Here is a 72,089-nt window from a genome sequence, read left to right on the forward strand (position 1 = left end):
TGGACAGGTTCAATAGAACCGCTCGGCAAGTATGGGGGGTAGGAAAGAAGTTTACCATTAGTACTCTGGCTACCGCGCTGAGGCCTTCCCCATTTGTCGACAACTTGTTCGTAGAGCCCCCATTAACCCTGGACGAGTTGCAAGAGAGGGCCGCTCGGTTCATTAGAATAGAAGAAATGAGGGCGGTCCAGAGATGACAACAAGAGCAAGGCACAAGTTCGGGGCAGGAGAAAAAAGAAGACAAGAAACCGTTCGTTCCAGGTGAACGGCCGAAGGGCCAGAAGTTTAGAGATGGTCCGAAGGGGATTAGGTACGAACGGTACACCCCGTTGAATATGCCAAGGGCAAGGGTGCTGGAGGAAGCCCTGAATGCAGATTTGATAAAGGTAAGACCTTCCCGGTCATCACCTAAAGCAGATGGAACTAAACATTGCACGTATCACCTAAACATAGGGCATAACACCGAGGATTGCACGGTGTTGAAGGATAAGGTGGAAGAATTGATCCGAGCAGGTCATCTGAGGAGGTTTGTCAAGGAGGAACGAAAGACGAGAAGTCCACCCAGAAGGACTAGGGTGTAGAGAAGTGACAGAAGAGAGGACAGGCGTCCCGACCGCAGGCGGAGTAGAAGTCGCAGCCATGACCGATCGCTGCGCGGAACGATAAACACCATCTCGGGTGGATTTGCGGGAGGGTTGTCGGCATCCGCGAGGAAGAGAAACCTGAGGGACCTTAAAAGCGTCCACAGGGTAGATGTGAGAAAGCGCTCTATGCCGCCAATCACGTTTACGGATGAGGATTTCCACGCTCCCGATCCAGATGAGGATGACCCGATGGTGATAACAGCAGTTATTGCCCGATATAGCGTGGGAAAAGTGTTGGTGGACCAGGGCAGCTCTGTTAACATTCTGTACTGGAAAACATTCCAACAGATGGACATATCCGAAGATCTGATCGCTCCTTACAATGAGCAGATAGTAGGATTTTCAGGGGAGAGAGTAGATACCAGAGGATATGTGGATCTCAAAACGTGCCTGGGAACCGAACGGAGCAAGGAGGTGAAAACTAGGTTCTTGCTGGTGGATGCGAACACTTCTTATAATGTGTTGTTAGGACGACCATGTCTGAACGCATTTGGGGCAATTGTTTCCACACCCCATCTTACGCTTAAGTTTCCGTTGGATAATGGAAGTATTTGTACCGTTCGGTCCGATCAGAGGATCGCGCAAGAATGTTATATGGCGGGGTTGAAGGTTCAGCCATCGTCATCAGATCCACCCAGCCGGCAGAGGAGAAGACGATCGGAGGTAGCCATGGCAGACTTAGATCCAAGGGCTAATACTGATGATCGGATAGAACCGATCGGAGAGACAAAGCCCTTCGGCCTCGGGCATAAGGAAGAGCAAGTTACGACCATCGGGAGTGAGTTGGAGGAGGATCAGGCCAAATTAATTGGCACTTTGTTGAAGAAAAACCAAGACTTGTTTGCTTGGACTGCAGTTGATATGCCAGGAATCCACCTAAAAGTTATGTCGCACAAGCTGGCATTGTTAGAAGAGGCCCGACCGGTAGCGCCAAAGAAGAGAAGAATGGGGGAAGAAAAGCGGTCGGCAGTGGTAGTCGAAGTAAAGAAGTTGTTGGAAGCAGATTTCATCCGTGAAATCAAGTACACAACTTGGCTGGCGAACGTTGTGATGGTAAAGAAGATGAACGGGCAGTGGAGAATGTGTACGGACTTTACAGACCTTAATAAAGCCTGCCCTAAAGATTCTTACCCACTACCAAGTATTGACGCGTTAGTGGACGGAGCTTCAGGTTTCCATGTGCTAAGTTTCCTGGATGCATATTCAGGATATAATCAGATTCCTATGTTTCCCCCGGATAGCGACAAGACAACATTCATCACCGAGCGGGCTAACTACTGTTATGATGTTATGCCGTTCGGGCTGAAGAATGCGGGGGCTACTTACCAACGGCTGATGGATAGAGTTTTTGCTGACCAGATTGGCAGGTGCATGGAGGTCTATGTGGATGATATGGTCGTGAGGAGCCGCTCGGTAGAAGACCATGTGAGAGATCTTGGGGAAGTCTTCCACCAGGTTCGCAAATACAACATGCGCCTCAATCCAGCTAAGTGTACGTTCGGGGTATCGGCGGGAAAATTTTTGGGATTCCTCCTAACAACTAGAGGCATCAAGGTGAACCCCGATAAGTGCCGAACGGTACTGGAAATGAGGAGTCTGCAGAAGCTGAAGGAGGTGCAGAGGCTGGTGGGAAGACTTACTTCATTATCCCGCTTTATTCCAAAGTTAGCTAAGCGGATAACAACAATAGTGAGAATCATGAAGAAGAGTACGGGAACGGATTGGGACGACTAGTGTGAGCAAGCCTTTAATGAAGTTAAACGAATACTGGTCAGCCCACCGGTCATGGGACGACCTGATGCAGGGCATGCGTTGCAACTATTCCTGGCGGTCTCGGAGGACATGGTCAGCTCGGCGTTGGTACAGGAGCAACCCGAATTCAAACTCGTGTACTTCGTCAGCCGAACGTTGCAACCGGCGGAAACCAGATACAAGCGAGTCGAGAAGATCGCTTTGGTACTAGTAATGGCAGCGCGGCGCTTAAGGCCATACTTCCAGAGTCATCAGGTGATAGTTCGAATCACCCGATTGCAAAAATCCTGCGCAAACCAGATTTAGCCGGGAGAATCGTGGGATGGTTCGTAGAGTTGTCTGAATTTGGACTCCAGTTTGAACCAAGAGGGTCGATCCGAGGGCAACATTTGGCTGACTTTGCAGTCGAGTTACCCTGGGAAGAAGAAGGTCACCAAGAGTGGATCCTCTATGTGGATGGCTCCTCGGAGAAGTCTGGTGGTGGAGCAGGAATTGTGTTGGAAGGACCGGACGACTTTGTTGTGGAGCAGGCAATTGTCTTTCGGTTCAAGATAAGTAATAACCAGGCCGAGTACGAAGCAGTGCTGGCTGGGCTTGAGCTGGCTAAGGACTTGGGGGCAGTCTCGGTCAAATGCCGAACGGATTCTCAATTGGTGGTAGGTGATAACAGTTGAAAAACTGTTATTTTCATGCTTAAAATTGACATAAAAAGCAACCTTTACACTTAGAAACTAGCTTGAAATCATGCTTTTCTTCATATTTTCATAAATAAGAGAGCTAGACAGGTTTATGCTTGATTTCAGTGTTTTTGTGCAGGTTTTAAGGTGAATTTGGTGAAAGAAGTGAAGAAGGAGAGAGATGGAATTAGAAAAGACATCAAAAAGTGCAAAAGGAGAAGCCGAAGTCACCGCTCAGCGGCAGTTTACCGCTGAGCGGCAATCAGGAGCTTACGGGAGGTCCGCTGAGGGGCAAAATGGCCGCTGAGGGGAAGAAACGACTCACGCACTTACCGCTGAGCGGTACTTTACCCCTGAGCGGCACTTTTATGGGCTTGGACCTAATTTTCTGTAATTTACGAATAATATATAAGCTTTAGGGTTTCCTAGGGTTAGGTATCTTTGGCTGGAACGAAGCAAACACTCTCTTTTCCACCCCTTTGAAGGAGGATCTTGGATTCTCAGGCTTCCTCTTCACCTTTTTAGGGTTTTATCTTTCATTCTTTCATTGTTATTCATCTAGGTTCACCATGAATATGGTGAACTAAACTCTGTATGTTTGTTGGGGAATCAATGTAATCTTTTGAAGCTCTCATATATGGAATTTGTTTTTACATCTTTTATTTAAGACCTATGCTTTCTTTCATTATTAGTTAGGGTTTTTCCTCTTTGCTTAATGCTTGCGTTGTTTAACTCATTCGATGCATGATTATTGGTTTTGGCGATACGGGCACGTACGGGGAAGTCTAGATCCGGGGAATTTCTCCCAATATTATATTGGTTGTCGTTAAGCTCCTGCACTTATGAACTAATTATTAGGAATGCTAGGAATTGTATGAACTCGTAATTAGGGAGAAGCCTTCTTGAAAGGTACTTTAGAGAGTGGCATTAGCAATGATGATTTGAATGTTGAATTCCTAAAATATATGAGAGTGGATAAGAGGAAATTGACCCCCAACAACATATTCATACATATATTTCATTGAAAGTGTTTATCTTTTGCTTTTGCCATTGATCAAAACTTCATGCATACATATTTAATTTTCGTCTTTTGCATATAAAAATCCAAATATTTCGTCTTTAAGTCTTAGCTAATCAATAAACCACACAACTAAACTAGGTCGTGAGTCCTTCGGGAAGAACGATACTTGGTCTTACCAAGTTTATTACTTGAACGATTCGGTCATACTTGCCGATTGAAAAACAAGTTTGTGACATCATATTTTGGTGTTCATAAATTTGTCCATCAAGTTTTTGGCGCCGCTGCCGGGGACTCGTGGTTTAACTGGTTAATTTGTGTGATTATTGATTATCTTTGACTTTAATTTTGAATTTCTATTTTTATTTTCTGTTTTTATTTTTTCGGTTTTTATTTTATTTTTCTGTTTTCTGTTTTTATCTTCTCCTATATCTTTTTGTGCTAACCAAATATTCTAGGGTTTTGTGTTCTTGTGTATGCAGGAGGCAAATCGAACTAGGAGCAAGAAAACAACAGAACCTCTGCTTGAAGGTTTAGACGAGAGTAGACGGAGGAGAAGAATCCGAACATCTAGAGAACTTTTCCCTCCTCCGGAAACTCTGTTACAACCATCACCACAAGGTTCTATTCATAGCACAGAAAATATGGAGAACAATAATATCAGAAGAACTCTTGCTGACTACACCAATATAGCTGGACCTCAGCACTTTAACAGTATAGCTAGACCTAGAGTCAATGCAGCTAACATGGAGGTCAAACCAGCACTGATCCAACTGGTAAAAAGCAACCAATTCAATGGGTTATCTCATGAAAGCCCATATGAGCACCTCACTACCTTCAATGAGATTTGCAACACAGCCAAAATTAATGGGGTGCCAGACGAAGCTATCAAACTTAGTTTGTTTCCTTTCTCATTGGGAGGCAATGCTAAACTTTGGTTGAATTCTTTCCCAGAAGGAAGTTTCACAGATTGGGAAGCAGTGGTGACAAAGTTTTTAAACAAGTACTTTCCACAATCTAAGAGGATAAAAGGCAAGCAAGAAATTTCTTCATTTAAGCAGGGCATGGAAGAATCACTGGGGCATGCATGGGACAGATATAAAAGCCTGTTACAAAAAACGCCCATGCATGGTTTCAAAGAAGAAGAAGTAGTCCTAACTTTCCTTGGAGGTCTTGGTTCACAAACTAAGATGATGCTTCATGCCTTAACAGGAGGAAACATTAAATGGAAAACTCCAGAGGAAGCAACTGAAATTATTGAAAATATGGCTACTAGTGACAATGAATTCAACATTGAAAGAGGATATCATAGTCAGAAGGAGTTGTTACAATCAAATGATGCTTTGCTTATTCAAAATAGAATTATATCTCAACAACTTGAAGAGGTAATTATGAAGCTTTCTCAAATAACACAGGAAATACAACAGGTCTCAATGGTTCAAGTGCAACAACAAAAATGGCAAATGCAATCTACTCCAATTGAGAAAACAACAAAACTTGAAGAGACTTTCCAAAGATTCTTGAAGACAAATGCGTCTTATTGTCAGAATGTGGATGCTGCATTTAAAAATATGAGGTTTATGTTAAGAGAATAGTTGACAAGATGAAACATGATAATCTCAGAAAGGAGTGTAAAACTGTTGTGACCAGAAGTGGTAGAGTGTTAGAAGAGAGAAAACAAGAAAGAAAAGAGAAAGAAAATGAGAGTGAGAGTGAAAAAGAAACATGTGAGTGGAAAGAAAGAGTTGAGAGAGAGAAAAAGAAAAAAGAAGAAGAGAGAGAGGAGAGACAAAAAGAAAAAGAGTATGAAAAGCCACTTCCTTATCCAAAGAGTTATTCAAGGAAGGAGAAAGAAAAGTAGTTGGAAAGATTCATGGAGTTGTTTAAGAAGCTTGAGATTACCATACCATTCTCTGAAGCATTGCAACAGATGCCAGCATATGCAAAGTTTTTGAAGGAACTCCTCACAAAGAAACACAAGTATATTGAAAAGGAAACTATCAATGTACAGGGTAACTGCAGTGCAATCATACAGAAACTACCTCCTAAACTTAAAGATCCAGGAAGCTTTACTATTCCATGCACCATAGGAGATGTGAAAGTTGGAAGAGCATTGATTGATTTGGGAGCTAGCATTAATCTAATGCCGCTATCCATGTGCAGAACAATTCAGGGGTTGGAAATTAAACCAACCAGAATGGCTCTTCAATTGGCGGACAGGTCTCTTAAATATCCATCTGGAGTGGTTGAAGATGTTCTAGTAAAGGTTGATAAATTTGTATTCCCAGTGGATTTTATTGTGATGGACATGGAAGGGAATAGTGATGTTCCTCTTATTCTTGGGAAACCTTTTATGAAGACTGCTAGAGTTTTGATTGATGTAGAGAATGGTAAGCTTAAAATGAGAGTTGATGATGAAGAAGTCACTTTTGACGTATCCAAGGCCATGACATATCCAAATGATGACAAAGCATGTTTTCAATTTGATGAACTTGATGAAGTTTGTATGGTGCAAGAAAGGATGGTGCGAAATATTTCTCCATTGGAAAAAACTCTCATTAATGCATGTGAAGATTTAGATGAAGAAGAAGAGAAATTGATTGATGAATGTCTGATGGACTTGGAAACATTGAAAAAGAGTCTGGAGGAAGATCCAATATTCGAAATAATTGATAAGGAAGAAGCAGTCAAAGCACAAACACCAGAATTAAAAAGATTGCCATCACATCTGAAATATGTTTTTGTAGAGGAAGATGGAACAAAGCCAGTCATCATCAATAACTCTTTATCTCTACAAGAAGAAGAGCAGTTGATAGAAATTTTGAAAGCCAACAAAGAAGCAATTGGGTGGTCAATATCAGATCTCAAAGGTATTAGCCCAACTTATTGCATGCACAAGATTTTTATGGAAGAAGATTATAAACCAAGTGCTCAACCACAAAGAAGGTTAAATCCTATTATGAAGGAGGTGGTCAGAAAAGAAGTGTTGAAACTACTAGAAGCAGGTATCATCTATCCAATCTCTGACAGTGAATGGGTGAGTCCAGTACAGGTGGTTCCAAAGAAAGGTGGGATGACAGTAATTTATAATGATAAGAATGAACTTATTCCTACTCGGACAGTTACTGGATGGCGTATGTGCATTGATTACAGGAAGCTAAATAAAGCTACTAGGAAAGATCATTTTCCTCTTCCTTTCATGGATCAGATGTTAGAAAGGTTATCAGGGCAGGCTTTCTATTGTTTTCTAGATGGATATTCGGGATACAATCAAATTGTGGTAGATCCAAAAGACCAGGAGAAGACGACTTTTACTTGTCCTTTTGGTATCTTTGCATATAGAAAGATGCCTTTTGGATTATGTAATGCTCCACCTACGTTTCAGAGGTGTATGCAGGCAATTTTTGCAGATCTCTTAGAAAAATGCATTGAAGTATTCATGGATGATTTCTCAGTTTTTGGAAATTCTTTCCAAAGATGTTTGGCTAATTTGAACACTGTCCTCAAAAGATGTGTTCAGACAAATCTTGTTCTTAATTGGGAGAAATGTCATTTCATGGTAACTGAAGGAACTGTATTGGGGCATAAAATTTCTGCTAAAGAAATTGAGGTAGACAAAGCTAAAGTAGAAGTCATTGAGAAACTACCTCCACCAACAAATGTAAAGGGGATTAGAAGTTTTCTTGGTCATGCTGGGTTTTATAGAAGATTCATCAAAGATTTCTCAAAAATTGCTAAACCATTGAGTAATCTTTTGATGAAGGATGCGCCTTTTGTGATGAATGAAGACTGTCTGAAAGCTTTTGACACATTGAAGAAGAAGTTAGTGTCAGCTCCAGTAATTGTAGCGCCAGATTGGAATCAAAATTTTGAATTAATGTGTGATGCAAGTGATTATGCAATAGGAGTTGTCCTTGGCCAGCGGAAAGAACAAAAGTTTTCATCCAATTTATTATGCTAGCAAGGTTCTGAATGATGCTCAATTGAATTATGCTACCACAGAGAAAGAATTTTTTGCTATTGTGTATGCTCTAGAGAAATTTAGACCTTATCTTATTGGGTCCAAGGTGACTGTCTATACAGATCATGCAACTATCAAATATTTGTTGACAAAACCAAATTCTAAGCCACGTCTGATTAGATGGGTATTACTATTGCAAGAATTTGATGTAGACATCCGTGATAAGAAAGGAAGTGAGAACTTAATTGCTGATCATTTGTCACGGTTAGTCAACAATGAGGTCACTAGCAAGGAGTCTGAAATCTAGGAATCCTTTTCAGATGAATCACTCATGTATATTCAGCAGAGACCCTGGTTTACTGATATGGCTAATTTCAAAGCTGCAAGGGTCATGCCGGAAGACTTAACTTGGCAACAAAGAAAGAAATTTTTGCATGATGCCAAGCAGTTTGTTTGGGATGATCCTTATTTGTTCAAAATTGGAGTAGATAATCTTCTGAGGAGATGTGTTACAAATGAAGAAGCAGAAGGAATTCTCTGGCATTGTCATGATTCACCTTATGGAGGACATTTTAATGGAGAAAGAACAGCAGCAAAAGTCCTTCAATCAGGATTTTATTGGCCAACTTTGTTTAACGATGCCCATAATCATGCTAGAAATTGTGATAAATGTCAAAGAGCAGGGACAATCACTAAACGTCATGAGATGCCTTTACAAGGTATTTTAGAGGTTGAGGTTTTTGATTGTTGGGGTATTGATTTTGTTGGACCCTTCCCTCCATCTTTCAACAATGAATATATTTTGGTAGCAGTAGATTATGTGAGTAAATGGGTGGAAGCATTAGCTTGTCCTAAAAATGATGCTAGCACGGTAATTAAATTCTTGAAGAGGCAGATATTCTCACGTTTCGGCAATCCAAGAGTGTTGATCAGTGATGGAGGATCTCATTTTTGCAATTATCAGCTAGAGAAAGTACTCAAACACTATGGAGTAAAACATAAGGTAGCTGCACCTTATCATCCACAAACCAATGGACAAGCTGAGGTGTCTAACAGGGAGATAAAAAGGATCCTGGAAAAAACAGTGACTTCATCAAGAAAGGATTGGTCTCTCAAATTGGATGATGCTCTTTGGGCTTATAGGACAGCAATGAAGACGTCCATGGGATTATCACCATTTCAATTAGTCTATGGGAAAGCATGCCATTTGCCAGTAGAATTGGAGCATAGAGCATTATGGGCTTTGAAATTCTTGAATTTTGATCCTTATGAAACTCAATGCACACGCAGACGGCAAATTTTGGAGCTTGAAGAAATGCGATTACATGCATATGATTCATCCAAGGCTTACAAAGACAAAATTAAATTTTATCATGACAGGAAGTTGGTGAATAGAGTTTTCAATCTAGGACAACAGGTACTATTGTTCAATTCAAGATTGAAGATATTTCCTGGGAAGTTGAAGTCAAAATGGTCAGGACCATTTGTGATAAAAGAAGTGCATCCGCATGGAGCAATTGAAATATTTAATCCAGCTGCTGATGATCCATAGAGAAGTTGGGTGGTGAATGGTCAACGTCTCAAACCCTATCTAGGGGGAGAGGTGCAACAATTTTCCACAATGATGTTGTTGGTTGATCCTTGAAAGTTTGGGTCAGGCTCGTGACGTTAAACAAGCGCTTACTGGGAGGCAACCCAGTATTCTGTAAGTATTTTATGTTTTTAGATTAGAGTTTGATGTACTCTATTGAACACCTGGTTTGTTATGATGGTTTGCTATTAACTGTGATTGTGTGATAAGTAATGCTTGATGATGATTAGTGATTGATTGATGTTGAGATAGATGTGCACATTAAAATGCTTATACAGGTGATTCACAAGCTTTGTGAACAAATGCATGATATTATGATTGTGATTGTGAAATTAAGCAGGATGTGTATGTCAAATGTGAATGAGCTTATATGTGAGGTTTTGAGCTCCAGAGTTGTTATTGTTAAATGCTATTACTTTGAAAGCATGAATGACTTTGCCTAGGTTTTCTATGATTGAATCAATTGCTTGTTTTGCATCATATGATCAAGGCCGTTTGTTGGAACCCTTTTTATTGGCCAAATTCATAAAGTTAGCCCACTAAAAGAGAACACTTATTGTTCTATCCTTTGAACCCTTAGCCTTGAACATACACTGAAACCCTTGATTGAAAATCTTTACCTTGAGTTAAGTAGAAGATCTTGTGTGGTATTGTTAAATGTTCAAGTTTGGGGTTGTTGGGAAAACATAAAAAAGGAAAAGCATTGAGCTAAGAGCCAAAAAGGAAGTATAGGCAAAGAAAAAGAAAAGAAAAGAAAAAGAAGTAAAGCTCAATGCAAATGCAAAGGCAAGTTGGGAAAAATAAGAATAATTGTGTGTTATGATTCTCTTAACTCAAGGATTTTGCGATCCAGAAAAACCAATTTTCTTGTTAGCCCAACCACATTATAAGCCATTGAAAAGTCCTTGTGATGATGCATGCTTGTGAATGTTTTTTATTGTGGTAAAATGAAAGGCAAAGTTGATTCATGTGACATTGTGATAGTAGAGTGAATGAGTGATTACCTCTTATACACTTGTGTGTTGAGTGAGACACTTTACCTAGTGAGGAAATATTCCATTAGCACATGAACATCCATGCTTAATTGATTGGTCATTCATGAAAAAGAGCATTTGTTGGGTATTAACTGACTTTGTGAAACACTAAAGCATGTGCACATCTTGATTGAACTCTTGGTCATAAGTTTAATTGAAGTTTTTACTTATCTAAAAAGAGGATTTTTGAATGAGTGAACCATCATATGAATTGGTTGAAGATTGAGTTATATCTTGTTTGCTTGAGGACAAGCAAAGTTCTAAGTTTGGGGTTGTGATAACAGTTGAAAAACTGTTATTTTCATGCTTAAAATTGACATAAAAAGCAACTTTTACACTTAGAAACTAGCTTGAAATCATGCTTTTCTTCATATTTTCAGAAATAAGAGAGCTGGACAGGTTTATGCTTGATTTCAGTGTTTTTGTGCAGGTTTTAAGGTGAATTTGGTGAAAGAAGTGAAGAAGGAGAAAGATGGAATCAGAAAAGACATCAAAAAGTGCAAAAGGAGAAGCCGAAGTCACCGCTCAGCGGCAGTTTACCGCTGAGCGGCAATCAGGAGCTTACGGGAGGTCCGCTGAGGGGCAAAATGGCCGTTGAGGGGAAGAAACGATTCACGCACTTACCGTTGAGCGGTACTTTACCGCTGAGCGGTACTTTACCGCTGAGCGGCACTTTACCGCTGAGCGGCACTTTACCGCTGAGCGGCACTTTACCGCTGAGCGGCACTTTACCGCTGAGCGGCACTTTACCGCTGAGCGGCACTTTTATGGGCTTGGACCTAATTTTCTGTAATTTACGAATAATATATAAGCTTTAGGTTTTCCTAGGGTTAGGTATCTTTGGCTGGAACGAAGCAAACACTCTCTCTTCCACCCCTTTGAAGGAGGATCTTGGATTCTCAGGCTTCCTCTTCACCTTTTTAGGGTTTTATATTTCATTCTTTCATTGTTATTCATCTAGGTTCACCATGAATATGGTGAACTAAACTCTGTATGTTTGTTGGGGAATCAATGTAATCTTTTGAAGCTCTCATATATGGAATTTGTTTTTACATCTTTTATTTAAGACCTATGCTTTCTTTCATTATTAGTTAGGGTTTTTCCTCTTTGCTTAATGCTTGCGTTGTTTAACTCATTCGATGCATGATTATTGGTTTTGGCGATACGGGCACGTATGGGGAAGTCTAGATCCGGGGAATTTCTCCCAATATTATATTGGTTGTCGTTAAGCTCCTGCACTTATGAACTAATTATTAGGAATGCTAGGAATTGTATGAACTCGTAATTAGGGAGAAGCCTTCTTGAAAGGTACTTTAGAGAGTGGCATTAACAATGATGATTTGAATGTTGAATTCCTAAAATATATGAGAGTGGATAAGATGAAATTGACCCCCAACAACATATTCATACATATATTTCATTGAAAGTGTTTATCTTTTGCTTTTGCCATTGATCAAAACTTCATGCATACATATTTAATTTTCGTCTTTTGCATATAAAAATCCAAATATTTCGTCTTTAAGTCTTAGCTAATCAATAAACCGCACAACTAAACTAGGTCGTGAGTCCTTTGGGAAGAACGATACTTGGTCTTACCAAGTTTATTACTTGAACGATTCGGTCATACTTGCCGATTGAAAAACAAGTTTGTGACATCATATTTTGGTGTTCATAAATTTGTCCATCACTAGGGCAGCTGACTGGGAGCTTCCAGACCAAAGATGATCAGCTGCTTCGTTATTATCATAAGGTGAAGGAGTTGGTAAAACAATTCAGAACGGTGGAATTTGGGCATGTGCCGAGGGAATAGAAAGCGAGGACGGATATTCTATCTAAACTCCCCAACAGCAGAGGGAAGGATCACTTGTCGTCGGTCATAAGGCAGGTGATGATGAACCCTTCGGTGGAATGTCTAGCAGTCCATGAGATCTCCGGTCGAACTGATTGGAGGAAGGCCATAAGGGAAGTCATTCAAAGGCAGGAGAATGGCTTGCACGTCCGAGCGGCTGAGGCGAAGAAGGTCGCTCGGTATTTGTTGATAGGAGAAGATCTGTATAAGAGAGGTTTCTCATCACCCTTGTTGAAATGTGTATCTTCGGAGGAAGCCGAGTATGTGATGAGGGAGCTACACGAGGGGGCGTGTGGAATGCATACAGGACAGCGAGCTTTGCGTGCCAAGGTCATAAGAGCTGGCTATTTCTGGCCGACGGTGGAAAGAGACTGCAAAGAATTTGTGCAGAAATGTTTGAAGTGTCAGGAGCATGGCACGAACCTCAATCTTCCACCTGTCGAGTTGCATAGCTTGATGTCACCATGGCCGTTCGCGTAGTGGGGAGTAGATATTGTCGGACCCTTTCCCGTGGGCCGAGCGCAAAATAAATTCTTACTGGTGGCAATTGATTATTTCACTAAGTGGGTGGAGGCAGAACCGCTCGTAACGATCACGGCCGCGAGGGTTCAGAAGTTTATTTCGACGCTCATCTACAAATTTGGAATTCCTAAAGTCATAGTTACGAATAACGAGCGGCAATTCATTGATAAAGGCTTAGGGGAATTCTACAAAAATCTGGGAATTAAGCATGTCACAAGCTCGGTGGAGCATCTCCAAACGAACGGTCAAGTGGAAGCGGTCAACAAGGTAATCGTCTCGGAGTTGAAGAAAAGGCTGGGAGATGCTAAGGGAGTTTGGGTGGAGCAGCTTCAGGAAGTTCTGTGGGGATATCGCTGCACGCCGCACGGTACAACTGGAGAAACTCCGTTCAACCTAACATATGGAATGGACGCAATGTTGCCAGTCGAAGTGGGAGAACCTACCATACGAAGGGAAGTGCAAAGTTTGCAAGATAATAATGACGAGCTGCGTGTGGAGCTAGATACCCTAGACGAACGAAGGGAGGTAGCAATGATCCGAGCGGAGGCTAAGAAGATATTGCTAGCAAGGCGTTACAACACCAAGGTCAGGCCGCGACAATTCGTTGAAGGAGATCTTGTGTGGAGAAAAACGGCTGAGGCTCGACGAAACCGATTGGCGGGCAAATTAGCTGCGAATTGGGAAGGCCCCTTCAGAGTGGTGGAAAGCTTACAAAATGGGGCATACCGCCTGGAGCACCTGACGGGAAAAGTTATACCTAATACGTGGAATGCATCCCACTTAAAATTTTATTTCAGCTAAGAGCTTTGTACTTGTTATTTCATATCAATAATACATTGTTTATCACACGAAATTTTCATCATGTGTTAACAGCCGAGCGGGTGAGGCAGATTTCTTTCGTGAACTCTCACCTTGGTCTTAGGGCATGCTTCTAGAGAGCTCCTAAGACCTAAACCGAGCGGGTGAGGCAGATTACTTTCGTGAACTCTCACCTTGGTCTTAGGGCACGCTTCTAGAGAGCTCCTAAGACCCAAACCGAGCGGGTGAGGCAGATTTCTTTCGTGAACTCTCACCTTGGTCTTAGGGCACGCTTCTAGAGAGCTCCTAAGGCCTAAACCGAGCGGGTGAGGCAGATTTCTTCCGTGAACTCTCACCTTGGTCTTAGGGCACGCTTCTAGAGAGCTCCTAAGACCTAAACCGAGCGGGTGAGGTAGATTTCTTTCGTGAACTCTCACCTTGGTCTTAGGGCACGCTTCTAGAGAGCTCCTAAGACCTAAACCGAGCGGGTGAGGTAGATTTCTTTCGTGAACTCTCACCTTGGTCTTAGGGCACGCTTCTAGAGAGCTCCTAAGACCTAAACTGAGCGGGTGAGGCAGATTTCTTTCGTGAACTCTCACCTTGGTCTTAGAGCACGCTTCTAGAGAGCTCCTAAGACTTAAATCGAGCGGGTGAGGCAGATTTCTTTCGTGAACTCTTACCTTGGTCTTAGGGCACGCTTCTAGAGAGCTCCTAAGACCTAAAACGAGTGGGTGAGGCAGATTTCTTTCGTGAACTCTCACCTTGGTTTTAGGGCACGCTTCTAGAGAGCTCCTAAGACCTAAACCGAGTGGAATTCTTACGAAGAAAACAAGCATGAAACAAACAAGCTATGCGCGAAAAGACAAGTACATTAGGAAAGTACAATAGACGCAGAGAAAGCAAAAGGGCAAAAGAAACTTGAATTTTCATTAAACTTCAAAGAAGGCTACAAGATCAAGTGCAATAAAGTCCTAAGTCTAAACACTTAGGATTGGCCTTCAGCTTCGCCAGTCTCTCCAACCACTTCGACGGCAGCATCGACATTTTTGTCGACCGGAGGAGAAGATGGGGGAATGTTTATAGGAACTAGTTGGTTATCCACAACCATCATGCTTACATCAAGGCGGGGATCGTGGGTGGGAACTTGAAAGAGGATGTTGCATTGGGCGAGGGCCTTGTCAAAACCGAGCACATGCTCGTTTACCACTTCATCGCCCAACAGCTTGACTTCGGCCTCCAACTTGGTTACCCGATCAAGGAGAGAATCACGTTCGGTCGTCAAAGTCGCGTTGGAAGAAGTGGCCTTCTGGAGGTCAAGCTTTGCATCATCTAGAGACCGTTGCATACGACGCTGAGTAGTACGCGCCTCGGCCAACAGAGTGCTGGCTTTCTTCTTGTCTTCTTCTGCTATCCGCTCGGTCTCGGCCAGCCGAAGGGTAAGGTCCTGTTTGGCCTTGCAAGCGAAGTCGAACTTCGCTTGGAGCGCTTGAAGCTCGGCGGAGGCAGAAGCATTTTTCTGGGCGACATAGGTCAAACACAGGGCCGACCGCGCCGTCAACTCTAGAGCCATGTTGGTGGCTTCTTCCTCGGTCATCCCACTGACCAGGGCCTTTTCCTCAGCAAAAAGGTCAAAGTGGAGGCGCTTCGCCACCCAAGAGTTGGGACTCAACAGATCGGGGAGAGGAGGCCCATCGGGCAGATTCCTCTTGGCACGCTTGGACTCAGCAGATGCCTCCCGAGCGGCTTTTCGTTTCCCCTTCTCCTTCTTCTTGGGGTTAGATTCGATCAAGGGAGCCTGGTCAGGAACAACTTCAACTAGGGGTAGAGGAAGGGAAGCCTGTTGGGCTGGCCGAGAGGTCGTAGGTGCAACGACTGTGGAGGGGGCATGGGATGAGCTCCCGCCCGGTTTCCTTACATCGCCCCCCTCTGAGCGAACAGGCGGGCGAAGGTGCTGTTCTTGGAGGGGTCCATCTTTGATAGATAATCTGCAAGACAAAAGAAAATTCAGATAAGTTCAAATGGCTGCTCAACAGAAGGCGGTCAAAAATAGCTTACCGAACACATTAGAAGGCAGGTTCTTGTGGCCTAGGAAACTGATCAGGACACAACACGAGGATTTGGGGGGCAACTGACAAAGCTGGTTTATTAAGTCGAGGTCCTCGGGAGCCATCTGGGGCTTAGGCCAGGAAAGGACCACCTCAAGAAAAAAGTGTATTACATACAGCAAAAATCCGTATATAAGACCCAAAATCCGTATATATTCTGTGTTTATATACGGATTACATACGGACAAAAATCCGTATATAATACCATCGTAGCTAAGTTTACATACGGATTTATCCGTATATAACTTATATACGGAAATTATATACGGATTTATCCGTATATAAATTATACGGAAATATCCGTATATAACTTATATACGAAAATTATATACGGATTTATCCGTATATAAGTTCTATACGGATATTTCCGTATATAACTTATATACAGAAATTATATACGGAAATATCCATATATAACTTATATACGGATAAATCCATATATAATTTTCGTATATAAGTTATATACGGATATTTCCGTATATAACTTATATACGGATAAATCCGTATATAATTTCCGTATATAAGTTATATACGGATATTTTTGTATATAACTTATATACGGATAAATCCGTATATAATTTATATACGGAAATTATATACGGATATATCCGTATATAATGGTCTAACAAGAGCTAAATAAATTCTCTGTATATAGCAGTTCCCCATGCACAATATACAAGCAGACCTGGACATTATAATGAACATTCAGCATTGTTACAAGCAAACCTGGACATTATACATTGCACATTGACATATAAATTTAATAAGGTTTTCAGATACACTTAATCCACAAAGAAAACATTGTATATGAATACATAAATATTGTATAATGTAAATATAACTGCAACATTTAGTAAGTTCATAAACAGATTGTAGTTGTGGTTCTAAATAAGTTCAACAGTAATGGAAATAAGTTCTATAAAATGCCTAATAATGCATGTAATCATCATTTCCATCTTGTGGTTGTTCATCTGGTGGTTGCTGGTGTGGTGGTTGCTGTTCTGGAGGTTGCTGTTCTGGTTGGACTATATTGGGTACGTCATTTTGAACTTGAGGATTTTGAAGGTTTAAAAATTGTTGTGCAGCCGCGGCTGCTGAAGGCGGAAGGAATGGTAGGAGGACGCCAATAAAGCCTTCAAACTTTTGAAGCTGTTGACCATATTGTTGTAACTGCGATTTCAGGTTAAGAATTTCTTCTGAATTTTGAGGTTGAGCAGTAGAAGATGCCTGTGTCTGTTGGATGTAACTATCAACACAGTCATCTTGGGAAGTGACATTTCCAATGTCGTATACGCATCCCTTGTATTTTCCACCAGCAGCCTCTAACCAACATCGGTTTCTCAATCTTTCCTCCTCTGTAGGGTCTAGAGGAGAAGATGTTGAGACACCAACAGATGCAGTCTCAGATCTAATTTGAGAAAATTTTGCAACAAATTGTTCCTGTTAAATGAATAAATATTATCATTACACATGAGGTTTAAAAAACGAAAATTTATAATGTGATAGAGTTAGTACAAACTTACATGGGTCCGCCTAGACCTTTCATCCACAAATTCTCCTGTTCATTGACGAATATGTGTCTGCTGAAATATTTCATCAACATGGACAGACCGACCAAGCTCTTGTGACTGCAAACAAAAGGAGTTGTTAATAAATATTTGTAAAGTTTATGATTACAAATATAAGAAAAAAAATGTACAAGTTATATACCAAACGAATAGCATGCTCATGCACGCTTATAGATCCTCTAGTGTGCAAACAACCACCCTTTTCAGATGTCCGATTTTTCTTTGCCGTTTCACACTTTTGTCTATAAAGTGGCATGTTCCACTTTTCCAACAAAGCATTCCAAGTATCGTCCCCCAGCCAATCAGGTCTTTTTCCTAGAGTTCTAGCTTTTTTATACATCTCTGAGAGTCTATGAGATGCCTTGGTGTGATAATTTTTTTTGACCTTTTCCTCATCTTCAGGCTTCCATGAAACCCTTCTCTGTTATATTAGAAATAATAGGTTTGAATAAGTAAACAAGTTCAAAGTATAAATTAAATGCAGGACACCAACTATTGACTTGTAACAGGATTAGGAATGAAAAGTGTTTACCTTAAAACGTTCGAAGAAGACATCTCTGGTTGACTTAGGGATTGCACCCCATGTTAGCCATGGCTCATCAAACTGTTCCTTGATGGTGGCTGTGATTGTCTTGGATGCAGTTTTTGTAGGATAAAACCTAAAACAAAATTAAACTCAAACATTACAATAATACAACAATGAATTGTGTATATGTTAATTGAGTTATTTTTTTTCTTACCCTCCACCAACGGGTGTAATCATTGGACGACTATTGGAACATTCTTCCATGTTATTAGCGACTGAACTAGAATGTGGATCTGCATCCTCTATACCAGGTGATGGTGCAATATTTCTGGGAGTTGATGGGTTAGAACCAACATTGGGAGAAAGTGAAGCCTGAAGATAAGGAGGTACTTGGTATGGAGTGGGTATCAAGCCAGGCACTTGTATTGGAGGTGGAAGAGATGTACCAATAGAGGTAGGTGAAGATGTAGGAACTTGATGTGGAGTGGGAGTAAAGGCAAGAACAACTAATGGAGGTGGAACAGATCTACCAGTAGAGGTAGAGGTAGGTGTAGTTGGTTGACTGGTTGAACCAATTTGATTATTGAAACGTGTCATCAACTTCACTACGTAAGATTTCTTCCCCTTGCCCTTATCAGAATTTCCTGAAGGTGGAATAGGAGGGCCAGAAGGACCTGATGCCATATTCTTGAACATAATATATATTTTTATACAATAGAAGAAAAGAAAATTTAGAAATAGTACAATCAGAGATAAATGCAATAAAACTCTATTATGTAACCAACTTGTGAGATAATATAATATTGTGATTGTGATAAAGGTATTTGCCAAGAATTTTTCAGCAAGATAATATAATATTGTGATTGTGATGTGTGGAACTTGGTAGAACATATGGAATCACGTGAATAGTTTTTCACAGTAGTTTTCACAGGTAAAGTATTTGCCAAGAATTTTTCAGCAAGATTTGGAATTAGTTATGTGAGATTTATTTATGTAGGATTGAATTTTTAAAACATGGACCGTCCACCAATGTTTATGCCACATTCACATAGAAAAGAATTTTTAAAACCATCTTTGTTGGAATGCAAAAGTTCACGTGAATGCTTATCTTTCTAGGTAAGTAATATGTTAAGTGGAATAAAAAAAAACACATGGCCCCGCTAGCTTGGAAAAAAGAAGCCTTTCATTTTGGAGAAAGAAGCAACACGTAAGGAAAGCAAATTGTCATTTCTTTTTTATGAAAGCAAACGGCCAATGCACATGATGGAGGGGGCCACCACTTTGAAAGGTCACATCCAAGGAGCTCTAAAATTCTAAGCTTTTGAATGATAAAAACAACCACACAGCCCACACTTGCAGACAAATTGAAAAAGTGGAATTGGTATCTACGTGATGTGCAACTCAACTGGAAGAAGATCCCACGCAGAGACAAACACGGCTGCCACATGAAAAAGCTCACAAGTTCTACATCCAGCACTACAGCAGTTCAGCAGCCCTTACGCACATCAAACTGTGGCTGCCATGATTTTAGAAGAGGAGAAAACGGAGCAGCCACCGAGAGCTGGAACGTGAACATCCAATGGAGAGCACCGTTTTGTATTTCTTTTAAAGTCAAAGCAGAAGTTCACGGTCCAGCACGTTGAGAGATGAAGGGTTATGGTTCAGTTTTTATTATCATTTTTTATTATCATTTTTGGAGGCAGCAAGCACACTGTCACCGAGAAAACACACAACACTCAAAGCAGCAATTGATGATAATGGGACACCAAAAACATAGGGAAGCTGGCTGGAACGGATGAAGGAGAGCACCTCCAAGAATATAAGAGGAGAGGCTGGTCGTGAAGTGAGGGGTTCCAGAGAGGCAGGACGGACGGGCTGGGAGAGGTCCTCTCTTCCAGTAGCTCTTAGAGTAATCTCCATGTAGTGTAGTGTAGTTCTTCACTAAAAATGTAATGTAGTGTAGTGTAGTGTAGGAGTAGATAGTAGAGAGTTTGGAAGGAGAGCAGAACCGTGGAAGAGTGTAGAGGCTGCAAGGTACGGGACTGCAACTGGACAGGGAGCTAGACCGCGAAAGTGCTGGAACAGTAGGAGATGGACACTAGAGGAGAAAGCACGACACTGTGTGGTATGCATGTTCTAATTTGATTTTCCTATTTGCTCTACGAATTTCTTGCACAAATTTAAATGCAATTCAAAGTTGGTTTCATGTTGTTAATTCCAGAACTGTATCCTGTTTTTATTTTGTTACTGTTTTTAATTTCTGCTGCAATTTAATCTCTGTCGTTGTTTACCTGCCGTTTAATTTCTACTGTTGTTTGTACTGTGTTGTTGATTATTGCACTTTAAATCATTAGCTGTAATTTTGTTCTCTATATTTGAATGTGCAGATTAGAAATTTAAATTAAGAACAACAAGGTAGTAATGTATATGTTTGGAATTTTGGGTGTAAAAGTTTAGTAATGCCTAAATACATGATCCTAATCAAAGTCTAAAACAAAGAATATATAAAAAAAATTAATACAAAATAAAATTCTTAAGTCTTGGTAGGCTAATGTGCTTAATGAGTCAAAACATGTAAAATGCATGGAATGGGGTAATTGGGGGTTCAAACATCATTAAAGAAAGATAATAAAATGCTCAAAACAGTACTGGAATAAGAGAAACTTAAAATCAGTGGTCATATCAAATTTCAGACCAAACTAGTCAAAACTAGTGTTACCATCAAATGGGTTTTCTCCTAAGTTTAATTCTGATATATTGAAGGTTATATTTGAATGATTTTATGATTATTTAATGCTTAATATGATGCTAATTAGATGCTAAAATGCAGAATTGGATAGAATGTGTAATAAATAAGAAATGCCTAATTCTATACACGCATGTGAACAAAGAAAATAACTTCATCAGTCAAATTCTGTAAAATGACTTCAAACTGTATAAACATGATACCAACATCAATCTAACATTAAAAAAAATGTTTCAATAATAAAATCCCTAATGGAATCAACAAAACAGAAAAGTAATTGGAAAGTGGATGAACAAGTTTTAAAGTAAGAACACCAAGGTAGTTCTGCATATGTTTGCAATTAGGGTGTGAATGTTTACTAATGCCTAAATGCATCATCTTAATAGCTAACATGTTTAGTATGATCCTAATCAAACTCTAAAATAAAGAATATATCAAAAAACTAAAGCACAATAAAATTCCTAATTCTAGCTAGTCTGGGTAGCCTAAAGTGTGAGCCTAAAATGTGCCTAAAACAGAAAAAGGTTCGTTGTAATATTCAATCCATTCCGAGATTAAATTTGCATGAATTACATTTGCACACATTTCAGACATAGTCAAGGAACGCAAAGACCCACTGAATGAGACACAGAACACATCAACAGAGGAAGTTAATATAATTGAATTTTCCAGAACTTCCATTTCCAAATATTCTGGGCAACAGGAATGTTTATATGGTTGAATTCTAATACATCCAAATAAAGAACATTAAACTAAATTATCCCATTTGTTTAAATTGGGCAGAACTTTTCCCTTCCAAGCATCTCAATTTCTTATCAAAATCACAATCCATGCCATCGGTTCCAAGACAAACTTCAAATTCAAAGAGACAAATATCCAAAAACCAATAACTCTCAGGAAAAACTGCAAACAAAAGATTTCATATTGGAGAGACAGGAACTCACTTGTAACTCCACAGTGATAGCAAGGCCCTTGCTTGCCCATGTCTCAAACTTTTCCTCAAGTAAAGGGGAAAATATGTAGAAAAACTCAGAACACACAGAAAATATGTACAAAGGCAGTAGAAGCCAATACACCCAGAAGAGTTTATGTTTTACTGTCCTTAAAAAAACTCACATAAACATCACAGAACACACAGAATTACAGAAATTGATATCTGGGTGTTGTAGCTAGAAATCTGTACAAGAGAAAAAACCAGTAAAGCTATCTCAGAAATGACAGAGAAAAGAAGAAGGGAAGGTGCAATGGAGAGAGACAGAAAGAGAGAGGAAGGTCTGAGTATGTGACTTCTTGTTGTATTGTACAAGAAGTAAATGTCCAGCTTTTCCTTTATTTATTTTTTTGTAACCCACTTTCTCATCTCTCTCTATTTTCTTTTCTTTCTTTATTTTTTAATTGTCTTTTGTTGTTGTTTTATGAGAATATTTTTTGGGTTCCCTGATGTTATCTGAGATATTTCAGTTTCCATTTTGTAAACCAAAGTAACAAAAAAATCGAATTTACTGTGTAAAACAAATCGGACAGATTAATGCTGAATCACAAACGTCCCAGAATAAGAGAAAAAGAAATGAAATCATTTATTCAGTATAGTTTAGCAGAATATAAATTTCTAATTTGCTCATGTTTTAATCTGTATTTATTTTTTCTAATTATGCATATCACAGGTTTTAAAACATGTTGATTCTGAGAGAAATCGATATGGGAATATCAATATAATATTGCATATATCATGGTGAATGTAGACTTTTCTTTGCTTTGCTTTTAATTTTTCAAATCCCCATCTTCACCATTGGGAAATTGGTCTAAAACAGTTTCTACTAATGAGATAACATCGATGGCCATGGAGGGAAAAAAAATCAAGCCCGAAACTCAATAAATCTCAAAACAACAGGTGAAAGAATATGTTTGAAAATTCTGTACTTACTGTTTGTACTGTTATTATTTACTGCTGTAATTTTAATTTTTTTTTTGTTTTTACTGTTTTACTGTTTCTATCAATCACTTTCTAAATTAATAAAGTTAAATAAATAATGAGCAATACACCCTAACTCTTAAGATTGTGGACATCATTATAATAAAGCGACAAAAATAAGGAGCAATACACCTTAACTCTATTCAGTGCTAGAACTATGAAATTCATCTTCATTGTCATCTTCACCCTGTCCTTCTGCATTGTATTCTTCTGATTCCGTTGTATCTTCATCTATTTGCCCTTGAAATGATGAAATATCGTTAGGGTCAACTTCTTCAAGACCAGCTTCTACATCTTGTAATCGGACTACTTCTTCAACTTCAATGATGTCATTAACATGTGACATTTCCTCCACTTGGTATGGCACATCGGCTTCTACATCATTAGAATCAATGCGACCTCTAGGCTTCGTTTTTATCGCAACACACCAACCTCGTTTGTCCGTGCGTGATGTAGGATATGGTACATAATACACTTGTTGTACATTATGTGCAATGATAAAAGGATCAAACAACACATATCTTTTATCCATTCGAATATCCACAATGCCATACTTTGAATCCACCCTTGTACCTACTCTCGATGGATCAAACCAATCACAATAAAATAATACAATTTTCTTTTCAGTGGTTGTTGAATTGTATTCCAACTCATAGATGTGTTTAATGACACCATAAAAATCATCTTGACCTCCTTCTGTTAGCCCTTTAACATGAACCCCACTATTTATTGTCCTCTTGCCCTGACTCCATGCATGGGTATGAAATTTGTATCCATTAGCAAAGAAGGTGTGCCATTCCTTTACACACCTTAAAGGACCAAGTGATAAATCTCTAAGATGTTGGTTTCTCACACTTAAAGGATCGTTATGAACCTACAACCATTCATGATATGAAACTATTCAACAATGTAATCTTAAAAAATTAAGGAAGAAATGAATGTGTAAGATTGATAGGAAGTCGTACTTTTTGCCTGAACCACAATGGGAAATTAGCATGTACGTATGTCGAACTGTTTGACTCAGATAGTTGATAGACATGTAAGAATGAGCTGTCAACATGTACGTCCAGATTAGATCAAAGAAAATTAATTATATCAAATGAAAGAATTGGAAATATAATTTATTTTGGAGGCTTACTGAAGGTAAGGTTCAACTTCATTGCAATTGATCAATACATGAACATGAGCTGATCTCAATTCTTCATCACTTAACCAATGTGTTGATTCCCTTCCAGAATGACGGTCAGGTTGGTTAAACACTGATAATGTTGTCGTAAAGCTTTCTATTTCAATGTCTACTTCATTTCTATTACTTTGTGGTGTTAACATGAAGTTTTTGAAATAGTGGGAACAAAAATGAGTTGTTTCTCTGTGCAAGTATGATGCGCAAATAGATCCTTCAACCCTAGCCGTATTCTTTACTGAACGTTTAGCATATCCCATGAACCTACAAATTTGAAATTGATGTGTTAGGGTTTTTGAATTATGCCTGGTAAATTGAACAATAACATGTCATATGGGTACCTTTCAAATGGGTACATCCACCTATAGTGGACTGGTCCACCAAGTCGTGCCTCATATGGAAGATGGATAGGGAGATGTTCCATAGAATCAAAGAATGAGGGAGGAAATATTCTCTCCATCTTGCACAGAATGATGGGAATGTTTTCTTCCATCTTCGCCAGGTCATCCTTGTTCAATGTTGTAGAACACAAATCTCTAAAGAAATGACTTATCTCTGTAATGGGATTCAGAACATGAGCCGGTAAAGAACTAAACGCTGTAGGAAGTAAGCATTCCATAAACACATGGCAATCATGACTTTTCATCCCAATGAGCTTTCCCCTATTCACATCAACACACCTTGACAAGTTAGAAGAATATCCATCAGGCATCCTAAGACCTTTTACCCATGTTATTAGAATATACAACGGCTGGTTTGCATCCAACAAAAAATTAAAAAACCTTTGTGTTTCTTCATTCGGAGCCTCTTCAATGTTATTAGAAGTAGATGCTTGCCACGACTCATTTTGCCTAAGAGCATCATGCACCATGTCTTCCATTGTTTGAAATTGGTTAATTTGACCATCTTCCGTCTCTACAGCCATCGAACTGTCATGATTCTGTACATGATCTTCTGGCATTATTTCCCCATGATCCTCCCAAATGAAATAATTAGGCTTGAAACCGTTCTTGTAAAGGTGAACCTTCACAACTCTTTCGTGCAGAATCTTTGTACAATCGCACTTCAAACATGGACATCGAAGACCCCCATCTCTACGATAACGTTCTTGTTCACAAGCTTTAGTTATAAACTCTTCAACACCTAATACAAAAGACTCTTTCAAAGCACCTCTTCCTCTATGACACCTATCGTACATCCATGCACGATTTGGTGGAGAACGATCCATGTTCTGTACATAAATCGATTACAAAACAATTAGCCAATGCTTAATATACGTCTCTATATTATGACACGTACCCTATCAAATGGCTTCCTAAAGAATAACCTAAATGAATTTAGGTCCTCTTCTCTCTATCTTAGAATGTTTTTCAACATGTCTCTATCTTAATACTTGTTTTGTACATGTAAATCACTATGTACAATATTATTGTTTTATATTAATCACTATGTACAATATTGTTTTAAGGTTTCGATATAGAAGGATATTGGCCAACCTACATTACGTTGAGCTAAATAATTTTAATTAAAAAATCAACATTTAAAGAACTAAATAACCCTCCTAATATGTTACATACAGTTGCATAAGCATACATTTGCAATTGGACAACTATTTGAAGGTTTAGGTCTTACTACGAGCTTTGGTTGATGGTCAAAATAAGCTTGTTCTACAGTGGATTGCAGGTACCGAGTGCAACTACAAAAGAAACAACATCACATATCAATTTATAATAAGTAATAAACCTACCTAAACGCACTTGATATAATATCATTCATAAATAATAAAATATCATATAAAAACTAATTATTCACATATACTTACCACTAGCAATGAACTTGAGAACTGGATTTCTTGGCCTGTACATATGTGAAGAAGTTTTAATACACTAAAATATGAAAAATGAAAGCTCAGAATAGTATACTAAACACCAAATCAAAATTTCAATGTGCATATTAGAATTTTAGATTAAGAACACCAAGGTAGTAATGTATATGTTTGCAAATTTGGGTCTAAAAGTTTAGTAATGCCTAAATACACGAGACTAATCAAAGTTTAAAACAATCAGTATATAAAAAAAATTAATACAGAAAAAGTATTCCCGCTGAAGAAAAACTACTTTATCACTTAAAATCTGAAATCAAATTATCAGCATCTGACAATGGTGAATACATGGAAACACAAATATTGTACCAGATATTTTGCAGGAAATTTGTTTTCTTCTATCTCTACCAAATTTGATAAGTTTGATACAGTATACAAAAGAAGGAAAAAAGAAGGTAGTTAGTATAGTTGTAATTACATAACTGTAACAGACTATTATAAATAGTCTTATTAGGAGGTGAGCAGGAAGTTTTTTGGGGGCTTTTGGAGAAGGGGAACTACGACAGTTAGGGTCCTCTCAAAAGACCTTTGTTTTCTGCTATACTTTGTTGTTGTGTTCCTACTACGTTGGTAGGACCGTTCTCTTCCGAATAAAACATTCAAGAATCTGTCTTGGTATTTTCTTTCTGGGTGTTCTATCAAATGGTATTCAGAGTGAGTCAACGTGTGGGTCAAATCAGAATATGGGTACTCCTCTAAAGTCTGTTGAACAAAAATAAGACTGACAACTGAATGCTGGATCACGTGGCGCAAATTAGATATTCCTATCTTTGTGGGAGATGATGTGTTTGGCTGGACCAACCGGTTGGAAAGATACTTTCATCTCCAAGAAGTATCTGAAATGGAAAGAATGCAGACTGTGATGATAGCTTTGGAGGGGAAGGCCTTGCAATCCCACTTGGGAATCATTCAAATTGGCAGTGGTTCGTCGCATCCAGTCCAACATGTTGAAGAATCCTTTCGAGGTGGTTATTGCCTTAACTCAGACTGGTTCGGTTGAGGATTATGTTGAAAATTTTGAATAGTATGCAGGGCTGCTAAAGGGGATTGATCAAGATTATCTTATTGGGATATTCTTGAATGGATTAAGGGATGATATTAAGGCAAAAGTGATGCTGTATGATCCCTCAACTCTGGCATAATTAATGATGAAGGCTCAAATGATGGAGGAAAAAATCATCCACTACTGAATTGAATGGCACGTTATCATCCACTCAAAATTCAAAATTTCAAAGACTATTTTGATTCATCTTTGGTGGCCATGTTACACTCTAGATAATTAATTTGCCAGAATATTTCTTGTTTATGTTTTGTTTGATCATAGTGGTTTACTTGAATTTGTCAGTTTTCAAAGATTGACCACTTATTAGTGGATTCTCAAAGTGGTGCATGAAGTTCTGAAGGTTCATGCACACTCAACTTGTCAAACACTGTTTGCCTTCCAGACTGTGCTTTTTAATCTAAGAATTTCACAGAACTTTAAACATGATTAGCAGAATTTGTTTATTAATTTTTGTTTACAAATTCAAGATGTATATCTAAGATTCTACCATTATATAAGACAAAATTAGGTTTATATTTTTTATCCATAATTTATAATTCATGTATGTTTCTTTGTTCTAGTGTTTTTCTTTTATGTATCTTTCTTCATCATTGAAGAAAGTGAAATTTTGTAGATGAATTAATTAACTCATTACTTACCATATCCACGATATAAAATAATAAGGAAAAGATAGAGAGAAGGGAGGAAGGGTTCTTTTTCTATTTGTTTTTTAATAAGTCAATGGTTTATTTATATACAAGTGCTGGAGTTATGATAATAAAGATAAAAATATAAAAAATATATTTTAACTTCACAATCATGCTCACTATTTAAAATTCAGTAAATTATTGTTGAAATATTGGTAACTAATTAATATATTAATTTAAGTTTCCCAAGATATTTAGAAAAGATTCTAACTTAGAGATTATTATTGGTCAATGTATAATGAACAAGATGATCTATAGGAAAGGATGCAGGCTTCCAAGCTAACATACAACTAGAGTAAGTTAAGATAATACTTTCTTTCTTTAGTTAATTACCATGTAGAAAGACAAAACTTCAATCCTAAAAATAAAAAGAAAACATGATTCTTGATCTCAAAAATATTATTAAAATAATCTTAACAACATTGTAATATATATATATATATATATATATATATATATATATATAATATTTATAAACTAATTATTTTAAAACTTTACAATTAGAATTTATATAAAAATATTTAAATGAATTGACTTATTGCCCGTCACTATATTCAAACCTTCCTCATTATCTATAAACTCTTTATGACAGGTTAAAAAAAGTCACTCTGATTAGGATCTGTGGATTACTTACCTATATTGTTCACCAAATAAAATTTTAAATGTTAATTACTTATAATTTTATAGTTTTCTTTATTTATAATTAAGAAAGTGATATAGTGAAATGTAATTATGTTTAGTTAAAGTATGAAATGATAAGTTGATATAATATAGAAACAAGTATTAATCATCAATTAATTTTTATAGTCTATAAAGGGAAGGGACCAGTGGAGAATAAAGTTGGGTCGGGTTTCAAAATCAACTGGATAACTAGAAGTTTCTCCAATGACGTGGGAAATTCTATTGTAGCAAGTAATCATAATAGAGGGAAAGGGGGACCCAGACATAACAAGTAGCATCATTAGTCACCAGGGAGGGTAGCCAACCACATTTACCTAACCCTTGTCTCCACCACTTACCTAACTTCTCTAAAATTTTAAATATTATTGTCCAAACACAATGTAAAAGTCGAAAATATCAACAATTTCCGATACTTATTGCGAAGTAATCGGTAAGTGAAAATGCATGACGCCAACGACTATTCTTCGTTCATAGTGTGACAATTGTATCCTACTCATCAGCACCACATTACGGATTCAACAACAAAAAATCAATTAGAGTTTACTTAGTAAATAAACACACCAGTTTTGCCTTTGCTAATAGCAAAATATGAACCATGATGTTGGGCTTTTGCTGCAAAATGAGTAAGAACTTTTCTTATAAGCAAAATGAGTAAGAACTTATAAGCAAAATGAGTAAGATGATGTTTTTTCATCAAACACTTTATAACCCAAATTGAAGACTCATTCTCATTACCGCACAGAATAAGATATAACATATAATGATCACATTCAAAGACATTTTAGAGTAACACCAAAGATGACAAAAATGAATGGTTATAATTTAGACACCAATAAAGGCCATTGGGAAACGTAGGTGAGAAACTTATATTCCTTGGTTTCTAATCCCATGAAAAGAGTAGAAAGAGATCAAAACCACTAAAAGAAATAGTTACAAGAGACTCACAATAAATAATCTTCAAAACATGTTTATCGTTGCTATTAATGATAATCTGTTCCAACGTGACGTGGTTCTTTGAAAATACTAAAGACAATAACTCTGCAGTTCTTTGTCATCTAATCCAACCATAGTTGTCTCATGCATATATACGGTTTATTATTTAGATGGAAGTTTGAAGAGTTGAGATTTAAACCTACTGGTATAAAAAGGTTGTGAAAATCATTAACAAAACATAAACTACAATTGCATACAAAACTCCGGAGTTGATCACTCCGCATTTCATACTATATGTTACAATCTATAACCAACCTATACAATGAAAAAAGCCCATTCAACTTCCATCCTTTGGCAATCCAAGCTCAAGGTTGCAAGGAAACAAAAACACAACCATCATATCTCAAGGTTGCAAGGTTGCAAATATTTGGACCCTATTAAGGATGATGAGTAACAGTTGAGTGTACTGAGCTACTAGTGGTGCAGACCTTAGCATCATAGCTTAAAGTTGGGAGCAGGAGCTCTGCCTGCGGAAAAGAACTGTTAGAAGGCACATCTAACAGCAGATCCTCAGAACTCTCACCAACATAGTTAAAAGAATCCAACATGTGCAAGCCACCAACACCATGTGGCAAAGAAAAAAGGCTTTCTGGGCTGAAGCTTGAGCCTTCTTCTACAACTTCTTTGCCTTCACATACAGGATTTATAATCACCCTTATGGGGCTCCTCATTGTTGTCTTCAATTCTGAAATTTGTACAATAACTTACTTAGTTGTGCAAATCTCAAGTCCGCTTTCTATCTTGACATTGGTTTCATCGCTGTCACCACTTATATAAGCATCATGGCAGCTCATGAAGTACCTCTGAGTTCTAGTGGGGCACAACCTGTTGAAGCAGCAGCAGGGGAATCGGGTGCTGCTGGAGAAGCTTTTCTGTGGGAGCTATTCGGGACAGTCAGATATTTTTCAACCCCAGTATGGACAATACTGTCCGCTACTGCCTTAACTTGGATTGGGTGGTTTCCATTTCTCCTTTTTGATACTGATTGGATGGGCCGAGAGATTTATGGTGGTGAACCAAATGAAGGCCCTAATTATGATACTGGAGTTAGAATGGGGGCAATAGGCTTATTGCTTAATTCAGTTGTTCTTGGAATAACGTCTGTACTCATGGAGAGGTTATGCAGGAAGCGGGGGGCTGGGTTTGTGTGGGGAATCTCAAATATCTTGATGGCTGTCTGCTTTATTGCAATACTTATATATTGTAACCTATCTGGCAAATAGAATTGGCTATATAGGCAAAGAACTACCACCAACTGGCATTGTGATTGCTGCATTGACAATCTTTACCGTTCTTGGGTTTCCACTTGCAGTAAGTTGCTCTATTTCCTGCTAAAAGCATTTTGTTTGTTCTTTTTCTGCCAATATTGAAGGCACCCTTTCTGTCTCCCATGTTCCTTAAAACAAAAACTCAAATTCTGTCTTTTTGCATGGTTTCAGTGACTCATCATATAAAGTATCTTAGTTCATTTGATTTTGTCTGCATGATCTCTTTAGCTCAAACTGCCTTCTGTTCTCCTATGTATCTTAACATAAACAGTACTATTATGTCTCCTATAGTGTCTTGACTCAAGCTTGGCAGCAGTTTTTAACACAAACTGGCATTTTCTATCTCGAGAATCAAGACATGTCAAAATTTAAAATTTGGACATTACCCCATTAATTGTGCATGATTTTGCCAATATATTATTTGAGAGTTCTGTGTAAGTTTATCTGGCTTCATGGATCAATTATTTCAGATCACTTACAGCGTTCCATATGCCTTAGTTTCCACACATATTCAGTCATTGGGGCTTGGCCAAGGTGAGCAGGGTTGATAGCTTATTCTTTCTTGTTAGTATATTATTGTATTTTATGGCTACTTATATTAACTGTTAGTATTTCCAGGATTGTCAATGGGTGTCCTAAATCTTGCAATAGTGTTCCCACAAGTATTACTTTTCGAATTATCCCCTATTTCTTGTTTCTTTTAGATGGGGTGAGGTGGGAGGTTGAGATTTCTAACAAAAAAAAATCAAACCGAGACAATCAACAAAGAGAAATTAAGAAATGTGGTTGAATTTGTAAATCAGTTTACCATTATAGAGTATTATTATAAAAGTCAGTGAACCTCTGTTGCAGAACACATGGTTATAAAGACAGAGGAACACTACATTACATTACGTTATTCATTTGAACAAACTACAGCTGTCAGCTGTTTACTTCTAACTAATAACTGACAACTGTTCTATGTGTTTAGCCTTTGGATGTAAACATTACATTACGTTATTCCTTAGATAATTTTCCCGCCACCACGCGCAAACTTTATATACGGAGTTTATATACGGAAAATTCCGTATATAAATATCCGTATATAATATCCGTATATAAAGCTTTTTCTGGTATCCGTACATAAATTCCGTACATAATATCTCATTTATATACGGATATGAATCCGTATATAATTATCCGTATGTAATTTTATTATTTCTTGTAGTGGACCTTCCGGGGATCTCGGGTCCAGTAAAAAGGAAACTTGGCCTCTTGGGCCGAAGAGCAGAAGCTCTGGTATCCGGTTTCCGTTGGCACAACTTTAAAGAAGTGATTCTTAAAGTCCTTATAGGAGCTGTTGTAAAGGGTTAACAAATGTTTGTTCCCGACCGTCCGAAGGGAAACCCAAGGTTTGGATGGGTGAGGCTGTACGTGAAAGAAATAAAGGAAGGCGGCAGGAGTCGGTTTGAGAGCCAAACCGGAGCAGATGGCGGAGAACGCTTGCATGAAGGCCCAACCGTTCGGATGAAGCTGGGTGGGAGCCAAGTTAAGTGTTCTCAGTACACCCATCTGGAAATCAGAGAAGGGCAGAAGAACCTTCAAATCCTTGAACATAGTGGCATAAACGTAGAAGACGTCAGTGGGGTAGTTGCACCGACCGTGACAGACACGCTAGTTTGAAATGCCTGGCGTCGGCAGCTGACTTGACCAGACAGATGTGGTTAATTAAGTTGCGGAAAGCTTGGCGATCGTAAAAAGAAGAGGGAATTTTCCTAACTTCATGAGGCACCCAATCGTAGCCGGGAACAGGTGGCCAAGCTCGGGGCTTCCCATCCCAAGCGTCGGTTGAGTCCACATGGATGGCAACTTCCTTAGGAGCATCACTGTCAACCAGGAGATCGGAGGAATTCCCTGAAGGTGAGGCCCTAGCGCCGAGACCGGTAAATGCAGCCAGGGATGAAGATGGACTGGCGTTGTCATCGTCAGCATACCCCCTACCCTCGTTGCCGGAGAAATCAGAAGACATGGTTACCTGAGGCGTGGAGAACGAAAGGAGCAGAGGAAGATTCAGAGGAAGGAGAGGCTGGCGACGGCGAGGAGATTAAAGTAAAAAATTAGGGTAAAAGTATGGGTATTTATACTAAGATTACAACCGACTCAACTGGTATATCCGAAGCATCAAACGTCAAGAGATCTGACGGTTTGAGAGACGTGACGTTTCGGTGATAGCAAAATCTGACGGTTCAGGCGGTAAGACATTTCGTTTTTTCACATTTCCCGCCTAAAAGTTACAGTCGTGACTTTACAGTTCTCACCAGAGCAAATGTTAGTGTGTTAAAGACTTGGTTAGACAAAGAGAGAGAAAGGCCAAACGGAGGTCACTTCAAAACCCTACGCAAAAGTATTTTTGCTAGGGCTTGGGGGACTTGTGTTACTACCAAGGGCGGACAACCGACCGGGAAGGTTTGGACAAGGCCGAGCGGGTGGAAGCAAGGCTAACATGTCCGATCGGGTGTTCCAGCCTGATATGTCCGATCGGAACTCTTTTGCACAACGTGTCCGATTGGGCAGATGTATAAAACTGTGGACTGGAGACAGCCGTTGAATGCTCATGAATGTGTAGTTAATGAGGTAACGGTCATTGTCGAGTATTTAAAGTGTGCATTGAAAGCCATTAAGAGGTAAATTAATGGGTAATATTCTCTAAAATCATATAAATAGCAGTCAAAGGGGAAGGTAAACTCTATGTTCTTTGATAATTATATAGACTTGCAAAAGCCCATTCTGACTTGAGCGTCGGAGTGTTTGCTGTAGGTCAACCCATTTGTGTGACGAAGAGGTGCGAGGAGAGCGAAGGGAAAAGGACCGATCGGAGAAGGAGGAGTGTTTCCGGACGGAGGTAGCAGGAATTTTCCCCGGTCCCATTCAGCATAAACAAAACTAATTACTTATAATATATTAAGAACATGAGTGTAAATGAAAAATATGAATATAGATGAAAATAAATTATTACAAATGAAGGAGATGAGCAGAAAAATGTGAATTAAGATGAAAAAAAATATAAATGAAAGAGTTATGTGTAGATGAAAAATATGAGTATAGACAAAGAAAATGAATGAGATGAGTGTTTATGAAAAATATAAATGTGAAGAAATTTATGAATATGAATGAAAAAATTATAAATAATTTTATTTTATCTTTTTATAATTGATCTTGTATCATTTTACGTTAACATTTAGATGATGTTTTCTTTATATATATATATATATATATATATATATATATATATATATTATAGGGAATGATGGTAATTGACAGATATATTTTTAAAATGAATTGTTTTCGTGTCAAAATTGTTCTTAATAAATTATATATAGTAATTACAATATACTTTAAACTCAAATTACTAAAAGCCCCCATATGGATAGAAATGTGCTCGAAGAATAACACAAACTTATTATATTAAAATTTTATTAAAAAGTAACGTGACAGTATATTATATGAGTTTGGTTGATATCAAATCTTTGACGTGTCCGTTAAAAAGAAACCAAGGACATAGGTGCCTATAATACACGTTAGATATATTTTTTTTCTTTTTTGTTTGAATTATTTGTATTTATTTAGTGTTTTTGTTCTGTTATTGGAAGTAGATTTTCACACTCATAATCTTATAATGGTAACTGTACAACATATTCGTGTTTTTATGTTCTAAATAATAAAGAGATATAAAACATTTCAAATTTATTAATCTCCAAACTAATTCAAATTAAACTTTCATTATTTAATCATCAAAACAAAATTAATCCATAAATTGTACGAGATGAGTTGATTTTGTATGATATTGATCTTATTCTTTCCTTTTAAAAATCCAAGTTGTTATTGTTCTTTCTTCTTGTTGTTTCAGTCTTGTTCATTTTGTGTATGTTCATAGTATTCTCTTAGAAGCAAACCTTCTCACATGACTAATCCTATCGATGAAACTCTTATTCAACCACAAACTTCTTAGAGTTCTTATTAAAACCTTTTAATTAGTAAAAAATTTCTTCTTATCTTGCTCGTATCTTTTTTTGTTAATATTTTTGTGAACCTAACGTATACAATGAAAGACTTCTACTTTCTCTGATTCATATTTTAGGGAGATGATTTTATATTGAGTGTATTTATAAATTAACACCCTGCAGCAGAAAAAAAAAGCTGACTTATTAGCACTCATATTCTTTAGTGTAATCATATCGTAAAAAGTTGCTTCTATTTTCTTATTCCATCTATGAAAGATGTGTATATAGAGATAAAGCTCGATATAGATACTGCAAATCATCACAATTAAAAAAAAAACACAGTAATACAAAACTCATCTTCTATAGAGAACACATATGTTTTAATCTTGAGTGACACCCCTTATCTAATTAAAGGCAGGAGAAGCTGTGCCGCCATCATCAACTGCAAAAACAAACACATAAGTACTACGTTATCATATTCAACTTTGAATAATAAAATAATTTAGTACAAAAATTTCCTAATAATATATAGATAAACTGGCAATAATTCACGTGCTGGTTTGTTCCAAGCTTTAAGTTATATTGAATTTTTAACTAAAATAGAACATTAGTTTGATATATGACTGATTACATCATTTGAACTATAAAAATTGTTGTTTTGAAAATTGAAATCAATAGAAATCAACTCACTATGTTTACCAAAAAAGTTGGAAAATTGCTTAGATAACTGTTGGATATTGAACTACTAATGGTAACCAGTGTTTAGGAGAAAAATTACCTTCCAGATAAATGAATAGAAGGATTTAGTGGAAGCGGTACTTGTCACATCTACATATTTTGTCTGGTACCAGAGAATCGAACCAAGAGCAACATTTCCTAGACCCTAAACCATAGAACAGATTAAACTTTAAATTTTGTTCAAAATTTTAAATAACTTTTCGATAATGATATGTAAAAACCAATAACCCTATGTTTGTACTAAAATATTACTTATTTTAAAGATAATTTTTTACCCTTTATCGAGATTAAAATGTTGAAATAATCTACACAATAAAGACAACCTTTTCTAGAGTGCACCATGACAGCAACGAGTGCACCTAGTATTTATAATTTTAAATATGTATTTTAAGACATTTTAAAAAATGACATCTTAAAGAAGTGGAAATAAATTACTTCTCAAAATACATAAATAAAAAAGCTACTTTAAGAAAAATAATAGACAAATATAGAAAACATATACAAATCTGTTTAATTTATTTGAAAAAAAAAAGTTTCCTTTAAAAAAAAACAATCAAACAAAACAGCGTATTATTATAAATTATAAGACATTTGTCTATCAAAATCGAACTCCGTGTTGAGGAAAAAATAAATAAATTATGCCTGCCTAATAAAATTCCAACCTATATACATATAATAAACATGTTACCGTGACAAATTTAATCAAAAAGGGAGACGAAGATGATGCTCCAGCAAAAAAGGCAACTCCAAATGCCATTTCGAGAAGGAAAACACAAATCCAAAATACCTATCAAAGATTTAGAATCAATCAAATGTCATTCAAAGAGAAGATAACCTAAGAAAATATTGAATTCAAGAAACATACATTTTTCTGGCCTAAACGTGCTGCGAAAGAATCAACGCCATGTTTTATATCTCCCTCTACGTCTGGTATATCCTACACAAGTCCAATACAAGGTTTTACACTGTTAGACCAAAAGTTTGATGTTGGACAATTCAATACATATATCCTGAGAAAATAAAGACAGTTTACCTTGGCTAATGCTATACCAGTAGTGTAGAAAGTCAAGAACAGCAGAGAAACAATCAAAGATCTTGTAAACACAGCTGGTCTCTTGAACACAAACGTCTGAACATTTGTTACATCAATTAGCAATTTAACAAATCCATTTCTGATGGTAGATTCAAATGGTTGATTGTATATCAAATGAAACTAACCCAAAAATCTTGGGTTGAAGATTTGTTATTATTATTTAAGTTTGAACATGCTTATTCAAATCTAAGATCTATAAGAGGAACAGATTAGTGATTGGACAGAACCTGCATATGATGGAAGTATGAAATTGGAAATATAAATGTCCAACTAATAATCGTAAATAATGCTGCCAGCACCGGATATTGCTTCCATCGTAACAACGGCAGCTGCACAGTTTCAGAACACTGTTATATTAGCATCAAATATATATATATATATATATGTGTGTGTGTGTATGTATGTATGTAAGAATACGCATGACAGCAACGAGTGCACCATGGGTAACCTTTTCATACCTATGCCTTCAAACATATTGTAAGGTAAAGGAAGTTTAAATGCAAAAAGAACTCACATTGACTGAATAGCAAGTAATTAATATAAAGCACAACACAAAGTTCCAAATCAATGCAGGAGAACCTATCATCAAGTTAAGCCCTAAACCCTGTAAAACAGAATAAAACAATGACTCTCCTTTCTCTGTAATATAATCTTAAAATCTGTTATTCTGAAAAGGGATAAATATATATGGCACCAAAATTGCAGATGAGGCAACAATAAAGGCACATGTTCTGAAGGATAATTTGCCAGCAGCCAATGGAAGATATGGTTTGTTTATCTGCAATGAAACATGTAACATAGATTACTTAATAAGAAACGTTCAATAGGTAAAGGATTATGTGAAGTCACACAACTTTACTCAACTTTTAACTGATTTTTTTATATATTTTTTTGTTAAAAAATTAAAATTAAATATTCAACGTATAAAAATTAAGAAAAGTTATATGATTTTTTCTCAAAAAGAAAATTACTAAATCTGTCCTAAAAGGTTAATTTCTTTAGCAATCATCGATATATAGTAAGTGTTAAAAAGTAGATTTTAAGTCTAATTCAACCCTACAAAACCGGTTTGTAAAGTGAGGTTTGCACCCTATATATTATAAATTAGTCTTATTTTTAGTCGATGTGAGACTTCCAACACCCCTCCCTCACGCCGAGATATATATTCTTAATCATGATTAGTCTTTGGATTAGTTTTGCCTCACCGTTGTTATGGAAGCTTCTAGTGCTTCTCTGATATTTTACTTTTCTCTCTCTTCTTCTATTGTATAAATACACACGTTCCTCATTCAATAAGAATTACAGTACAGTGCAGTGCGTTGCATGCCTGCAATACGTGTCATTCTGTTATGATTTCTCTAATATTTGTCATGGTATCCAGAGCCTAACGGTCTTCTTCTCCATCACCATTCTTTGCTTCTGCTGCCATGGGTGATGCTACTGATCCCTCTTTTAACGTTCACCATTTTTTATATCTTCATCCCAATGAAAATCCTGCTATGCCCTTAGTCTCTCCTTTACTTGATTCCACCAATTACCATTCTTGGAGCAGATCTATGCTCACCGCTCTTACTGCCAAGAATAAAGTGGAGCTCATTGATGGAAGCACTCCACGGCCATTAGTTTCTGATCGTCTTTCTGGAGCTTGGAAGCGTTGCAATAACATGGTGGTCTCCTGGCTTGTCCATTTTGTTTCTTCATCTATCAGGCAAAGCATCCTTTGGATGGACTGTGTAGAGGAAATTTGGCGCGATCTCAAATCTCGGTACTCACAGGGTGATCTTCTTCGCATTTCAACTCTACAACTAGAAGCCTTTTCTCTAAAACAAGGTGATCTCAGTGTCATCGATTATTTTACTCAGCTTAGGGTTATTTGGGATGAACTAGAAAATTTTCGGCCAGATCCAGTTTGCACTTGTGGTGCACAATGTACTTGTAAATTGTCTTCAACCCTTGCTCAACGAAAATTAGAAGATCAAGCTATGCAATTTCTTCGTGGTCTAAATGATCAGTATGCTAATGTTCGTTCTCATGTTTTGTTGATGGATCCTCTACCTCCAATCAACAAAATCTTCTCGTATGTAGCCCAGCAAGAAAGACAATATTCTATTCCTGACATTTTTCATACAGAGACAAAACAAAATTCTATAAATGTTGTTAATGCTCCTACCACCACCGCTTCTGCTTGTGCATTTTGTGGACGTTATGGTCACACTGAAAGTACCTGTTACCGCAAACAAGGCTTCCCAAATCATTCTACTTGTAAGAGTGCCCCCACTCGTGGAAAAATTTGCTCATATTGTGGAAAGACCGATCACACCATTGAAGTTTGCTATAAGAAGCATGGATATCCTCCTGGTCACCGCTTCTTCAATGCCAAATTCTCTTCTGCTAACAGTGTTTCACTTACTGAAGCACCAGTTGCTGAAAAGGAACAACTTACTGTTTCAGAGAATTCAGAAATTCGGTTTACTCCTCAACAATATCAAGCTTTATTGGCCTTGATTCAGCAACCATCTCACACTGCTTCAGCATCCAGTTCTGCGCATGTTAATCACATTGGTTCAATTTCTTCTTCTACACACACATCACATCCTTCAGGTAGTATCTCATCCATAATTTGCACAACACACACACTCCACACAACTCCCTGGATCCTTGATTCAGGAGCCACAGACCATGTTTCTAATTCCTTACAATTTTTCACTTCATATCATGCCATTACTCCTATTACTATTAACCTTCCTAATAGTCATCGTGTTATAGCAACTCATGCTGGCACACAGCTCACCTCACTTCCACTTTTGCTCTTGTTGATGTTTTATATGTTCCTTCATTCACATTCAATTTGATCTCTCTGTCAAAATTGGTCTTGAATACATCTTATCAGATTCTTTTCACAGCTAACTCTTGTCTCATACAGGATACAAAAATCAAGATGAAGATTGGTTCAATTGATGTGAAGAATGGTCTATACCAGCTTGTTCCTCATACTTTTAATTTTCCCCAAATCCATTCTACTATAGTACATCCTGATTGTAATGTTTTGCCTATTGATCTTTGGCATTTTCGCCTTGGGCATTTATCAAACACTCGTTTACATACTATGCTGAAGATATATCCTTGTTTGACCATAAATGAAAATTTCATTTGCAATTCTTGTCATTATGCAAAACAAATTCAAACTTCCATTTCCAAAGAGTCGTTCACATGCTCAAAAACCTTTTTCTCTTTTGCATATGGACATATGGGGCCCTTACTCTACCCCTTCCATGCATGGTCACAAATTTTTTCTCACAATTGTGGATGATCATACACGTTTCACATGGATTTTTCTCATGAACAATAAAGCAGAGACTCGCCAACTGCTTGTTAATTTCATTACTTTTGCTGAAAAGCAATTTAATTCTCATGTTCAAATCATTCGCACAGATAATGGAGTTCTCTATGCATGAATTTTTCAAATCTAAAGGTATCATACATCAAACATCATGTGTAGAAACTCCTCAACAAATGGAATTGTCGAGCGCAAACATCAATATTTACTTATTGTTACTCGGGCTCTTCTTTTTCACTCAAATTTACCTGCATGTTTTTGGAATTATGCACTTTTGCATGCCACTTATTTGATAAATCTTATCCCAACACCGTTTCTCAATAATAACACTCCTTTTCAAAAACTTTATGGTTGTACATGTGATATTTCTAACCTGAGAGTGTTTGGATGTTTGTGTTACATTTCTACATCTACTGCCCATCGTAAGAAATTAGACCCACGAGCCCATCCTTGTATATTCCTTGGCATCCCACACTCTACAAAAGGATACCTTGCCTATAATCTTCATAATCGTAGCATTGTCATCTCACGCAATGTATAATTTTATGAAGATCGCTTTCCATTCCTTCAACCTCCATCTTCTGATTCTAAAATTCCTATTGTCTCACCAACTCCATTTCATAATACTTCTCTCTCTCCTAACTTTATTCCTTCTCCATCTACTACATCTAATCCAGCTCCTTCCCCTCTTTCTGCTGAGACAACTTCCCCAACACACCCACTAAGGTGATCTAGTCGTGCTCATCATCCTCCCTCTTATCTTTAAGATTACCATCATTCATTCACATCAACTACTACCAATCCAAGTATGTGTTATCCCATTCAAGATCATCTTTCTTATTATCACCTTTCTAACAATTTTCAATCATTTATTTCTTGCATTTCCACAATCACCGAACCATATTCCTATGCTGAAGCTGTTAAATATGATTATTGGAAAAAGGCCATGCAAGCTGAATTGGAGGCTTTAACCTTGAATAATACTTGGATTTTCATGTCTCTGCCCCCCATAAACATGTTAGTGGTTGCTGATGGATTTATAAAATCAAGTATCATGCAGATGGCAGTACTGGACGTTACAAAGCTCGTCTTGTTGCTAAGGGATACACTCAAATGGAAGGTTTGGATTATATTGCCACTTTCTCCCCTGTGGCAAAACTCACTACAGTCCGACTACTTTTGGCTTTAGCTGCAATTTTAAATTGGCACTTAAAACAGCTGGATGTAAATAATGCTTTTCTTCATGGTGAATTAGATGAAGAAGTCTACATGACTCTACCTCCGGGATGTTAGCAAAAATCAAAGATAAAGTTTTGATGATGAACAGATTTGCACAAGTAAGACAAATTGAAGATCTCTGTATTTTATAAAGCTTTTATAATAATCAAAGTTGATGTAATAGTGCTCAAATATGTATTAGGGTTGATTCTTGTAATTTATATTTGATTTATTTAGTTAATCGATTATTCCTGAGAATAATCAATTAACACTAGCCGTTGGAGGTTTCAGATTTGAAAAACTAGCCGTTGGGGGTTTCAGATTTGAAAAACTAGCCGTTATACTCATTATTAATCGATTAATATTTATGTTAATCGATTAAATGCGTTAGATGGCCCGTTTTCGAAGAATGGAAGGGTATTAGGCTGAGTCTATAAAATGGCTCACTCTTTATCTCAAAAATAACTCTTCCCTTGTGCAAAAGATCTCTGAACTCTTTGAGAACTCTGTGAGATTGTTGAAGCTAAGGAAACTCTTGTCTGCAAAGTCCTGAAGTGCTACTGCGGTGACAGAGGAATAGCTTGTTCATCCTTGGTGTGTCCGAGGGAGTGCGTGGAAGAGAATCATCCTTCGTGAAGCATTCGAAGGAGGTGGTCATCCTTTGTGAAGATTCAAAGGAAGTGTAAGTTCGTCTCTTGTGGTTTTAAGAGAGGTGGTATCATCCTTTGTGAAGATTCAAAGGAAGTGTAAGTTCATCTTTTGTGGTTTCAAGAGAGGTGGTATTTCTAAACTCTTACAAATTGTTTTTCTTTGTGACTAATATTTGTAAGTGTTTTGTGTTAGTGAAAAAGGTTTATCTTGTTTGAGATAAGCGACTGGACGTAGGAGGATCCTAGTGATCTGAACCAGGATAAAATCACCTGTGTAATTTTTCTCTTTCCCTTACTCTGTCATTTATATTTAATCATTCGCCCAGTAAGAAAAATTAAGAGAAAAATAATAAAAGACACAATAAAAGTGTATAACCAATTCACCCCCCCTCTTGGTTTGTTCCACGCTAATAATTCCGTTGCAGCGATTCTAACACGGGAATCAATCCTTCTTTCCTAAACCAAGTATGTAAACTTCAACGATCAATTTATGGATTGAAGCAAGCCAGCCGCCAGTGGTTTGCGAAACTTTCTTCTTTTCTTCTTTGGCATGGATATAAACAATCAGCTTCGGATCATTCTTTATTTTTGAAGATTTCTGAATCTTCCACTATAGCTATTCTTGTGTATGTTGATGATATCGTCCTTGCCGGCAACAATATTGCAGAGATTGAATCTGTTACAACACTCCTTGATCATGAATTTAAAATCAAAAACCTTGGCAATCTTCGTTACTTTTTGGGTCTAGAAGTTGCTCGCAACAACACTGGAATTCATCTCTCTCAACGGAAGTACACTCTCGACATTTTGACAGAGTGTGGTATGTTGGCTTCTCGTCCTGTTGCCACGCCAATGGATTACACTGCTAAACTTTCCACCTCATTTAGCACACCGCTTCCTGATTCTTCATCCTATCGTCGTCTTCTTGGGAAATTAATTTATTTAACTACCACTCGCCCTGACATCTCCTATGTTGTCCATCACCTCAGCCAATTCATGTCAGCTCCTACATCAACACATTCTCAAGCAACTTTTTGTATTTTACGATATATAAAGCAAGCCCCTGGTTTCGGTCTGTTTTTTGCAACTAAGAGTTCTCTCCAATTGAAGGCGTTTAGTGACTCTGACTGGGCAGGTTGTCTCGACACTCACCGTTCTGTTACAGGTTTTTTTGTGTATCTTGGAGATTCACTTGTTTCATGGCGTTCTAAAAAGCAACCTACAGTTTCTCGCAGCTCCTCAGAGGCTGAATATCATGCTCTTGCTGCCACCACATGTGAAATTCAATGGTTGACTTATCTGCTCACAGATTTACACATTTCTTTCAAGCAACCAACTCTTCTCTATTGTGATAATCACTCTGCCCTCCAAATTGCAGCCAATCAAGTGTCCCATGAGCGCACTAAACACATAGACATTGACTGCCACTTAGTCCGTGAAAAAGTTCAATCTGGATTGGTGAAACTACTACCTGTGTCTTCTTCTCAGCAGCTTGCAGATATCTTCACCAAGTCTTTGTCTCCTTCTCTGTTTTCCACTCTTCGTACCAAGCTGGGAATGTTCAATCTTTATTCCCAGCTTGAGGGAGGGTCTTAATCATAATTAGTCTTTGGATTAGTTTTGCCTCACCGTTGTTACGGAAGCTTCTAGTGCTTCTCTAATATTTTACTTTTCTCTCTCTTCTTCTATTGTATAAATACACACGTTCCTCATTCAATAAGAATTACAGTACAGTGCAGTGCGTTGCATGCCTGCAATACGTGTCATTCTGTTATGATTTCTCTGATATTTGTCATATATCTCGAGCATGAGACTAGACACTAATGGATGGTTCGATAGTGGTCCGATAACGGGTGGAACAATGTCCACACAAATCTTACTAGGATAGGCTCTAACTTGATATCATGTTAAGAAGTGGATAAAGTTCCTTTCTTAGAAATCTGGTTGATTTGTATAATTGCATATGTCCTCATTCCCTTACATATGGTCGCACCCTTCTTTCTATGGTGTCCCTTCATCTTTTGCTGTATCTATTAACAAGTTTGTGATAGATTTTTGTGCCTGCTTAATTTGTCCCTTCACTTTGTCCTATATCTATATTGCTAATAGTAAACACTTTTTTCACTATTTCGATAACCTATTTTCTCTCTTCCATCTCCGATACTAATTTGTCAACCACCAAATCCATGCATAGATCTTCATATCAATCATGTATAATAATTAGCCCCATATAAACTTATGTATGTATATATTCTAATCTACTACCTTGCTTAACTACTGTTATGGATTACCAATGTTTTTCACCAATATTTTAGTCACCAGGAAAAACTATGTTTGAACATTAACTCCCAACCAAATTAAACCACCATGTCACAGAGTTGAATATTTTTCCGTCAAAAAGGAACTTACAAAATTTCTCATTACAAATTCAAATTAAGCTCACTTATAGTTTAGAATTTAAATTGTTCATTTTTAATGTGGTGGTTTTGTTTTTAGTATGATTATGGCTTGGGACTGGTATTTGGTTTAAGATTTATGTTTTAACATTTTGTTCTATCTCTGCACGTGGTTTCTCCAGCATGGTTTTGTTAGAATATCTTGCCATATTTTAGAGCTCAGTGTTGGATGAGATCAGGTCGAACAATCATGAAGTTACTTTGGAAATCAGCTTAGTGGCAAACGTGGAGCTCGAGGAGCAGTAGAGAGTGGGGAAAATGGAATTGTCATTAAAAGTGATACAAGAGGCCGTAGAGAAGAAACTTAAAGAGAAATATAAGGAGATTTAGTGTCTAGCAAAGGTAATTTGGATTCTTCTAGAAAAAGTGAAAATTCTCAACGTGGAGAACCAAATATGGAAGGAGTTGGCACAGATTAGTCTGGAAGAGGAGCTTGCTCATGTTAGTAAGGTGTGTGTAGATAATCAGAATAGAAAAGAGATGAAGATGTAGAGAGAAATTTGGTTACTGAGAAGTCGGCCAAATTAAATAAGACGTTGGTGAAGATAGAGAACGACCAAAACGAAAGTAAAGAACTTAAGCAAATTCGGTCCACAATGAAAATAAATTATGAAAGGAGTAAGCTCTCGGCAAGGGATTAAGCATGAAAAAAATTTAAGTTTAGGAAAAGCTTTTGTTGGATAAACTTAAATTAAAAGGGTTTTAGTTGTAATTTCGTTTGAGTCTACATTTTTGTTATTTATGTTGTCTTTTTGATTTAGTTCTCGTGGTCTGGTACTGTTACTGTTTTTATACCTGACCAACTACTATTTAAATCGCCTACGACATTCAATTTAATGACAACAGCCAATTACAATGCAATTAACAAACAGTGTGGCGCGTTTATATTTCACATGCTCTGATACCATGTTAGAAGTGGACTTGAGGCCTAACTCATCCCCACAAAATCGGCTTCTAAGGTGAGGTTTACACCTCACTTATATATTATAAATTGGCCTTATCTCTAGTCGATGTGGGACTTCCATCATTAAATTTATATAAATTGTTCAAATTCTTGTCGTGATGTTCTTGTGTTAGTCTATGTTTCTGAATACTTTACTTCACACAAATCTTACACAAAAAAACATGTTTCATCGTATTTTTTAGGGAATACATAAAAAAGTATAAATAAAGAAATAAAGAAATAATTTAGCAATGATCCAAATCTTTTATTCGTAGTAAGTTTCATACCTTATCTATTTCAAAGTCAAACAATTGATTCACTCCATTAACGTAAAGATCCATGAACAAGTGAGGAAGCACAGCCTGAAACAACTCAAAAGAATGCATTATTGAGGTTAAAAGGGTAGTTTTGAATTGTCTATTTAAAAGAACGACATATTTGGAGGGTCACCTGTAACAAACCAATAAAAAACAATGGAGATATATCTGATAGTTTTTCTACTGCAATGAGAGATGCAGAAATTGCCGCTGATGTCTGTAAAATATAAATAAAGATAATTTAAAACAATAAATTTAAGAAGTAAATTTCAAATCTAATTCAATTTTACAAAATTAAATTATAAAATAAAGATTGCATAAATTGACTTTTTCTACTCAGTCTACTAACTCAAGTTTAGGTATATAAATCTGGAATATAGGATTAAACATTGATGGATGGACCATGATAGTATGATGACGAGTGTAACAATTTTTACAAAATTTTACTAAGACAATTTAAATCATGGTTAAGATATTATATTAAGAAATCGAGTTTAAGATTAATTCAATATGACAAAACCGACTTTTAAAATTAACTTTGCATTTATTTATATTCTAAAATATCTTATCTGTTTAGTTTTCCAACTAACAGTATTAATTATGCAAATGAGAATTTAATGAAAAGGAAAAACTTGTTATTAACCATAACTTTTGAATATTAATTACGAGAGATGGAAAGTTTGCACTTACTCGAGCATACACTGTGTAAGGGTAAATAAATTGGTATAAAACGAGCATGAAATCTTTGACAGAATTAACAATGTTTTTGGAGTTGGAAGCTTCAGATTCTGACTCAGAAGATGGTACAGTGACGGCTTTTACAACATAACTTTTGTTGCTATCTTCATGTGTTGCTCCTTTTTCAATGCTTTTGTAATAATGATTAAAAGGTGATTGTTGAGACCTCAAAGGATTATACTGTATTTGAGCTTTTATATTGTGCTTAGAAGCTTTTGATCCACCAGAACCTAATGTAACAAGTGTTAAAGTTGTAGCGTGCACAAAAGAAAGGTATATTTAAAATTAATGAAACTAAACATGGCAAGATGATAAATTGAGAGAATGATAAATTTGAAAATTGAAATAAGAAAAATCAAATAACTGTAGTTTTTTCGGAGAAAACCTTTAAAAAGAGAATTATATGACAAGATTTTGGTTTCAAAAAGAGTCAAATTCAATAGTCACTTACAAGAAAAAATGGATTATAATAATGTATAATATTTATCAAACACAACTTTAATTGATTTTCAAACTTAATATTTCTTTGACGTGGTCTTCTATATAGGTATTTTATAAGGGGATTTGATTGGCAAAATTTAATTCTAGTAAATTCTTACTTCAATTCATTTCTTTCAATCTAAAATTTTAAAGTTTTATTAGTTTTTATTCTTATAAGAAGTTAAACTATTTTATCTTTATCTAACTTAAAACTTAAACTCATAATTATATTCACAATACATACATACATATATATATATATATATACTATAATATAAATATTTAAGTTTTTTTTTCTAAACTCAAATTAGTTTATATGTAAGGTAATTTATAAACTATCTTTCATTATTTTATTTCTTTAAAACTAATTTTAATTCATATATAAATTATGCAAAAGTTATTGCACCTTTAGGTTCATTTTATTCTCCTTATAAATATTTGAAAAAATGCCTTTATCAATTTTTAAAATATTTCTTTTATATTATAAGAAAGGAAGACATTATATTCTTTTACAAAATGAATGAGTTTTTATTTTCAAAACAAAAATATAGCATCACCGGTCCCTATCACTCCTACTTATGGTTAGAAGCTGAAAAGTCAAATTGACGTAGCTTTGCAATTAATATGTTTAAATTGTTAATTTTAAATTTTGAAATAAAACATAACAAATAAATAAATTAAATGTACACTTATATATTCATAAGAATTTATTTATTAATTTGTATAAACTTTTAAGTAAAGATATTATTATTATTTATTACTCAAGTAAATACATTGCTCTCTGTCCCTATAATTTTTAAATTTTTTATTTTATTTTAAGTTATAATAATATATGTAAATTAGTTAAGTAACTTAATATTAGAAGTAGAAATTACAAATATAATAAAGAAATAAACATATAATTGTGATAACTTTATAAACAATATTTCAAACTAACAGTTATTTAAAAAATATTAATTAAAAATTATATAACAAACTGTTATAAAAATCAAGTTTCTTTGCATACATATACAGATATATACTACGAGAAAATAGGTATTTAGATTTGGTAGAAAAACTGATACAAGAAAAAATTGCTAAATAGACATTATTAGAAGAGTGTAAATGAAGAAAATAAATGTAGATAAGTATGAATGAATAAGACGATAAGCAAAATGTAGACTAAAAAGATGTGGGAAAAAATATAGATGAATGATATGTACGTAGATGAAATGGATGAATATAGATGAAGAAGATAAATGTGAACTAATAAAATAAGTGTTGATGAAAAAATGTGGGTGTGATGACATTTACGAATCAGAATGGAAAAGATGAGTCTCGTAATAATTGTATAGAAAATGAAAGAATAACACACATAAATTAATAATAAATATATTAATATTAGCTAAGTAAATACAAATTATAAAAATAAACTAAAATAAATATGAAATATAAATAAGATTAATATAATATTTATATGCTAAACTTATTTTTAAATATTTATATTTATTTAATTCAATACCACTAGATACTAACTATAAAACTATAAAAAGAAACAAAAGTAAATAAACTTAACATTTGCTAAGCTGACTCTAAAATTATTTAATTTTAATATTTATTTTATTTAGTATAGTCTATACCAACACAAAAAACTTTTAATAAAAAAATTATAAATAAATTTATGCTTTTCCATTATTTTAAAGTTAATGTTGTGTCATATTACATTAAATGCTAAATTTATGTTTTCTTATATATATATTAATTATGTAGTGAAGGGTGATAATTAAAGCTGATTCCACCACCTAATAGATGAAAAAAAAGATTTTAGTGTGAGATACTAAGAAATATAGTTTAGATGAAGGAATAGGGTATAACTGAAGAGACATACTTGCACAGGAGATGCTCTTGAAGGATGGTTTCCGGACCCAAAAATGACCTACAATTACCATGCTTTCACATATTACTCAACAAATAACTTAGTAATGAAAAATGAACAAAATTAGAAGATAGTGAATATAGGTACCATTTGTCACTGAACAGACGATAGGAGAAGATATAAGATGTGCCCTAGCCATGGAAACTCACCACACTTAGTACACTACACTCTTGTAGATACCTTTTACAAGAGAAGAGAGAAATGGGATATTTTATAGGCAAAAAGACTCCATGAAATTTTACTCTTCTTAGGGCGAGATCAAATTTCAATGGTGCGCAGAAAGTCATACACAACGCACATAGTCAATATTTTGTAGGAGAAGAATCGCAAAATAATCAAACCTAACACACATGTGTAAGAAACATTTAAAAGACTTCTACATGATTTAGTATTTTGGATTTTAATAACCAGTATAACGTAAAAGTCTAAACGGTTTGGAAAGACTTTGTCAATTACATACATTTTTATAATGTATGTTCAAAGCTAAAAAATATCCATTAATGATAGATAGGATATTATAAGGTTGGAAAAAAGAAAAAAAAAAGTTTAAACCTTCGGATGAATCTCAAGTGGGTATTCATAGTTGTAACTGTCTTAATTGGGTCATAATATTTGTAAAATTGAGCCAATTTTGCCCTATTCGTTAAGTTATCACAGACGTCGTTAGTTGGTGCTGACGTGGTGCATGGTGATGTAAAATTGTTTTATTATGTGGAAATTTTTTTAAAATTAAGAGTTTTTGATGTGGAAAAATTTATTCGAACCAAGGAATTTGTTTCCAGATCTCGTCAGACTCCCTCCACCCACCCACTCCACTCGGCTCACTCTTCCATGGACCTCGTCGCCGATCGTCGACCGCTGGTCACGGAGCTCTCATGGCCACCAATCTAGATCGTGTTGGTGCTTAGTGATGGAGATGGTGGTTCTATGATTCCCCATATTTCTCGCATGTGCAGTTGAAGTAAGTGACGAAGGCGGTGGTGGAAGAGGAGGGAGGGAAGAAGTTGAAGTGGGTTTAAGAGCTCCGTGTCTAAACTTGTGTAAAATGGTTCTTCATGTTGTCGTTGTTGACGATGTAGATATCGGAGAGGATGAGGTTGCTACAAATTCCTGTGAGGATCAATGTTGATTAATGACTATTGGAAATTAAAAAATTAAAAAATTAAAATTATATGTTATGCTATTTTTTAGGAAAATAAAAGTCATGTTGACTAGTAGAATTTATTTGCTATTTTCTAGGCACTAAGAGCACTAGTTTGTTAGTGGTTATAAAGGCCAACATTTTCGTACATTTACGTTCACTTATTTGCTTTATAAAAGCAATTGTACTCCAAAAAATAACATATTAAGTAGTTTTATATTCCTCTGTTCCATTCTCTCAGTTTTCTCTGTTCCACTCTCTCAACCTTTCCTTCAGATGTGGATGATGAACCTGTCAGAGGAACAAGATTGCTTTCTGACATCTATCAAAGGTGTAATGTTGCTGTCATGGAACCTGGTGGATATGAAAAGGCTGCAACTGACAAAAAATGGATAAATGTTATGGAAGAGGAGCTCAAAATGATTGAAAAAAATCAGACGTGGGAGTTGGTGGATAGACCTAGTCATAAGAAGGCCATTGGAGTAAAGTGGGTTTATAGAACCAAGTTCAATCCCGATGGTTCTGTGAACAAGTACAAGGCAAGACTTGTTGTCAAGGGATATGCTCAGATGTTTGGGGTGGATTTCTCTGAAACATTTGCCCCAGTTGCCAGGCTAGACACAATAAGATTGCTGCTAGCACTAGTTGCACAAAAGGGCTGGCTTATACATCAATTGGATGTAAAATCAGCATTTTTGAATGGATATTTGGAGGAAGAAATTTTTGTGGAACAGCCAGAAGGTTTTTCTCTTCAAGGACAAGAAGACAAGGTTTATCTACTAAAAAAGGCATTATATGGTTTGAAACAAGCACCAAGGTCTTGGTATAGCAGAATTGATGCACATTTAATGAGCTTAGGCTTTGTGAAAAGTCTGAGTGAGTACACCTTATATATTAAAAAGGTGAATGAAGATATACTTATGATATCTCTGTATGTTGATGACTTATTTGTTACAGGAAATTGTAAGGAGATGATTGACAAGTTTAAAGAAGAAATGGAAAATGTCTTTGAAATGACAGACCTTGGAAAGATGACATTTTTTCTTGGTATGCAAGTGCAACAAAAGAAAAATGAAATATTTGTGTGCCAAGAAAAGTATGCAAAGGAAGTGCTTATGAAGTTCAACATGGGAGAGTGTAAGTCAGCTGCAACTCCAATGAACCAAAAAGAAAAGTTCTGCAGAGAAGATGGTGTTGAAAAGGTTGATGAAAAGTTGTTTAGATCCTTAATTGGATGCTTAATGTATTTAACTGCCATCAGACCAGACATCATGCATTCAGTGAGTTTGTTATCAAGGTACATGCATTGTGCTAGTGAAATTCATTTTCAAGCAGCAAAAAGAATTCTTAGATATGTTAAAGGCACAATTGATTATGGTATATGGTTCAAGAAAGTTGAAAGCTTAAGTTTTCATGGTTATTCAGATAGTGCTTGGGCAGGATGTGTTGATGATATGAGAAGCACTTCTGGTTATTGTTTCTCACTTGGTTCTGGAGTTTTTTCATGGTGTTCCAAAAAACAAGAAATTATAGCCCAATCAACAGCAGAAGCAGAGTATGTTGCTGCTGCAGCTGTTGTAAATCAAACTGTCTGGATAAGGAAGATCATGACTGATTTACACATAGAAAAAGAAGACAGCACAAAGATTTTTGTGGATAATCAAGCTGCAATTTCAATTGCCAATAATCCAGTTTTTCATGGCAAAACAAAGCATTTTAAGATAAAACTTTTCCTTTTAAGAGAAGTTCAAAGAGAAGGACAAGTGAAACTAGTCTACTGCAAATCAGAAGATCAAGTGGCTGATATCCTAACCAAGGCACTTCCAAAATCTAGATTTGAGTTCTTGAGACAAAAGCTTGGAGTTTGCAGTTCCAAAGTCAAGGAGGAGTGTTGATTAATGACTATTGGAAATTAAAAAATTAAAATTATATGTTATGCTATTTTTTAGGAAAATAAAAGTCATGTTGACTAGTAGAATTTATTTGCTATTTTCTAGGCACTAAGAGCACTAGTTTGTTAGTGGTTATAGAGGCCAAAATTTTCGTACATTTACGTTCACTTATTTGCTTTATAAAAGCAATTGCACTCCAAAAAATAACATATTAAGCAGTTTTATATTCCTCTCTTCCATTCTTTCAGTTTTCTCTGTTCCACTCTCTCAACCTTTCCTTCAATAATATAACCAACAATCAACATGTATAGCTTCCTCATAGGCATCTGATAATGGAAATTCAACATAAAATAACAATAAGAATAAATACCAGTATCATCATGCAATCGATGTTCTTTGCGAGCTCTACGAGCTTTGGTATTTTTGCCGGTGTTTTCATGGGATCAGTATTTCTCCCATATAATCTGAATTAATTTCGTATTTTGCACCATATATTGGATCATGATTCTCAAATTTGAGAAAATCTATGGCAAAGAATAGACAAACTATGCTCCAAGATAGTTCTTTTATAAGCCAATTCGACCAATGTGAGTTATGTATCCCGTGATTGTTAGCTTTTCTATTCCAGACTCCATCAAGTTCCGAAGTGTAACATCCCAAAATACAGTAATAACCAAAAAATAGAATTAATTACATTGCAAAATCAAACAGTGCAGTCTTACACTAAAATCAACGTTCAAAAGCCGAACGACATTAATTACAGAGTTAAATACATTAATACAGAAGTAACAAGAATTCGGGACGAACGGTTTTACAAAACCAAATAACCGAACGTTCAAAATCAAAATTAACTAGCTATCATCTATGAATAACCGGACGCTCTAAGGCTCGGCCTTGACTTCCACATCTACCAAATTCTCCTCTTCAATTATATCTTCCAACAGGGCATCTCCTTCTGCTCACATCCACACGGATGATCATTGCAATTGACAAGACGGACGTACAAGGACGAAACAACACAAGGAGAGAACACAGGGTAAGCTTATGTAATTTAATTCATACATCAAGATTTAAAGTAACATTCCAAACAACACAAGACTATAGTTCAACATGTATAACCATACAAAAATATCTCTAGACGGACCGTCCGGACTGTATGAATCTGTGTAGCTACAGGCGTTCTTGCACCCGGGTGATGTAGTAACTGGAATAATCTCATCAGCTGCCACCCGAGGTTAGCCCTATCCAAAGTACCCCTAAGGACTAGGACCTCCTGCCGTTCCCACACATGACCTACTCACCTCTACTTGAGGATGGGTACTCACGGAACATCAGGATGAAATGCCAGCATTAGCATGCCCACGATCATACTTTACAAAATTCCATATTCATCCATACATGAGTCGTTCCTCCCTGGAACGCTCGTTCAAAATCCACAAGCATTATTTCATCTCATATACTGTTCATTCCTTATAATTCTTCACTTTAATCTCATTTTCGTCTTCCATTTCAATTTCATAAAATAACGAGCGTTCAACCCTCTTCATAATGAGGACGAACGTTAAAAACGAGACCGAGAGATCCTCGTTTCAGAAAAGAATAAAACCGACATTTAATATTTAACGAACGTCATTTACCACTTGAATCAGTTGAATGAACTGACTCTAAGAAGATCCGATCAATACTCAATAATAATTTAGGTACAAAGGCTCTAGGCCGAATTCAAATGGATAGAGACACCTCAAGACGATTAAATGACCATACCTAGAACAATTCAATTATAGAAACCGACTGCGAGTCAATGACCGAACACGGTACACGGAGTTACTGAAATTTGGACAAACGCTATTTCCACCCGTTTTGTAATTTAATACTAGGACGAGCGTTCAGTATAATACCGAGCGCCACTCATAACGAACGCTTTGGGTCGAGACCCATCGCAGATGTGTACTCATAATAGAATTAGAAATAAAGGTAATACGAGATGGTGAAGATAGAATTTAGAAATGACTAAGTGTCCAAAGGTATAGTTATAAGCTTCTCAACTCCTCACATAACACTCGGGGCATCTACGTTCGGCCGAACACTCAAACGTAGCACTAATACAAGAGGGTGTTCGTCCTCAACTAGAATTCTTTCCAAATGAAAGAATTCCGTACATTTTCTTAGAGAGAATTTCATCTTCAATTTTTCATCTGTTTCTAACTCAACATTTATCATATAGTTCATATCTTATAATTTCATATCAATTATCAATTCACATACTTTATATGATTCATATTAACAATTCATGCTCCATAGTAATTATCCATATTCACATTCATACATATCAACCATCATCATACATAACAACCAGCATGTACCACATACATTCAGTCAATAACGAACGCTCATACAGAAAACAACATACGAATATCAATTAAATTAAATAAGCTTCCCTTACCTGGATTCGTGAGTGAAAACGTCCTAACGTATTGCTCTTGGTTTGCCCAACTACAACTTCTACCCTCAAGATCACTCAACTCTTTCAAACTAAAACAAGTGACAGAACCAAGATTGATTCAGACAAAGTGAATACATGCAACCAGGCTTGGTTTGCATGTTCATACGAACAACAGCTAGGGACGAGCGACTTACCAGTTTTAGATTCTAAAGCTGTTCGGTTCAGAATGGAGCTCATGACGCAGGGAACTCTTCTACGGTTTCTGAATGGCGATCGGAGAAGAAAGTAGTGAGTTACAGTAGAGAGAAGAGGAAAACTTTCTAGAGAGAAGGAGGAGAAAATGAAAATCAGTCTTCAGGAGGAAGAAGGGTGCATGCAGAGAGAGTGGAAAGAAAGTTTCAGAAATCATTTTTCTTCCCAAGGTAAAACGAACGCACCCTCTCATACGGACACTTGTCTTCCACTACTGATTTTCGAACCTTCCATTCTTGACACCTGGCGTCAGTGTGCAGAGTTTGGGAGTGCATTTTTAATGCACCTGAGCAGGGTTTAGGGTGTAATAAATGAGATTTAACAGGTGGGGTTTGGGTTAAAGGTCTGACATTCCCCCTAACTACAAAAATTTTCGTCTTCGAAAATTAAATCTTACCCGGAAATAGGTGAGGATACAAGTCCCTCATAGCATCCTCCACTTCCCATGTAGAGTCGCCAGTCTTTTCGTCCCACACCATCTTCACTAACCGAACGTCTTTTCCCTTGTATAACTTGGTGCGATTGTCTTCCACAGGAACTGGTTGTAACTCCAGCGTTCGGTCTTGACGAAGTTGAACGTCTTCCAACTCCAATATCTGAGAGGGGTTGGCTGTGTACCTCCGAAGTTGGGAAACGTGGAAGATTGGGTGAAGGTTTGACAGTTGAGGTGGTAAGGCCAACTCGTACGCCACTGGCCCGATCTTTCTCAAAACTTGATAAGGCCCGACAAACTTGGGGGATAGCTTCTTTGGACGAACGGCTCTGCCTACTCCAGTGATCGGGTTGAGTCTAAGGAAAAAATGATCTCCTGCAGCGAACTCCAAAGGTCTCCTTCTCTTATCCGCATAGGACTTTTGCCTGCTTAGTGACGTCTTCAACCTCTCTTGAATTAGCTTCATCTTCTCGGTCGTTTGCTGGATAAGTTCGGGTCCAGTTAACACCTTCTCTCCTTCTTGGAACCAACAAAGTGGCGTTCGGCACTTTCTCCCATAGAGAGCTTCAAACGACGCTATTCCGATGCTAGACTGAAAGCTGTTGTTGTAGGTGAATTCTACTAGCGGTAAGACTTCATCCCAAGCGCCTAAGTGATCTAGGACGCACGTCCTCAATAAGTCTTCGAGCGTCTGGATGGTCCTCTCAGATTGGCCGTCCGTTTGAGGGTGATAAGCTGAACTCATCTGAAGTTTGCTTCCCAATTCGCCTTGCAAAGATTGCCAAAACCGAGATGTGAATCTCGTGTCTCCGTCAGAAATGATACTCGAAGGTACTCCATGTAGACGAACGATCTCCTTAATGTAGAGCTTGGCTAGGTTGGTCATCGACATCTTCAAGTTGACTGCCAGGAAGTGAGCGCTCTTCGTTAGTCGATCCACGATTACCCAAATTGAATCATGATTTCTGACCGTGCGTGGTAGGTGGGTCACGAAATCCATGGAGACGTTGTCCCACTTCCATTCAGGAATTTCCAATTGCTGCAATAAACCGCCTGGTCTCTGGTGCTCCGCCTTCGCACGTTGACATGTTAGACATGACGCCACAAAACGAGCGACATCATTCTTCATTCCAGGCCACCAGAAGGATTTCCGGAGGTCTTGATACATCTTAGTCATACCAGGGTGTATGCTAAGACGACTGTGATGCCCTTCCTCCAAGATAATCCTCTTCAGATCTCCATCGTTTGGAACGCACGTCCTACCCCTATAGCGTAATATGCCGTCCGTTCCAGTATTGAATTCCTTAGCTTGATCTGAACCGAGCGTATTCAAAATCTTCACCAGGTCTTCGTCTTCCCTTTGTTTCATTTTGATCCGGTCAAAGATATCACTGGATATTCTAAGCTAACAACATTTGATGTTGTTCGGTTCCAATTCGAACTGCAACCTTAGATCTCTAAAGCACTCAACCAGACTGAGTTCTTTCACCATCATAACCGAGACATGAACTGCTTTTCTGCTTAATGCGTCCGCCACTACATTAGCCTTTCCCGGATGATACAGCAGTTCAAAGTCATAATCTTTTAAGAACTCCAGCCAACGCCTCTGCCTCATGTTCAACTCCTTTTGATCAAATAGATACTTGAGGCTCTTGTGATCACTAAAGACTTGGAAAGTAGATCCCTACAAGTAATGCCTCCAAATCTTTAGTGCAAAAACGACCGCTGCCAACTCCAGGTCATGCGTTGGATAATTTCTCTCGTGAATCTTCAGTTGGCGAGAAGCGTACGCTACCGCTCTCTTCTCTTGCATCAGCACACAACCCAAACCTTGGTGAGAAGCGTCGCAGTATACCTCGAACGGTTTGGCTGTGTCCGGAATAGTTAGAACTAGAGCGCTCGTCAACTTGTGCTTCAGCTCTTGAAAGCTTTCTTCACACCGATCGGTCCAGGCGAACGATTGATCTTTCCTGGTCAACTGAGTTAACGGAGCTACTATCTTAGCAAATCCTTCAATAAAACGCCGATAGTAACCCGCGAGTCCTACAAAGCTTCTGATCTCCGTGACCGAACGTGGACTCTCCCATTCCAGTACCGCTCGTACCTTAGCTGGGTCTACAGAGATACCTTCAGCCGACACTACATGCCCCAAAAATTGCACTTCCTTCATCCAAAATTCACACTTGGACAACTTGGCGTACAACTCCTTCTCCCTCAATACTCCAAGTACTATCCTCAAGTGTTCCTCATGCTCTTCCTGGGTCTTGGAGTAGATGAGGATATCATCTATGAAGACGACCACAAACTTGTCCAAGTATGGCCTGAAAATGCGGTTCATATAATCCATGAAGATTGCTGGTGCGTTCGTCACACCGAACGACATCACTACATACTCGTAGTGTCCGTAACGAGATCTGAAAGCAGTCTTCTGGATGTCTTCCTCCTTAACTCTGATTTGATGATATCCAGATCGCAAGTCAATCTTCGAGAATACTGTGGCCCCATGTAGTTGATCCAACAAATCATCTATCCTTGGCAATGGGTACTTATTCTTGATGGTCAGCTTGTTTAATTGTTTGTAGTCAATGCAAAGTCGAGAGCTGCCATCTTTCTTCTTCACCAAGAGAACAGGCGCTCCCCAAGGTGAGACGCTCGGCCTGATAAACTACTTGTCCATCAACTCTTCAATCTGGTTCTTGAGTTCAGCTAACTCTGCAGGTGCCATTCGATATGGTTGAACAGAGATGGGTGTTGCGGTCGTTACTAAATCAATGGTGAACTCTATCTCGCTGATGAGGAGGAAGTCCAGGTATTTCATCCGGAAAGACGTCCGGGAACTCATCCACAACCGATCGTCCGTTACTGTTACTACTAGACGATCGTTCTTGCCTTAAACTTTCGAACTCCTGATCTTCGTGCGTCATAATCAGGAAACAACTGGCGCCCTCCATAATGTCTTCTTTTAGTTGACCGAGCATTACTGATAACTCTTCTTCTTCTTCATCAGGAAATACTAATTCCTTCTTACCACAATCTATGAGAATGCGATTGGTAGCCAACCAATCCATTCCTAAAATCACCTCCAAACCTTGAAGAGGTAAGCAGATGAGATTGACTTTAAACTTACTCCCCTCCACTTCTATAGGACATCTGACGCACATAGTGGACGTCCTAACCTCGCCAGCCGCTGGGGTTGACACCACCAGGTCGAATTGCATCTCTCTCACTTCTAAACCTAATTTGCCAACGCATGCCTTCGAGATGAAGGAATGTGTTGCTCCCAAATCATACAATACACAACAAGATCTACCATATACTAAGCAGGTGCTGGCGATGAGTGTACCTGAGCTTGCTGCCTCAGCGCCCGTTATAGCATATACACGCCTAACTGCTTGAGCCCGACCACCTCTTGGCTGATTCCTTCTAGCGTTCGGTGGTCTCATCACGACTCGTCCTCCCGTGTTGCACTCATTTTCCAGATGTCCACTTCTTCTACAACGAGCGCAGAATTTTCCTCCCATCAGTTGAGGACATGACGAGCGGTAATGCGGTCCTCCACACTGGAAACAGGTCACGTTTCCTGGTTGCCCAAACTGTCCAACAGTGACCACCGCTTGAGACCCACTGGAATTTGATGGTTGATTTGGACGAGTGTAGGGGGTCCTTCTCAGATTAGTATTGTTTCTAGATACGATCGGTCCCCTAACCACCTGTTGTTGCTTCTTATGTCGTTCTGCTTCTGCCATATTCTTCTCCAATACTTTGGCTCTATCAACCATTGCAGGAAATGACTGAATACACAGGCTGGAGATTAACACCTTCAGATCACTCCTTAGCCCATTTTCAAACTTTGTACACTGCCACTCCTCACTGGTAGCCATAGTGTTGAAACGAACCTAGTGCTTGAACTTGTTCGTGTATTCGGAAACAGACATTCCACCTTGTACCAGTTGTAGAAACTCCACTTCCTTAGCAAAACGAACGCTGTCTGGAAAGTATTCTTCATAAAATTTGCTTCTGAATACTTCCCATGTGATGGGACTGTGAGTGTCCGCCAAGATAGCTCTCATGCTCGTCCACCAGTGGCTTGCTTCACCGGTCAGCAGATACTCCGTAAATGCAAGTTTATTATCATCAGGGCAACTCTTGGCATTGTAGATCCGTTCCATATCTCTCAGCCACTGATCCGCCTCGTCAGGAAGGCATTTCCCACTGAATTTTGCGGGGTGATGCTAAAGGAAACTCTCCAAGCTCCACTCAGCCTGTTGGGTAACGTTGGAAGAGGACGCTCCCGGTGTGTTCCTGGTAGCGGCAATGATCTCCATCAATTGCCTCTGTGTAGCTCCAGAATTTGCGCGAGCGGCCTCCAAACTCTGCAAGGCAGCCGCGTTCTGTTCCATCAGGGTAGCGTTCTGTTGTTGCAACCTATCGATTACCGTCTCCAACAACCTGGTGTTGTCGGGTGTATCACGGTCGATGGGTTGAGGTGGAGGAGGAAGTCTTGGTGCCATTAGTTCTCTGAGAAGCAGAGAAAACGAACGTTAGTTATGTTCAAAGAGTTTAAAATAACTCATCAAACACATATTAAGCACACAGCCAAAACATAGTGCACTCATAACCTACAGTGTCCTTAAGAGAACAAAACTGCTCTGATACCACTAATGTAACATCCCAAAACACAGTAATAACCATAAATTAGAATTAATTACATTGCAAAATCAAACAGTGCAGTCCTACACTAAAATCAACGTTCCAAAAGCTGAACGACATTAATTACAGAGTTAAATACATTAATACAGAAGTAACAAGAGTTTGGGACGAACGGTTTTACAAAACCAAATAACCGAACGTTCAAAATCAAAATTAACTAGCTATCATCTATGAATAACCGGACGCTCTAAGGCTCGGCCTTGACTTCCACATCTACCAAATTCTCCTCTTCAATTATATCTTCCAACAAGGCATCTCCTTCTGCTCACATCCACACGGATGATCATTGCAATTGACAAGACGGACGTACAAGGACGAAACAACACAAGGAGAGAACACAGGGTAAGCTTATGTAATTTAATTCATACATCAACATTTAAAGTAACATTCCAAACAACACAAGACTATAGTTCAACATGTATAACCATACAAAAATATCTCTAGACGGACCGTCCGGACTGTATGAATCTGTGTAGCTACAGGCGTTCTTGCACCCGGGTGATGTAGTAACTGGAATAATCTCATCAGCTGCCACCCGACGTTAGCCCTATCCAAAGTACCCCTAAGGACTAGGACCTCCTGCCGTTCCCACACATGACCTACTCACCTCTACTTGAGGATGGGTACTCACGGAACATCAAGATGAACTGCCAACATTAGCATGCCCACGATCATACTTTACAAAATTCCATATTCATCCATACATGAGTCGTTCCTCCCTGGAACGCTCGTTCAAAATCCACAAGCATTATTTCATCTCATATACTGTTCATTCCTTATAATTCTTCACTTTAATCTCATTTTCGTCTTCCATTTCAATTTCATAAAATAACGAGCGTTCAACCCTCTTCATAATGAGGACGAACGTTAAAAACGAGACCGAGAGATCCTCGTTTCAGAAAAGAATAAAACCGACATTTAATATTTAACGAACGTCATTTACCACTTGAATCAGTTGAATGAACTGACTCTAAGAAGATCCGATCAATACTCAATAATAATTTAGGTACAAAGGCTCTAGGCCGAATTCAAATGGATAGAGACACCTCAAGACGATTAAATGACCATACCTAGAACAATTCAATTATAGAAACCGACTGCGAGTCAATGACCGAACACGGTACACGGAGTTACTGAAATTTGGACAAACGCTATTTCCACCCGTTTTGTAATTTAATACTAGGACGAGCGTTCAGTATAATACCGAGCGCCACTCATAACGAACGCTTTGGGTCGAGACCCATCGCAGATGTGTACTCATAATAGAATTAGAAATAAAGGTAATACGAGATGGTGAAGATAGAATTTAGAAATGACTAAGTGTCCAAAGGTATAGTTATAAGCTTCTCAACTCCTCACATAACACTCGGGGCATCTACGTTCGGCCGAACGCTCAAACGTAGCACTAATACAAGAGGGCGTTCGTCCTCAACTAGAATTCTTTCCAAATGAAAGAATTTCAATTTTAACAGTTTACTAGAGAAACCGAACAGTAAAGGACCGTTCGATGACGTACGTACATTTTCTTAGAGAGAATTTCATCTTCAATTTTTCATCTGTTTCTAACTCAACATTTATCATATAGTTCATATATTATAATTTCATATCAATTATCAATTCACATACTTTATAGGATTCATATTAACAATTCATGCTCCACAGTAATTATCCATATTCACATTCATACATATCAACCATCATCATACATAACAACCAGCATGTACCACATACATTCAGTCAATAACGAACGCTCATACAGAAAACAACATACGAATATCAATTAAATTAAATAAGCTTCCCTTACCTGGATTCGTGAGTGAAAACGTCCTAACGTATTGTTCTTGGTTCGCCCAACTACAACTTCTACCCTCAAGATCACTCAACTCTTTCAAACTAAAACAAGTGACAGAACCAAGATTGATTCAGACAAAGTGAATACATGCAACCAGGCTTGGTTTGCATGTTCATACGAACAACAGCTAGGGACGAGCGACTTACTAGTTTTACATTCTAAAGCTGTTCGGTTCAGAATGGAGCTCATGACGCAGGGAACTCTTCTACGGTTTCTGAATGGCGATCGGAGAAGAAAGTAGTGAGTTACAGTAGAGAGAAGAGGAAAACTTTCTAGAGAGAAGGAGGAGAAAATGAAAATCAGTCTTCAGGAGGAAGAAGGGTGCATGCAGAGAGAGTGGAAAGAAAGTTTCAGAAATAATTTTTCTTCCCAAGGTAAAACGAACGCACTCTCTCATACGGACACTTGTCTTCCACTACTGATTTTCGAACCTTCCATTCTTGACACCTGGCGTTAGTATGTAGAGTTTGGGAGTGCGTTTTTAATGCACCTGAGCAGGGTTTATGGTGTAATAAATGAGTTTTAACAGGTGGGATTTGGGTTAAATTTCCAAGTCATAAATGGTAACATTGGTTTGATCTCGATATTGATGAATTAGGATAAAAAAGAAAATCTACACACCCAAAAGGTCTCCATAATGAAAAGTTTAAGGACTAAAATTGTTTTAAAAGTTCAATGGGTCAAGGTTAAATCACGAGTCAAGCTATATGACTTGGTTTAAGATTAAGATAGACAAGGTTGGACCAGACTTTAGTTGACTCAACTTTATCCTCAATGCAAGTTTGTCATAACCTTATTTGGGACTGGTATGCCTTAACCTTCGATTGGGGTCATCTTATCTTGACCTTTGACTCATTAGTCCCTCTCAATATTCTCGACTTTAAGCTCGGGTTAACCTATTTTGAACTTTGACTTAAACTAGCCCATGTCGACCTTTGGCCTAGGCTAATCCTTGATGACCATCAACCTATCTCAACATGTTTTGACTTGTCTTTGGTCGACTCATATCAATCTATGACTCAAATTGACACATCTCGACCTTCGACCTATGCCGAAAGCCAACGTAAGCCAAGTCATCTTGACTTTTAGTCTAGGTCAACCCTTTTGCATATATACCAAATCATTCGTCTTTATCTTCTATTTGAGTTGAGTGTTTTGACCTCCGAACTAGACAAACGCGTCTTAATGTTCTACTAGGATCGACCTATCTTGGATCTTTGACCTAAATCGACCTATTTCTCTCATTCATCCAAGTGGTCTGTATCGACCTTCGATTCGAATCGATCATTATTATTATTGTTGTTATTTTTTTTTCATATTTTATTATAAATTTTAAAATACATGAAAGTTGCTCTTAAAAAAAGAGTTTTGATAAAAATATATATATTAATGCAACTGGGGCATGTACTTTTGATGATATAAAAAATCAAGCTTTGGATACTTTACAATTTTAGGAGGAAATCTTATGGAAAAGCAAGAAGCATAAAATTTTAACTGGATCCACGGTAAAAACTAAGCTTATATATGTGGAGAGTGGTGACTCAAACTACTTCTCCAAGATATGGGATATGCACATATTTTTCTCTTTTGATTATATTTTAATAATAAAATGTATTAAGAATAATGCTAGTGTAAGTTTAAATATCAAAGAAAGTTTTCACTCTTGAGATAGATGAAAATTGTTGGGAATAATCTAAATATTAGCAAGCTCTATCTTTAAAATAAAATTAAATATCATATCAGAAAAATAAACTATTAAATATAGAAGTTAATAGTTTTTTTAAAGGAAAAGTTTGATAAAATATATTATAGAATTGCCATATATTTGTTTTGATAAAAAAATATTATACAAGTCAGAGGTTTTTTAAGAGATTATTAAATAATTTAGAAATCACTAGTAGGATAATGAGAAAAGGCACCGGTTAAATTTGGTTATAGGCATCGGTTTTACAACCGAGGCATATGTAAGCGAGGTAAAAAAGCCAAACTTTATGACTTGGTTACAGACCGAAATAAAACGAGATAAAAATATGCCTCGGTTATCTAAGAACCGAGGCAGTAGTGGGTTTTTTTTTATTTGTTTAGATTTAGAACTCAATTCATCGTGCCAAACAGAATTTCCCAGCTAAAGAATCTAAAACAATCAAAAGAAAACCATACAGGAATCAAACAAGAAACAACACACAATATTACAACAATGTTAAACCATTGATTGAACAATCTAAAACAATCAAAAGAAAACCATACAGGAATAGAACAAGAAACAAGACACAATATTACAATAATGTTAAACCATTGATTGAACAGAGTTTGACAAGAAACAACTAAAACTAATGAGAAGAAACTTAGAAGTAGAAACAACTAAAACCAGAGACCTGGAGCGGTGGATCTCACCAATCTGAAGATCTGCATCTAGAGCGGCGGATATGCATCTGGAGCAACGAATCTGCATCTGGAGCGGCTTGGCCCTTTTCTATTTCTGGCGGAGGTAGTAGTGCGGAAGCAGCAACGGGGGATCTGGATCTGGAGCGGCTTGGCCCTTTTCTATTTTCGGCGGAGGTAGCAGTGCGGAAGCAGCAACGACGGAGGTAGCAACAGCGGAGGAAGCACCACAGGCAGCAGCGGGGAGGCGGGGCACCAATGGGCCGAGCACTGACACGCGGAGAGCAGGAGGAAGGAGAAAGGAGAAGCACGTGCAGAGGAAAAATAGGAGAGTAAAGGAAGGAGAAGCACGGATTAGGTTAAGTCTGAATAAAGTGGAGAGGTATAGGCATCGGTTGCCTAGTCACCCGAGGCAATAGGGCCTTTTTTCTGAACTGGGTAGTGATATATGTCTCGTTTCTTGAATTAACCGGTGCCATATCATTATTCTACCTCAGCTCTTAGATTAACTGATGTATATAACTTTATACGCTTCGGTTTTCACATAACCGAAGCCTATATAACGAATTAAAAGCCACATTTTTTACTAGTGAATGTATCATATCCATATACTAACTTGATTGTTCACATGAAAATACTACTTTAGGTAAATTTTAAATTTATTCTTAATTTGAGATACAAAATATTGCATAATTAGAATTTTCTTTTTCAAACTCTCTCAATTAGCTTCTAATTTGTAAGAATAAAATATTGTAAAAACATTCCATCTATATGCAGAATGTTATAAAATTGAATTTTATTTTTTAATTATTATTTTTATGTTCTGTAAATCGTTACAATATAAAAATAAAATAATTCAAGTTACATGTGTGTGTGTCAGTATTTGTAGACTAGATTTGGCCAGTTTTTTCAATAACGATTTAGCTACGTCGCCAACCAATAAGCGTAAGAATTTTCCAGTCGTATCACATGTTTTAATTATGTTCAGGAAAATATATTTATTCTTTGACTTTATCATTTTTTAATTGGACTTTGAGGACATTTCAAAGACCTTATTTCAAGTTTTGGACAACCTATTTTTAATTAATGTCATTATATTTGACAGTCAATTCATGAATAATCTGTCAAAATTAAAAATAAGTTAAATTAAAAATTTAAAACTAAAATATATTTGTATTTTTAAATAAGTTAAAATAAAATAATCATCTCGAAGGAAACTATTTTTAGTATTTTTTCTTCAGTGATATCTTTTTACTGTTTTTCCTTGAAAGAGAACATTTTTTAGGAGTTAAATTATTATTTTTAATATCTTTATTTCTAATATGAATTTGTATATTTGAAGAAAAAATATTAATAGTTAAACCTATCCTTTTATCACTGTATAAATTTTTTATTATACATGAAAAATATAATTTATATATTAAAAGTATTAATTTATTATAAGCCTTAATTATAATGCAAGTTATATATTTAGAAATATATATAGATTTATCAAAAACTTTAATTACATAAAATAACCATTCACTCTACGTGTGCTAAAAGATTAGTGTTAGTAGCAAAAATAGTGAACCTATTGGGAGAAATAGTGAACTGTTAACAAATTCCAAGACAGTTTTCTTGAAATTGTCAAGTCAAATTTATTAAGTGAAATCAGCACAATGATAATTTAATATATATTATAGGAATCGATTGCTTTCAAGAAGTAAATTGAAGTGTTGGTGTTTTTAATTTAAATCCTAATGGACTCGGTCGAACAAATAGGTTTGACTATTAACTGATAAATTGATGGTGCAACCGAATATAGATGTTTGAATACGAATTCATGAGTGTATAAATAGGATTTAAAAAGATTGAATAAATCTTTTAATTTTTTTATTGGATGCTAGATTGTCTGACACATAGTCTCTAATCTAGAAAAAGAAAATATCCAGTTTTGTAAACAAACTAATTAAGAGGGCAGAAAATTTATTCTTTAAACATATTTTATATATAATTAATGTTAGAAGTCTCACATCTACGGGATATACGATCAATTTATAATATATAAGTGGGTGCAAATCTTATCTTATAAGCCGATTTTGTGGGCTTAAGTCAGACTCAAAGTTCATTTTTTAAAATGGTATCATAGTCAAGTTAGAGTCTATCCTAGCGATATTTATTGTTTGTTGGACATGTTGTTCCACCCAGGTCACTATCGGATAATCTATTAATATATAGTCTCACGTTCGAAACGTATATACCTCAGCGTGAGGGAGTGTGTTGGAAGTCTCACATTGACTAAAAATAAGGCCAATTTATTATATATAAGTGGGTGCAAACCTCATCTTACAAATCGATTTTGTGAGTTTAAGTTAAGTTTAAAGTCCACCTGCACTTCTTAACAATAAACATATTCTGAAAATTATTTCTTGAAGTTCTTGAATAGAGAAATAGCGTTCTTGAATAAAAAAAAAATTGGTGAAACAAGTATAAGTGTGAAAAAATGTTCAAATTACAACTATAACATATTTGTGAAACATACCATCATAGCTCTAAATAATAAGTAACAATCTCTTAACAATTGAGTATGAATTGAAAGGGGAGCTTCACGCGTGGATAAATGAAAAAGGGATACGTGTCAATCAATTGTGTATGAAGGAGAAAAGGGGTGTATGTAGAATATCCATGCCTACACACACTAGTGCAGCGAAGGGCTTTTACCGCGGTTCATTTTCACTATACGTCGCGGTTCTTGAACCGCGGCATATTCAGCCGCGGTAGTAAGTCAGACACTTTATACCGCGGTTCGAACCGCGGTATATAGGCTGCGGAATATGCCGCGGTTGTCTAGGGAACCGCTGCCTAAACCCTAAAAAAATTTAAAAAAAAAATTAAAAAATGCACTATATGCCGCGGTTGAACCGCGGCATATAGGCCGATGAATATGCCGCGGTTAGTGTCAAAACCGCGGCCATATGTCTCGTTTGTAAAAAAAAACGAAGCACTATATGCCGCGGTTGTGGTTAGAACCGCGGCATATTCCCCTGCAGTTTTTTAAAATTGCAGGTCTGTTTTTGTGATATCCATTACCACAAAAACAGACCTGCATATAAAAACATTTACAGAAATTCAATTTCAACATAAATAACCCATGTTCAAATGTATTTCAACATCAAATAAAGTAGAGAGTCTAAGAAAATTCTATCTAATCAAATGCATTGTTTAAATCTAAATCTAAGAGCTATTGTATAATCTAACTATATACTTCGCAGCAGCGTTCCTAATGAATAGTAGTGACTTCTCAGGAACTGGTGTAGTAGTCTTGAATCTCTGCAAAAGACAATTCATTTTAATTAGTGTATATGAATTCAACATTTGTTAAAAAATCAAAATTTGTTAAAGTTAAATATTACCGTTTCCCAGCTTCTTGTGATGTGAGAACGAACAATATGGGTCATCCAATACATTACATAGTATCCACACTCATATGACCCATTTTGTCTGTTACACTACAATATATCATCACAGTTGATAATAGTTAGTGAATAACATTTGTTATAAAACAATTATAACAAAGTCAGACTTTAGCATATGTCAAACCTTGAGAGAAATCCAAGCAATCTTTCTACTCTTAGCAATTGATCTCCCGTCCATCATCATACTTGCTGGAATAGAACTGTATATAAAAAAATGTTTTAGCATTCAGTTATATAACAAAGAAAGTCCAAACATTGAGGTTCTTACCAATCAATTGCTTGTCTGAGTTGTGTGGGAGGAGGCCTGTGCAATGAGCAGAACCACAAAGCATAGTTGTCTTGCACAGACATAACAAGAAGTTGCCAATGGCGCCTGAAATTCATAATAACGTAACTATTAAATATTAAAATCACATATGGAACATTATTATGTTAACAAAGTTCACTTACCCGGATATATAAGGCAAAAAGTATATTTTCTTGCCCCTTCCAAAACTTCTTATCAGACTCATGTTGATATGGTCAAAATCATTTGATTCATGAATTTCTTGGGGATCAATGAATCCATAATCATCAGAACGCCCCAACTTATTAGCGACCCCAAACATATACCTGAAATCAAAAATTAACTTTGATATAAGGATACTTGATATATAAATCAATTTTATATATAAATAATTGGTCATAGACTTACATCGTCCATAGTTGAATAATTGAAATATTCAACTCTTGTGTTCCCGACGCAAGCTCACGGACATCTTGGCTATTAAGGTATATTGGGACCTCAGAGCCATGCCCAAATACATTAGCATCATACTGAACCTCCAAAGGCTTATCATCAAGGATGTCAGCAAGTAGATGCAATGAAGAAAGAGGGTCATCCTCAGATAGAGGAATCTTCTGTTGTTCCTGCGTCTGTTGTTACATGAAAAGATAAGATAAGTTTTGACATCAAAAACCTTTAAAATTGAGAAGTGTAAAGAAGAATTTCATACCGAGGGGTCAGAAACTGGTTTAACCAAAAATTTAGGCCAAGTGATAAACGACTTATATGCTTGTTCCACAGTGAAAATCTCTTCCGTGGACAGTGGAACCGAGGCATCTGGCATGATCATTTCATCCACTGAGACCTTCACCTCATCCTCTAATAGTTGCATACCATGACATACAGTCGCTGACCTAAACTCTGTTCCACGAGCTACCAGCACCATCTCATCTTCTTCTAAAATGTATAGCAGACATGGACTACCATCGTCCATGTCATCCTCTGGGATGGCTGATGCGGAACAACTTCCTTTGCCGCTTCTCCCTGTCAGAGTAAATGTTAGATTATACAAGAGATAGAAATAATTGCACATAAATGTTTATTAAGTTTACCTGTGGGAGGGGGAGGGACCACATGTTCCTCTATAGGAGACTGCATCGGGCGCATGCTCTGAAACTGCTCCTGGTAGAGCATCTGGAATTCAGCCCTCACCTCGGCCCTGATCTCCTGCATAAGGTCTTGTCGGACCTTTTTTGTGATCTCTTCTGTCATCCTTTGTGTATCGCTGTACGAATATGAAGGCTGACGAGAAGAGCTCCCAAAATAATCCGTAATGCCTACTCCAGGACCTGCAGCACGTACACGTCCAGGGTGCTCAGGTCGTCCAATTGCAGCAGCAAGAATATCCTGGCGACCCTCTGGAGTGAATTGGCCTTGGGAGCTCTGCTCAACCAAGGCGTCCTGTAACATTACAAAACACCATTATTCTTTAAATAGTTTAATGTAGTATGTATAATGACAATATTTATTATTTTAGGAACAGTGATAACTTACAATTTTTTCAGAAATCTCTCGTGCAGTGTCGGAAGAGTAGGTGCCCGATGGTCGCATACGGGCCAACTTCCATTTCTCATGTCTAGACGGTGGAGAAGGAGGCTGAGGAGGGCTACCACTCTGAGATGGTGGTATAGCATCTGCCTTTTGCTTGAGGATTTTCTCCTCAAGCTTCCTATACCCACCACGAGATAATAGGTGGGGGTTTTTGTTCTTAGCACTTGTTCCTTGTGCTTTGCTTCTAATTGCCTGTCACATACACATTAATTAATGAGTTCATATGATATATATTTGTTAATGAGGAATTGAATAATATGAACTACACTAACCTGCCATTCCTCTGACATCCGACTCTCTTTAAAAACCCGCCAAGTCTCCTCATCAATGGACTTATATGCATTACATGGAGTTTTATGTTTAAGGTGTCCAAAGATGTACCTTGATGTCAACTTGCTTTTAAAGTTTCTGAAATTTTCTGCAACAGTTGACAAACACTTATTTCTAAGTGTTGGGACATTTGGAATGTCAAATGTCATCTGAAAAAAACATAATAAAGTTGTATTAGTACAAAATTATCAATATAAACAAATTATAATTCAAATGCTATTAACTAACTTACCAATATATCTTGCCAAATAATGTTCCGATCACCCTCGGACACATGATCAAAAGATGGAATGAGAATGCTAATCTTATCACGTGCCACTACTCCAAGGTATGATCGGAAGTCATCTGCATAGGGGCCAGTTGCCACACCCGTGGTGACATTCACATTCACCGGAGTTCTTTCACCACTATTTTTCCTGATTAATAGTTGTTTCATCCTAGTGGGTCCTCTAGTGGATCTGGGTGGGGGAGCCTCATCCCCTGAAGAATGTGGATGATCAGCCATATATCTGTCAAAATAAATAACAACATTAAATTTTCTATCAAGACTTATGTAATATCATATAAATTAACAAAACATGTAATAGTATCCAAATTGAAAATTCATACATAAAGATATGGATTCATCATATGTATATTCCCTCATCATGATCTGACCGAATTGCATGTACATCATCGTCAACTACAGATTGGTCATCCAACTTTGTTGTAGTTTGAAATGAATGGTTGTCAGCAATATCAATATTAATTAGATTGTCTTCGTTAACTTCAATTTGTTTTTTGCCTTGAAGAGCAACATACCAATGGTCAGACGAAGGATCTTTGACATAAAAAACTTGAGATGGTTGATGTACCATGATAAACGGTTCGTCTCGATAACCCACCTTGCGAAAATCAACCAGTGTCATACCCGAGTCATCTATTTTCACACCACTCTTATTGTCAAACCACTTACACTTGAACAATGGAACGGAAAACTTGGTGTAATCAACCTCCCATATCTCTTCTATTATACCATAATATCTCATTGATCCAAGTACAGGAGATTGATCTTTTGATGTGGAAAATTGAAGTGACTCAGCTTCTAAACTGACTCCACTATTTTGTACTGTGCTTTTATCATCCAAAGTCTTCGTATAGAATGTGCAATTATTGACTTCATAACCTGTACAACACACGACATCAAACTTCAAACCATTTGCAAGCCACAATAAAGTTTCAGAAGAATGTGGCTCTTTGTCAATTTCAGATTTGAACCAAGACATAAATGTTTTGTTATGCTCCATCAATTGCCATTTCTCTGATTGTCTTGGATTTTTATTCTTAACAATGGCTTTGTGTGCTTCCAAAAAAGGGATCACCTCATCTGTGTTGTTCAATATATAAAGATGCGCTTGCAACAATTCTTCGCGATCTTTTGTCACCACATTGACACCTCGGATGCTTTTACTTGTAGAAAATTTATTCAACCATGCTGTGCGAGGAACTCCTATTGGATTCGTTGATGTCATGTAATCTGAACAAAACTCGATACTTTCTTCAGCAATATACCTTTCAATCATCGAACCTTCAGGATGATATGGATTTTTAACGTACCCTTTCAAAATCTTCATATAACGCTCAATAGGATACATCCATCTTAAGTATACCGGTCCGCACAACTTGATTTCTCTAACCAAATGAACAAGTAAATGTACCATGATGTCAAAAAAAGATGGAGGGAAAAACATCTCTAGTTGACACAAGATGATAACAATCTCGCCTTGAAGTTCATCTAACTTTGTAGGATGGATGGCTTTACTACATATTGACGAGAAAAATGAACACAACCTGTTTATGGTGTGCCTAACATTTTTGGGCAAAATTCCACGAATAGCCACCGGTAACAACTGTTGCATTAAGACGTGACAATCGTGAGACTTCATGCCAACAAGCTTTAAGTCCTGCATTGACACTAAACTCTTCATATTTGAAGAGTATCCTTGTGGTACTTTGATACTCTTTAAACATACACAAAAACTTATCTTCTCTTGTCTAGACATTGTGTAACATGCAGGGGGCAAATAAGTACGTTTACCAATCTCCTTCGGTGCCAACTCTTCTCGGATATTCATGTCAACCAAATCCAAACGAGCATTCACTCCATCTTTTGTCTTTCCCTGAATGTTGAGTAATGTACCAATTGATGAGCTGCAGTGTTTTCTTCACATATAGGACACGCTTTATGACCCTTGACACTGTATCCTGACAAATTACCATAAGCAGGAAAGTCATTAATGGTGCAAAATAACATTGCACGCATCATAAAAGTCTCTAAAGCGAATGCATCAAATATTTCAACCCCGTCAACCCACAAAACCTTCAAGTCTTCAACTAGTGGGCTTAGATAAACATCTATGTCATTTCCAGGCTGCTTTGGACCAGATATCATCATAGATAACATCATGTACTTCCTCTTCATGCACAATGCAGGAGATAAGTTGTAAATTATCAATATAACTGGCCAACAACTGTGATTGGTACTCAGATTACCAAATGGGTTCATTCCATCAGTGGCTAAACCAAGCCTAAGATTTCTACACTCTTTACCAAATTCGGGGAATTGTCGATCAATATTTTTCCATTGCTTTGAATCAGCTGGATGACGAAGCAGCCCGTCAATTTTTCTGTCATCTGCATGCCATCTAAGATTTTTAGCATCTTTGGGATTCGCAAACAAACGCTTAAGTCTGGGCACTATTGGAAGGTACCAAACTACTTTCAAAGCAGATCCATTTTTTTCTATCTGACCATTATCTTCACTATTGTTTTTTGACTTGTATCGTGATAAGCCACATTTTGGACACTTTGTCAAAAATTCAAACTCTTTCCTATACAAAATGCAGTCATTGGGACAAGCATGTATCCTTTTATACTCCATACCCATTGGACAAAGAATT

The 72,089-nt window shown here is 37.2% G+C and overlaps 5 protein-coding genes and 1 pseudogene across 7 annotated transcripts in view; 2 read left to right on the forward strand and 4 right to left on the reverse strand.

Annotated features, from left to right (window-relative positions):
- Positions 1-22,902: 22,902 nt before the first annotated feature.
- On the reverse strand, positions 22,903-24,670 carry LOC148193968 (uncharacterized). The gene is made up of 3 exons (XM_088097816.1): positions 23,902-24,670; positions 23,729-23,813; positions 22,903-23,637 (listed from the first exon to the last, which is right to left on the reverse strand). The coding sequence occupies exons 1-3, from the start codon at positions 24,204-24,206 to the stop codon at positions 22,903-22,905; spliced, it is 1,125 nt and encodes a 374-aa protein (XP_087953942.1). The 5' UTR covers positions 24,207-24,670.
- Positions 24,671-29,946: 5,276 nt separating this feature from the next.
- Positions 29,947-31,872, forward strand: LOC148193969 (sucrose transport protein SUC4 pseudogene; annotated as a pseudogene). The gene is made up of 3 exons (XR_015781681.1): positions 29,947-30,562; positions 30,990-31,053; positions 31,727-31,872. The product of XR_015781681.1 is annotated as a sucrose transport protein SUC4 pseudogene (transcript).
- Positions 31,873-34,718: 2,846 nt separating this feature from the next.
- Positions 34,719-48,557, reverse strand: LOC124846378 (glycinol 4-dimethylallyltransferase-like). Its single transcript, XM_047323618.2, has 13 exons — positions 48,472-48,557; positions 48,337-48,384; positions 45,942-46,219; positions 45,385-45,468; positions 45,222-45,296; positions 37,025-37,108; positions 36,845-36,934; positions 36,558-36,659; positions 36,271-36,366; positions 36,103-36,174; positions 35,926-36,024; positions 35,278-35,382; positions 34,719-34,941 (listed from the first exon to the last, which is right to left on the reverse strand). Exons 1-13 carry the CDS (start codon positions 48,521-48,523, stop codon positions 34,900-34,902), a joined length of 1,227 nt encoding a protein of 408 aa, XP_047179574.2. The 5' UTR covers positions 48,524-48,557; the 3' UTR covers positions 34,719-34,899.
- Positions 37,555-39,288, forward strand: LOC148193970 (uncharacterized). Of its 2 annotated transcripts, none has more exons than XM_088095608.1 (2): positions 37,555-38,931; positions 39,254-39,288. In XM_088095608.1, the coding sequence occupies exons 1-2, from the start codon at positions 37,758-37,760 to the stop codon at positions 39,286-39,288; spliced, it is 1,209 nt and encodes a 402-aa protein (XP_087951734.1). In that variant the 5' UTR covers positions 37,555-37,757. The 2 variants fall into 2 exon arrangements, with proteins under 2 accessions (XP_087951734.1, XP_087951735.1); XM_088095609.1 differs by having other exon boundaries at positions 37,555-38,917; positions 39,252-39,288.
- Positions 48,558-52,298: 3,741 nt separating the features above from the next.
- LOC148193971 (uncharacterized) lies at positions 52,299-55,011 on the reverse strand. The gene is made up of 2 exons (XM_088097067.1): positions 54,510-55,011; positions 52,299-52,372 (listed from the first exon to the last, which is right to left on the reverse strand). The coding sequence occupies exons 1-2, from the start codon at positions 55,009-55,011 to the stop codon at positions 52,299-52,301; spliced, it is 576 nt and encodes a 191-aa protein (XP_087953193.1).
- An 8,569-nt stretch (positions 55,012-63,580) lies between these two features.
- The window catches only part of LOC148193972 (uncharacterized), a 13,226-nt gene continuing 4,717 nt past the window's right edge, over positions 63,581-72,089 (reverse strand). The window contains exon 4 of the mRNA XM_088097068.1: positions 63,581-63,854. Coding sequence (XP_087953194.1) covers positions 63,581-63,854 — 274 coding nt within the window. The remainder of the gene's footprint in view (positions 63,855-72,089) is intronic.

Source organism: Vigna umbellata, chromosome 8, assembly GCF_029865625.1.
Source record: "Vigna umbellata cultivar VRB3 chromosome 8, Vumbellata_1.0, whole genome shotgun sequence".
NCBI lineage: Eukaryota > Viridiplantae > Streptophyta > Magnoliopsida > Fabales > Fabaceae > Vigna > Vigna umbellata.

Bases quoted from the DNA above. Each gene is read 5' to 3' on its own strand.
- LOC148193968 (XM_088097816.1), bottom strand. From the start codon at position 24,206: ATGGGATATGCTAAACGTTCAGTAAAGAATACGGCTAGGGTTGAAGGA. The intron at 23,814-23,901 runs GTAAGCCTCCAA...ACATGTTGACAG, and splicing joins GAAGTTGAACCTTACCTTCA to CTCATTCTTACATGTCTATC. The intron at 23,638-23,728 runs GTACGACTTCCT...GAATGGTTGTAG, and splicing joins CATTGTGGTTCAGGCAAAAA to GTTCATAACGATCCTTTAAG.
- LOC148193970 (XM_088095608.1), top strand. From the start codon at position 37,758: ATGGGTGATGCTACTGATCCCTCTTTTAACGTTCACCATTTTTTATAT. The intron at 38,932-39,253 runs GTAGTATCTCAT...TGTCTCATACAG, and splicing joins ACACACATCACATCCTTCAG to GATACAAAAATCAAGATGAA.
- LOC124846378 (XM_047323618.2), bottom strand. From the start codon at position 48,523: ATGGCTAGGGCACATCTTATATCTTCTCCTATCGTCTGTTCAGTGACA. The intron at 37,109-45,221 runs GTATGAAACTTA...GTTTCATTGCAG, and splicing joins TTGACTTTGAAATAGATAAG to ATAAACAAACCATATCTTCC. The intron at 34,942-35,277 runs GTAATTTTTCTC...TTGTTTTTGCAG, and splicing joins TCTATTCATTTATCTGGAAG to TTGATGATGGCGGCACAGCT.
- LOC148193971 (XM_088097067.1), bottom strand. From the start codon at position 55,011: ATGAAGCTAATTCAAGAGAGGTTGAAGACGTCACTAAGCAGGCAAAAG. The intron at 52,373-54,509 runs GTAAGATTTAAT...GGATGTGAGCAG, and splicing joins GTATCCTCACCTATTTCCGG to AAGGAGATGCCCTGTTGGAA.